This window comes from Jaculus jaculus, chromosome 1 (assembly GCF_020740685.1).
Source record: "Jaculus jaculus isolate mJacJac1 chromosome 1, mJacJac1.mat.Y.cur, whole genome shotgun sequence".
NCBI classification, from domain to species: domain Eukaryota; kingdom Metazoa; phylum Chordata; class Mammalia; order Rodentia; family Dipodidae; genus Jaculus; species Jaculus jaculus.
In genome coordinates this window covers 124209503-124270447 of record NC_059102.1, presented here as the reverse complement: position 1 = coordinate 124270447, position 60945 = coordinate 124209503, and the positions used below count along the sequence as shown (strand labels likewise).

General features: G+C 47.0%; 3 protein-coding genes across 5 annotated transcripts in view; 2 read left to right on the top strand and 1 right to left on the bottom strand.

Moving 5' to 3' along the window:
- Window positions 1-21982: 21982 nt before the first annotated feature.
- Tbc1d13 (TBC1 domain family member 13) lies at window positions 21983-49262 on the top strand. 3 transcript variants are annotated; one of them, XM_045130915.1, is made up of 12 exons: window positions 21983-22117; window positions 23013-23086; window positions 24782-24822; window positions 25409-25470; window positions 25599-25698; window positions 27295-27377; window positions 30130-30289; window positions 36491-36701; window positions 37334-37497; window positions 45012-45172; window positions 46132-46189; window positions 46900-49262. In XM_045130915.1, the coding sequence occupies exons 1-12, from the start codon at window positions 22095-22097 to the stop codon at window positions 46963-46965; spliced, it is 1203 nt and encodes a 400-aa protein (XP_044986850.1). In that variant the 5' UTR covers window positions 21983-22094; the 3' UTR covers window positions 46966-49262. The 3 variants fall into 3 exon arrangements, with proteins under 3 accessions (XP_044986850.1, XP_044986860.1, XP_044986866.1); XM_045130925.1 differs by lacking the exon at window positions 24782-24822 and having other exon boundaries at window positions 22051-22117; XM_045130931.1 differs by lacking the exons at window positions 24782-24822; window positions 25409-25470 and having other exon boundaries at window positions 22056-22117.
- Window positions 49263-57188: 7926 nt separating this feature from the next.
- On the top strand, window positions 57189-59776 carry LOC123461687 (endonuclease G, mitochondrial-like). Its single transcript, XM_045153407.1, has 3 exons — window positions 57189-57695; window positions 58352-58461; window positions 59434-59776. Exons 1-3 carry the CDS (start codon window positions 57189-57191, stop codon window positions 59714-59716), a joined length of 900 nt encoding a protein of 299 aa, XP_045009342.1. The 3' UTR covers window positions 59717-59776.
- LOC101612455 (putative methyltransferase C9orf114) overlaps window positions 59196-60945 on the bottom strand; it is a 7776-nt gene continuing 6026 nt past the window's right edge. The window contains exons 10-12 of the mRNA XM_045130009.1: window positions 60844-60945; window positions 60533-60680; window positions 59196-59928 (exon numbers count right to left, since the gene is read on the bottom strand). The exon at window positions 60844-60945 is cut by the window's right edge and continues 1 nt beyond it. Of these exons, the coding sequence (XP_044985944.1) occupies window positions 59869-59928; window positions 60533-60680; window positions 60844-60945 (310 nt within the window). The 3' untranslated portion in view covers window positions 59196-59868. The remainder of the gene's footprint in view (window positions 59929-60532; window positions 60681-60843) is intronic.

The following is a 60945-nucleotide window of genomic DNA, read 5'->3' as shown; positions in this document are numbered from 1 at the left end:
ATCGAACGTCTCTCGGGTTCCGGGAGGCAACCCACTTCGCGCGGCCCCCGCGGCCGGCGCCCGACGTGCAAACGTGCGCCCACGCCTCCTCCCAGGGAAGGCGCACCCCACCCCCAGTTAGGTAAGAAGTTGTGGGGGGGGGGCAGCCTTGGCCCCTGCATTCCCCTCAACCCTGGGTCTGCTCGCCTGGGATCTCAAACCAGCCCCTTCTCTCTTCCCTTCTGTACACCATCATTTCGTGTTTTCCTTTGAGGCAAGGCTCGCTCTAGCCCGGGCTGACCTGGTACTCACTGTGTAGTCTCAGGCTGGCCTCGAACTCACAGCTGATCGTCCACCCTCTGCCTCCAAAGTAATGGGATTAAAGGCGAGCGCCGCTGCACGGCTCCACAGTGATTTTTTTCCAAAACATAAATGTCATCAGGACATTCAGACCTTCTTTTTTTTATATAAACATTTTTTAGTTCATTTTTATTTATTTGTTTGAGAGCGACAGAGAGAGAAAGAGGCAGAGAGAGAGAGGAGAGTGGGCGCGCCAGGGCTTCTAGCCACTGCAAACGAATTCCAGACGCGTGCACCCCCTCGTGCATTTATCTGGCTAACGTGGGTCCTGGGGAATCGAGCCTCGAACCGAGGTCCTTAGGCTTCACAGGCAAGCGCTTAACCGCTAAACCATCTCTCTAGCCCCAGACCTTCTTTTAATCAACCCATAATATAGCCCTCTCGAGGGATGGCTTAGCAGTTAAGGCGTTTGCCTGCAAAGCCAAAGTAACCAGGTTCGATTCCCCTAGGCCCACTTTAGCCAGATGCCCAAGGAGGGCGCACGTGTCTGGAGTTCCAGTGGCTGGACGCCCTGACGCGCCCATCTCTCTCTCACCTTCTTTCTCTGTCAAATAAATAAAAATGAAATATTTAAAATATTAAAATAAAATATTAAAAATGTACACATAACCCTGTCCAGTGTTTAACTCTTCCTATTACTTCCCCCTTCTCCAGTCCAGATAACTAAAAGTATATAATTCATTTATTTATGAAGAGAGAATGGCCATGCCAGAGTTTCCTGCTGCTGCTGCTGCAAACTCACTCCAGACGCTTGTGCCACTTTGTACATTTGGCAATGGGGAATTGAACCCCAGCCATCAGGCTTTGCAAGCAAGCATTTTAAAGTGCTGAGTCATTTCTACAGCCTGACAAACTACAATTTAGAGGAGGGTTTTGTTTTTTTTTTAAGATGGGGTCTCCTATAGTTCAGGCTGGCCTTGAACTCATTATACAGCCAAAGATAACCTTGAATTTCTGATCCTCTTGCCTCCATCTTCTAAGTGCTTGGGTTACAAGCATGTTTATGAGGTGCTGGAGATGGAGCCCAGGCTGTGTGCATGCCAGGCAAGCACTTTACAAAGTGAGCCATATCCTCTGTCCTTACTCTGAGTCTTTGTGGTTTTCTTCAAGGCAAGGTCTCACTCCAGTCCAAACTGACCTGAAATACAATCTGTAGCCCCAGGCTGGCCTCCAAGGCACTTTTGAGGTAGGGTCTTGCTCTAACCTAAACTGATCTGGAATTCACTATGTAGTCTCAGGGTAGCCTTGAACTCATGACAATCTTCCTACTGCTGTCTTCTGAGATTAAAGGCATGTACCACCCACCATGCCTTGCTTTTTTTTTAGGGTTTTCAAGGTAAGGTCTCACTTTGTCCTAGACTGCAGTGGAACTCTGTAGCTCCAAGCTAGCCTCGAACTCACAGTGATCCTCCTACCTCTGCCTCCCAAATGCTGGAATAAAAGGTGTGCTCCACCACTCCCGCCTCCAACTCATTTCTGTCCTAATACTTCTATGTCCACAGTGCTGGGATTAAAGGCTGCACCAGAAGGCAGAGGTAGGAGGATCACTGTGAGTTCAAGGCTACTCTGAGACTACATAGTGAACTCCAGGTCAGCCTGGGCTAAACTGAGACCTTACCTGGACAAACAAAATATAACAAACAAACTAAAAAAGACTTCCTGGTAAGATGGCAGCAAAGTAGCCACACCAAAACAGCCTACGGAGGGAAATAAGCAGAAAAACAGCTAAATGCCATCTTTTATTTTTTATTTTTATTTTTTTTGGTTTTTCGAGGTAGGGTCTCACTCTAGCCCAGGCTGACCTGGAATTCACTATGGAGTCTCAGGGTGGCCTCAAACTCAAGGCAATCCTTCTACCTCTGCCTCCCCTGAGTGCTGGGATTAAAGGCGTGCGCCACCACACCCGCCTTTTTTTTTTTTTAAGCTTTCTGAGGTAGGGTCTCACTCTAGTTCAGGCTGACCTGGAATTCACTATGTAGTCTCAGGGTGCCCTCAAACTCATGGAGATCATCCTACCTCTGCCTCCCAAGTGCTAGAATTAAAAGTGTGTGCCACTACCACGTCCGGCTCCAAAATACACTCTTCTTGACTGGAGTACTGAGTAACATCTCGATCACACCTTCCAAGGCTTATTGTGGAAGAGGTGGTGGAAAGAATGTAAGAGCCAAAGGAAGGGTAGGACTCCTCACAACGTGCTCCTCCAGACACAAAATGGCCTGGATATCCATGGTCTCACAGTGCCTGACACTACCTTCACAAGACCATCATAAGAGGAGGAAAAGATCATGACATCAAAATAAAAGAGGGACTGCTTGAGATGGAGAGGGGATATGATGAAGAATGGAATTTCAAAGAGAAAAGTGGGGGGGAGGGTATTACCATGGGATATGTTTTATAATCATGGAAAATGTTAATAAAAATTGAGAAAAAAAATACACTCTTCTACTGACAAGTGAAGGTGTATAAGGAATTGTCAAACACAGCAAAGAAGCAGGAGAGACTCAGATCTTCTAGCAAGTAGAAAGCCGATCAGAATCCCACTGAGACACCTGTAGCCTCGATCCACGTGCCTGCCCAGCTGCTTCACAGCTGCAGAAGCAGAAACCAGTTGAAGGGATTTTCTACTCACATCCTCCTCGTCCCAAAGTCCTGAAGGAGAAGGCAGCAGGAACCAGCTGAGCAGCTGCTAAAGGAGATCACAAAAAGGACCAGTGGAGCAGCTCTGGTACAACTCCAGCATCCTGCACAGCTTCCTATCTCCCAACTGCCAGTGTCTCAAACCACCGTAGAACTCATCCACCCACCCCCACCACACGGCATAAAGCACAGCTGATCAGAACACCAGATTCAGTGACCCAAGGAGCCTAACCTAGGCCATGGTGCAACAGAAAGGAATCGAGGTGGGCACTCAGCATTGATGAGATTAGAAGCCATCCCAAAAGGTAACAGGGCCACTTACACATAGGCCTGAGCTGGCTGGGCATGGTGGCACACCCTGTTAATCCCAGCACTTGGGAGATAGAGGTAATAGGATTGCCTTGAGTTCAAGGCCACCCTGAGACTACATAGTGATTTCAAGGTCAGCCTAAACTACAGTGAGACTGTACTTCAAAAAAAAACAAAATGAAACAAAAACAAAAAGCAAAACAAACAAAAAAACATAGGCCTGCACTGGAAGTGCTAATCTCACGTTGTCAGGGCAAGTTATGTGTTAGATTTGATTGATATATTCTTGGTTTGTCTTGTCATTCTCAAATAAGCTGTATTTTGGTGTTGACCATTGTTGCCTTTGACTTTCCTGATTTATAGGACCTTTGTCTTTTTCTTCTGTCATTATTGGGGACAAGTTCTGACTGGATGCTAGGCCAGACCAGAAATCTCAGCCTCCCAGTTGACAGGATTAAGGGTGTGGGGCAACACACACCTTTTTTTTTTGGTGGGGGGTTGGTTTTTGGTTTTTCGAGGTAGGGTCTCACTCTGGCCCAGGCTGATCTGAATTTCACTATGTAGTCTCAGGGTGGCCTTGAACTCACAGTGATCCTCCTTCCTACCTCTGCCTCCTCAGTGCTGGGATTAAAGGCATGCGCCATCATGCCTAGTTTATCTGTTTGTTTTAATCCCCACTCTTACATAGTCTGTGCTGGTTTTGATTTAATGTGTATGTTGCTCAGTTGAATTTTAAAATTTTCCAGCAATTTGCTACATTCAGCCTACTAGAATACTTGAACAGCAGGCGAACTCAACACTAGGGTCACTCCTACCCTGAAGATATATAATGTCAGATTTACACAGCCAAGAACACTGTAGATAATTGGAAAACCCAAGCATCAAATTAACTCAAGATGCAAAAATCTCTGCATTATAATACAAGAAACAAGTTGCAAAAATTCTCAACAAAATATTAGCAAACAGAATACAAGAAGATCATTCACCCTGACCAAGTAGGCTTAATCCCAGAGATGCAGGGATGGTTCAACATATACAAATAGATAAATGTAATACACTATATAAATGAACTAAAGGACAAAAATTACATGATCATCTCAATAGATACAGAAGAGGCATTTAACAGAATTCAGCATCCCTTCATGGTAAAAGTCCTGTAGAAACCTGGAATAGAAGGACTATATCTCAACATAATAAAATCTAGTTACAACAAACCTACAGCCAACATAATATTAAGTGGGGAAAAACTTTAAGCTTTTCCACTAAATTCAGGAACAAGACAAGGGTATCCACTGTCCCCACTTTTATTTAATATATATAGTACTAGAAGTCTTAGCTATAGCAATAAGGCAAGAAACATACATAAAAGGGATGCAAATTGGAAAGAAAGAGATCAAATTATCATTATTTGCAGATGATATGATTCTACACATAAGTGACCCTAAAGTCTCTACCAACAAACTGTTAAGAGTTGATAAATACTTTTAACAATGTAGAGGATACAAACTAAACACACAAAAATCAGTAGCCTTCCTATGTGCTAACAACAAACATGCAGAGAATGAAATCAGAATCACTCCCATTCACAATTGCATTAAAAAAAAAAGTCCTGAGCCGGGCATGATGGTGCACACCTTTAATCCCAGCACTCAGGAGGCAGAAGTAGGAAGATTGCTGTAAATTTGAGGCCACCCTGAAACTACATAGTGAATTCCAGGTCAGCCTGGGCTAGATTGAGACCCTACCTCTAGAAACCTAAAAAAAAGAGCTGGGTGTGGTGGCGTACACCTTTAATCCCTGCACTCTGGAGGCTGAGGTAGGAGAGTCATCATTGTAAGTTTGAGACCACGCTGAGACTACATAGTGAATTCCAGGTCACCTTGGGCTAGAGTGAAACTGTACCTCAAAAAAACAAAACTAACTAACTAAATAAAATAAAGAAATTAAAGTATCTTGGAATAAACCTAACCAAGGAAGTGAAGAAAGAGGGAGAATGGTTATGCCAGGGCCTCCAGGCACTGCAAACCAACTCTAGAAGCATGTGCCACCATGTGCATCTGGCTTATGTGTCCTGGAGAATCAAACCTGGGTCCTTCGGTTTTGCAGGCAAACACCTTAATTGCTAAGCCATCCCTCCAGCTTTGCCAGCCTTATTTTTGTTGCTCAAAATTGTTTTGGCATGCCGGGCGTGGCGGCGCACGCCTTTAATCCCAGCACTCAGGAGGCAGAGGTAGGAGGATCGCCATGAGTTAAAGGCCACCCTGAGACTACAGAGTTAATTCCAGGTCAGCCTGGATCAGAGTGAGACCCTACCTCGAAAAAAACCAAAAAAAAAAAAAAAAAATTGTTTTGGCTATTGGAGGATTTTTATGCTTCCAAATGAATTTTAGTTTTTTTTTTTCTGTTTCTGTGAAGAATGCCATTAGAATGTTTATGGGGATTGTATTAAATGTGTAGATTCCTTTGGTAAGACTGACATTTTAACCAGGCATGGTGATGCAAAGATGCAACCTACAGAATGGGAGAAAATCTTTGCTAGCTATACATCTGATAGAGGATTAATATCAAGGATATACAAAGAACTCAAAAAAACTAATAAGAAATCTGCCGGGTGTGGTGGCACACACCTTTAATCCCAGCACTCAGGAGGCAGAGGTAGGAGGATCGCCATGAGTTCAAGGCCACCCTGAGACTACAGAGTGAATTCCAGGTCAGTCTGGACCACAGTGAGACCCTACCTCAAAAAACCAAAAAAAAAAAAGAAAAAAAAAAAAAACCCTATTAAGAAATCAAACAATCCGGCCAGGCATGGTGGCACATGCTTTTAATCCCAGCACTCGAGAGGTAGAGGTAGAAGGATTGCCATGAGTTCAAGGCCACCCTGAGACTACATAGTGAATTCCAGGTCAGCCTGGGCCAGAGTGGTCTACCTCAAAAAACCAAAAAACCAAAAAAAAAAAAAAAAAAGAAATCAAACAATCCAATTAAAAATGGGTTATGGAGGGCTGGAGAGATGGCTTAGCGGCTAAGTGCTTGCCTGTGAAGCCTAAGGACCCCGGTTCGAGGCTCGATTCCCCAGGACCCATGTTAGCCAGATGCACAAGGGGGCACATGCATCTGGAGTTCATTCACAGTGGCTGGAGGCCCTGGCGTGCCCATTCTCTCTCCCTCTCTCTATCTGCCTCTTTCTCTCTCTCTGTCTGTCACTCTCAAATAAATAAATAAAAATAACAAAAAAATTTAAAAAGTGGGCTATGGAACTAAAGAGAGAGTTTTCAAAAGAAGAAATACAGATGGACTATACGCATCTAAAAAAATATTCTACATGTCTAGCCATCAGGGAAATGAAAATTAAAACAACTTTGAGATTCCATCTCACTCCTGGAATTTGCTGTGTAGTCTCAGGGTGGCTTCCAACTCAAAGCAATCCTCCCACCTCTACCTCCTGAGTGCTGGGATTAAAAGTATGTGCCACCATACCTAGGTCACTGAAAAATCTTGATGGAGCTGAGCTGACCTGTTCTATGGGAGAGAGAGACGTCATTAAGTTTGGTCAGCCAGGCCAAAAGAAACAATGGGTGCAATAGTGGTAAGTCTGTCATGAGGGAAATCAACCACTCTCTAATTAGCCTGGAGGCCTCATCCATGGGAGCAAATACATGCCTATACTGAAAATCTAAGATGGGAGGACGTGAGCCCTAGAGGTGTAACGCCTGCTGGTGTCTGGCTAAATGCATATATTATGCTCACTAAACTGCCCTGTAAGCACTAAAAGAGAGACTAATTGAGAGGAGTAGAGGATATGTTGGAGAGTGGAGTTGTGAAGGGGTAGTGAGGGGGAGGGAATTATCATGGTTTATTGTCTATAATTATGGAAACTGTCAATACTATAGATTTAAAAAATTTAAATAAAAAACTACATTAAAAAATAGGGCTGGCAGCTGGGCGTGGTGGCTCACTCCTTTAATCCCAGCACTCAAGAGGCAGAGGTAGGTGGATTGCTGTGAGTTCGAGACCACCCTGAGAGTACATGGCGAATTCCAGGTCAGCCTAAGCTAGAGCAAGACCCTACTTCGAAAAAAAAAAGGGGGGGGAGGGAGGGAGGGCTTAGTGGCTTTTATTTTTTTCCGAGGTAGGGTCTCATTCTGGTCCAGGCTGACCTGGAATTAACTATGTAGTCTCAGGGTGGCCTCGAACTCTTGGCGATCCTCCTACCTCTGCCTCCCAAGTGCTGGGCTTAAAAGGGTATGCCACCACACCCGGCGGCTTATTGGCTTTAAGGTTAAGGCTCTTGCCTGCAAAGCATAAGGATCCATCTCTCCAAATCCCTCATAAACCAGACACACATGCCCACTAGGTTGCACAAGCATCTGTAGATTGATTGCAGTGGCTGAAGCCCTGGTGCACCAATTCTCACTTTCTGTCTCTATCTCTTTAAAAAATAAAAAAATAAAGACTGCACCACCACTCCTGGCTTTGTTCTTTTAATCTTCATCTCTCCTTAGATTCAATCTCTTGGTGACACTAAACACTTTTATTTTCTTTTTTGCTGGGCATGGTAGCATGAGCTTTTATAAGAGAATGAGACGGCAAAGAGAATTGGCACACCAGGGCTTTAGTTACTGCAATTGAACTCCAGATGCACACCTTATGTGTGTCTGCTTTACATGGGACCTGGAGCGTCGAACATGTGTCCTTAGGCTTCACAGGCAAACACCTTAACCACTAAGCAATCTCTCCAGCCCTAAACACATTTTTTTTCTTTGTTTTTTTGTTTTTTCAAGGTAGGGTTTCACTTTAGGGCTAGGCTGACCTGGAATTCACTATGTAGTTTCAGGGTGGCCTCAAACTTACAGTGACTCTCTTACCTCTGCCTCCCAAGTGCTGGGATTAAAGGTGTGAGCGACTATGCCTGGCCCCAAACACTTTTTTTTTCTTTTTTTTTAAATTTTTCAAGGTATGTTCTTGATCTAGCTCAGGCTGACCTGAAATTCAATATGTAGTCTGAAGGTGGCTTGAACACAGCTATCCTCTTACCCCTGCCTCCCAGATACTTACAGTTTATTTATTTGGCATTTATTTATTTATTTATTTATTGACAACTTCCATGATTATAAAAAATATCCCATGGTAATTCCCTCTCTCCCCTCACTTTCCCCTTTGAAACTCCATTCTCCATCATATCCCTGCCCCAATCAGTCTTTCTTTTATTTTGATGTCATGATCTTTTCCTCCTATTATGATGGTCTTGTGAAGGTAGCATCAGGCACTGTGAGCTCATGGATATCCAGTTCATTTTGTGTCTGGAGGAGCACATTTTAAGAAGTCCTACCCTTCTTTGGCTCTTACATTCTTTCCACCACCTCTTCTGCAATGGACCTGAGCCTTGGAAGGTGTGATAGAGATATTTCAGTGCTGAGCGCTCCTCTGTCACATCTTCTCAGTACCATGATGCCTTTTGAGTCATCCCAAGGTCACTGCCATCTGAAAAGAGAAGCTTCTCTACCAAAAGTGAGAGTAGTATTGAACATTAAGAGGAGTGCTTACTGGGCAGTTGGTGAGCATAGTATATACATTTAGCCAACAGCAGCAGACATTACACCCCTAGGGTTCAATAGTACCTCTGTTGTAGGTTTTCAGTATCAGGGATGTATTCCTTCCCATGGAGCAGGCCTCCAGTCAAATGAGAGAGCGGTTGGTTTCCCTGTAACAGACATGCCACTATTGCACCTGTTGGCTCATTTGGCTGACCAAATTTAAGGCTTGCAGTGTCCACTGTCGAGTATCTCCACTGTTGTTTTCTCTCTCTCTTTTATTGAACTGCATGCAGCATAGTTTTCCAGCTTTCTGTCAGCTGGTCTACATGGAGGTTTTCAGCTCAGCTCCAGCAGGATTTCTCAGTAACCTTGCAGCCCATGTATGTGGAGTCTTCAGCAGGAGGGTCTTACCATAAATCAGAAAGTAACAAATGACAAGCCCAAAATATAGCTTATTTAAGAATGGCAAATGCGGGGCGGGAGAGATAGCTTAGCGGTTAAGGCACTTGCCTGTAAAGCCAAAGGACCCAGGTTTGACTCCCCAGACCCAGGTAGACCAGATACACAAGGGGGCACACACATCTGGAGTTCATTTGCAGTGGCTGGAGGCCCTGGCGTGCCCATTCTCTCTCCCTCTCTCTCTCCATATTTCTGTATATATCTCTCTGAAATAAATAAATAAATAAATAAATTTTTTTAAAAGAATGGCAAATGTGGCTGGAGAGATGGCTTAGTGGTTAAGGTGCTTGCCTGCAAAGCCAAAGGACCTTGGTTCGATTCCCCAGGACCCATGTTAGCCAGATGCACAAGGGGGCACACACATCTGGAGTTTGTTTACAGGGCTAGAGGCCCCAACATGCCCATTCTTTCTCTTTCTCTCTACCTGCCTATTTCTCTATCTCTTTCTCTCTCAAATAAATTGTTTTCTTTTTTTTTTTTTTTGTTTTTTTTTTTTGTTTTTCGAGGTAAGGTCTCACTCTGGTCCAGGCTGACCTGGAATTAACTCTGTACTCTCAGGGTGGCCTTGAACTCATGGCGATCCTCCTACCTCTGCCTCCCGAGTGCTGGGATTAAAGGCGTGCGCCACCACGCCCGGCTTCAAATAAATTTTTAAAAAAATGATAAATGCGACCATCCATCAGATTTAACATGTAATTTACCCTGACATGGAAGGTGCAATTAGTACTTCTGCTGCAGGCCTATATAACAGGCATATTTGGTGTGTACCGACTTGGTGTAATCTCATTTAACTTTTGCGATGGCTTTGGTCTCAATTATGCTACACACCTGCTTGGGTCTGTCCCTCTTTGCTGTACTTTGGGCTCAGGTAGACTTGGCTGGGTCAGTGGGTTGCTGCTCTGATCACCTTCTGGATGCTGTGTAGGTGAGCTCCCTTCCCCAGGTCTCTGGTGCTTGTGCTGGTGGTAGGGGAGGGGAGGCTGTAGATGATGGCTGAAGTTCCCCTACTGCAAGATCCTCTTCTGCAAGAGCCACTCCGCTGGTCCCTACTGTCCTTCCCTTCACGTTTCTTGAGATTGCGAGGAGGCTGATGTGAGTGGAAAATTCCCTCGCCTGGCTTTTCCTGTGGCTCAGGCTGAACCTGGCAGCTGTGGCCACATAGACCTGGTGCTGCCACTGCTGGAGCCGCTTCTGCCTGCTTCTGTGGTTTCTAGATACTCTGGGTCTCTCCTACTTCTCTGTTGTGGAGCAATCCCAAGGAGTCCTGGACTGGCTCCACACTTCCATGGGTGGTGCCCCACGCATATTAATAGAGATTGATGCCCTCGTGGACATGATCAAAACTGGGTGAGACCAGGCTCTCCAAAACTTGGACAAAGAACCTGACACAATCATAATGCCCCTCTCTCTCTCTGATATACAATGGTTATTTATAAACCACTCCTGATTTGCAATTTACCTACTAGGCTTCCCCGGTCAAATTGACAACCACTATCCTCATGAAAAATGGATTCTTGCAATACCCCTTCTAAAATGGCTCCCACCCTGCCTCTTTTCATAAAAACAATCCCTGGAGGCCCCCAACCCCATTTTTACAGATGGAGGAAAGAGAAGAGCAGATGTAGTTCTTTACCATCCAGATCAACCTCCCATCATTAAAATTTTTTTTTAAATTGTCTGAGAGAGGGAAAGAGGTTGAGAGAGGGAGAGAATGGGTGTGCCAGGGCTTCCAGCCACTGCAAACGGACTCCAGATGCATACACCACCTTGTGGGTCCTGGAGAATCAAACCAAAGTCCTTTGGCTTTGTAGGGAAATGCCTTAGCCATTAAGCTATCTCTCCAGCCTACACCATCATTTTTTAAGGAACTCCCTGACAGATTCCCACAATATAAGGAACTGTATGTAATCTCTCTGGCACTCCAAGAGGAAGAAGACCCCTTTAATCTCTTTTCAGATAGCATCTATACTGTTAACTTACTCCCCTGGCTTGCTTGCTCACATATCTGACTAGATGAAAACTCTCTTTCACCCCTGATGATAAGTCTCCAACCTCTAGCTGGGGGGTGTGGTGGCACACGCCTTTAATAGCAGCAGAGGTAGGAGGATCGCTGGAGAGTTCAAGGCCAATTTGAGACTACATAGTGAATTCCAGGTCAGCTTGAGCTAGAGTGAGACCCTACCTTGAAAAACAAAAAACAAAAACAAAAAAAAAGGTCTCCAACCTCATTTGCAAAAGAAAGGCCCCCCTGTTTGTGTAACACCTACGATCTCACAGCCCTTTACCTGGTCCCCTCACAGAGGGAAATGGATTAGCAGACCAGATGGCTTCCTATGGAGACCCAACAGGCATTTTCCTGGCCACCCTTGAGGAAGCAAAAAAAAAAATTCATGCTAACACCCACATAAACCTTAAGGGATTACAATTACGCTTCCCTCTGATTCCCAAAAATCAACTCCAAAACGTATACTAAAAACATGCCAGTCTTGTGCCTCACTAATAACAACACCTGCCCTACAGATAATGGGCACTAACCCCCCTTAGACCTCAAGGCCAATGCACTTTGGCAGATTGACATCACTCATATTCCCCAATTCGGTCATTAGAAATATGTCTTTGTGGGCTGGAGAGACGGTTTAGTGGTTAAGTGCTTGCCTGTGCAGCCTAAGGACCTCAGTTCGAGGTTCGATTCCCTAGAACCCACATAAGCCAGATGCACAAGTTGGTGCATGCATCTGGATTTTGTTTGCAGTGGCTGGAGGTCCTGGTGCACCCATTCTCTATTTATCTACCTCTTTCCCTCTCTCTCTGTGTCACTCTCAAATAAGTAAATAAAAATAAACAAAACAAATTTAAAAAAAAGAAGTATGTCTTTGTGACAATGGATACTTACTCCCATTATATATGGGCCACGTTACAAAGAGTAGAGAACTCAAAAAACTTATACATCATATGCTCTCTATCTTTACCATCATGGGTGTTCACCATCAAATAAAGACTGATAATGGCCCAGCTTTTGTCGGTTCCTCACTCAAAACCTTTTGCATGCATTGGAAGATTACCCATCATACAGGAATCCCATATAACCACAAGGCCAACGTATTGTAGAAAGAACATACCAAACATTAAAAGCCCACCTTAAAAAACAACAGTCCAATACTTACCCGCCCAACCTTCAGTTAGCCATGGCTCAGACTGCTTTAAACATTTTCAGTATATACAAAAACTATATGTACCCTCCCATCACCCTCCACTGGCATACACCAGAGACTTCCTCTCCCATTCTGGTGCGATGGTGAGATCCCTTAGATGGAATATGGAAGGGACCAAACCCCCTCTTCACCACGGGAAGGGATTGATTTATTTGTGTCTTCCACAGGACCAGCCCAGGCCCATTTGGGTGCCAGCTGGAAATGTCTGATTTCACCCCACCAACCAATGGCCCGCCTGACATTGACAGATCAGAGACAAAAGAAATGGGGGAGGTGCCACCCCTGCCAGCACCACCTGAAAAAGGGAGTCCCTTGGGGGGATATCCATGACTTCATGGATGCTGCCAAAGCCATATGCCTACCACAGGCCTCTCCCTCAGCCATTTTGTTGGTGGTTTTAACAATCTTACATTCGAATGCACCACCTCTCTCACCCTTCCCCCTGCCCCCACCAGGATGAAGCCTGAGAGACCTATCAAGGGGTCAATAATATCATTAGCACAGGATATTGCCCTACCAAAGGTTGCCAAAATACTGTCACCTTCCGTGTCTATCCTAAATCTGTGGTTTGTGTAAGTAGCATGGCATGCTTCACGTATTGCCAAACTGAGTGCCTTGAAGACCAGGACTATTATGGGGGATGCTGATATGGTTACTGTGTCATCGACAGCTTTAGGCATCCAGACACTGTTAGTAAAGCCTCTTGGAAAACTAGAGAATGTACACTTTCCATACGAGACCCCTGGAATGAGCGCTGGAGGACAGGGGTGATGAGAAAACTATGCTGTATCTACTGCTCGTCATCTCCCTCTGGTGCTCTTCATATTGCTAGACAGTGCACCCCTGTTTCCTGCCCAGTGTAAACTTACCATCATACTCTCTCGCAGGAAAACCAAGTCACAGAAAATGTACAAGCCATATAACATGGACACTATACCCAATATGTGACTGACCTTCTCCCTTTTACTAACTGTCCTAATGCTTCTAACTGCTTCTTTTGTGCATCTCCTACCCTTCCCCTGCTAACTGCAGTTCCTACTAATGCCACCCTAGGATACCCCTACATCTATAACAAGCTATTCCCAACCCCACCTTACTGATATTCCCCTATTTTATGCCGGTCAGGGCATGCCTCTCTGCCTGTCCAGCTCTAAGCTGACCAGAGCTGAATGCCTCCTCAATATTTCCATAACCAGGACCACTTCTGTCAAGACACCTGCTCTCCTGTGGTGTGAAGGGCTAACCACCCCATTCATAAATGTTTCCTCTCCCATTTATTGCTCCTCAGTCTTGATTGTTCCACACGTGTATCTCCACAAGGAAGAAGAAGTAGCCTATCAACTCTGTCCTCGCCAACCAAGAGAGATTTTCATCCCTCTGCTGGTGGGTCTCCACATGACACTGTTCCTGGGTGCCTCTGGTGCTGCAGGAGCTGCTCTTGTCCAAACCAACCATCTCATAGTGGGGGACTTCCTTAGTAGCTCATGCCTTTAATCCCAGCACTTAGGAGGTATCGAGGTAGGAGTATTGCCGTAAGTTCTGGACCACCCTGAGACTACAAATTGAATTCCAGGTAATCCTGGCCTAGAATGAGATCCTACCTCAAAAAAAAAAAAAAAAAAAAAAAAAAAAAAAAAAAAAAAAAAAAAAGAAAAAGAAAAGAAAAGAAAAGAAAAAAAGAGTGCACTTTGTGTAGAGCAAGTCAACTTCTTCCAAGTGTTCAAATAATACACAATGAGCCAGACATGATGGTGCACACCTTTAATCTCAGCACTTGGAAAGCAGAGGTAGGATTGCTGTGAGTTCAAGGGCAACCTGAGACTACAGAGTGAATTCCAGGTCAGCCTGAGCTAGAGTGAGACCCTACCTTGAAACCCCTCCCCCCAAAAAATAATAGCACACAATGACAACATGAGATTTATTCCTGGAACTCAAAGATGGTTCAACATATGCAAATCAATCAGCTTAAAAAGGCTATTAATATAATGAAGAAGGGGCTTGGTGTTTGATATCTCACAAGACTTCCTCAAGGGCTCCTTTCAGCCACATCATGCCATGCAGACTGAGTAAGACCCAGAAGCTTCAAGGCCACATGAGCCACTGCCATGGTCATTTCAGCAAGCACAGGAAGCACCCTCAAGGCTAGGGTAATGCAAGTAGCATGCATCACCACGAGATCAATTTTGACAAATACCATCTAGCTTACTCTGGGAAAGTTAGTGAGAGACATTACCACTTAAAGAGGAGCCAGAGCTTCTGCCCCAATGTCAACCTTGACAAATTTTGAATGTTGACCCATGAACAGCCCTGCCAAAATGCTGCCAAAAATGAGATCGGAGTTGCTCCTATCATTGATGCGCTATCTGCCATTACAAAATGTTCTGGGGAGCTGGGCATGGTGGTGCATGCCTCTAATCCCAGCACTCCAGAGGCAGAGGTAGGAGGATTGCCTTGAATTCAAGGTCACCCTGAGACTACGTAGTGAATTCCAGGTCAGCCAGGGCTAGAGTAAGACCCTACCTTGAAAAAAAATAAAATCCTTAGCCGGGTGTGGCGGTGCACGCCTTTAATCCCAGCACTCAGGAGGCAGAGGTAGGAGGATCGCCATGAGTTCAAGACCACCCTGAGACTACACAGTGAATTCCAGGAGAGCCTGAGCTAGAGTGAGACCTTACCTCGAAAAACCAAAAAAGAAAAAAAAAAAAAGTCCTGGGGAAACAAGAGTTCCCTGAGCAACTTGTCATCTGAAGGCCAAACTTTTTAGCAGAAGAGCTGAGGTGACAGAAGATGGCTCAGCAGTTAAAGGCATTGTTTGCAAAGCTTGCTGGGCTGGGTTTAATTCCCAAATCACCCACATAAGCCAGAGGCAAACAGTAACATAAGCATCTGGTGTTCATTAGCAGAGGCAAAAGGGCCTGGTACATCTATATTTGTAGACACATCTAAACATATACATATATACACACAGATGTGCAAATAAATAATAAGCCAGGTGTAGTGGCTCATGCCTTTAATCCCAGCACTTGAGAGGCAAAGCTAGGAGGATTGCCATGAGTTTGAGGCCACCCTGAGATTACATAGTGAATTCCTGGTCAGCCTGAGCTAGAGTGAAACTCTACCTCGAAAAACAAAAAGTAATAATAATAATAATAATAATAATAATAATGCCAGTGGTGGCTCATGCTTTTAATCCTAGCACTTGGGAAGCAGAGGTAGGAGGATCCCCATGAGTATGAGGCTACCCTGAGAGTACATAGTGAATTCCCAGTCAGCCTGGGATAGAATGAAACCCTACCTTGAAAACCCAAAAGTCAGTAAATAAAGTGCTGGGATTACAGGCATGAGCCATCATGACTGGTGTAATCTTTTAATAATTAATGAGCCAAGCATGATGTCTCACATCTTTAATCCCAGCACTCTGGAGGCAGAGGCAAGAGAATTGCTGTGAGTTCGAGGCCAGCCTGAGACTAAGGAGTGCCAGATCATTGGGCTGCAAGGTCACTGAGAAATCCTGCTGGAGCTGAAAACCTCCATGTAGACCAGCTGACAGAAAGCTGGAAAAAAACACGCTGCATGCAATTCAATGGGAGAGAGAGAAATCACCAGTGAAGATACTCAACAGTGGACACTGCAAGCCTTATATTTGGCCAGCCAGGCCAAATGCCAATGGGTGCAATAGTGGCACATTTGTTATGGGGAAAATGAACCACTCTCTAATTTGACTGGAGGCCCACTCCATGGGAGGGAATATATCCCTGGTACTGAAAACCTACAACAGGGGTAGCCCTAGGGGTGTAACATCTGCTGGTATCTGGCTAAATGTATATTCTATGCTCAAACTGCCCAGTAAGCAGTTCTCTTAATGTTCATACCAATTTGTTAATGCTACTCTCACTTTTGGTTAGAGAACCTTCTCTTTTCAGGTGTCAGTGACCTTGGGATGACTCAGAAGGCACCACGATGCTGAGAAGAAGTGACAGAGGAGTGCTCAGCACTGAAATGTCTCTATCACACCTTCCAAGGCTCAGGGTCCATTGCGGAAGAGGTGGCAGAAAGAATATAAGAGCCAAAGGAAGGGTAGGACTCCTTACAACATGCTCCTCCACACACAAAATGGCCTGGATATCCATGACCTCACAGTGCCTGACACTACCTACACAAGACCATCATAATAGGAGGAAAACATCATGACATCAAAATAAAAGAGACTGATTTGGAGGGGGAGGGGATATGATAGAGAGTGGAGTTTCAAAGTGGAAAGTGGGGGGGGGGGAAGGAGGGAATTACCATGGGATATTGTTTACAATCATGGAACTTGTCAATAAAAATAAATAAATAAATAAAAATAATAATAATAAAGCAATGTCTAGACAAATGATACACTAGCCTGTAGGCTCTGAGTCTGAAACTTCTAAATTCAATGCAAACAATAAATATATAATCAAAAAAAAAAAAAAGAGTGCCAGATCAGCCTGGACTAGATAGAATGAGACCCTACATGGTAGTGAGGGAGGGGTTGTGGGGGAGCTCCCTTCCAGATGAGAGGGGGTCTCAGAGCTGGGAATCCCTCTGAGTGGGCTCCAGAGTCAGTATGGCAGGGATTATAGAGTCACCCACTTCTCTCTTCCTTCTACTTATACAAGTGATGGATCTCATTTTCTTATTGGTCCCTCTTGTCAAGGAGTGTCTTCCTGTGTCCTAGTCATCTGTCCATCCATCTGATCAGGTATGTCTGGTGTAGGGTTTGCTGTTCTGCCTGATGTGTCTTCTTTGCCCCCTTCCCATGGGTATGGGCGGGGCGGGAGGGGGGTAAGCAGGCTCCTTCCACTCCCCTGACTTGCAGGTACTCCATGTCACAGCCAGGAAGGGTGGACTTAGGCTCCATGTGGGCTACCTGAGCCTGCCCTGTTCAACACGCTAGGCCATTCACCTGGGGTGCGGATATTGGGATGCTGTAGGCCATAGTCACTGCAGTCACAGTGGCCAAGGCTGAGCTCTCGCATGGTGGCTGTGGCACCTGTGTCCCCTCTTACAGGATACTGGTGCCGGCCACGGTGCACTTCCCAGATTGAAGCCTGCCATGCACTGCACTGAACTCTGTGGGCAGGAAGCGACCATAATACCTACCCTTCTCTCTCATGTAGTTCAGGCTGGACTTGAACTCATGCTATAGCCAAAGTTGGCCTATAACACCTAATCTTTCTACCTCCACCTCTAGGATTACAAGCATGAACCACCACCCCTGGTTTCTTCTATCCACGTTTGCATGCATGTGGAGTGTATTGTGATGTGGCGTGTGTGATATGTGTGATATATATGGTATATATATTCCTGTGTGTAGATTCATGTGTTCTGTGTGTGTGTGTGTGTGTGTGTGTGTGTTTGTGTAGGCCAGCGGAGAACATAGAGTGTCCTCCTCTAATTGTGTATCTGTGTATCTTCCTGAGATGGAGTCTCTCCCTCAACCCACAGCTGCTGTTGGTCAGAAAGCCCCTGTGCTTCTCCACACCCCACAACCTGAAGTTACAGATAGTGTGGCCATGCCCAGCTTTTTCCACAGGTTATGGGAAGCTGAACTCTGTGGTTTTCCAGAGCCCTCATGTGGCAAGCTCTTCTAACCACTGAGCAATCTCCCTAGCCCTGCTGTTTATCTTTCAGCATTCTGGTCTTCTAAGCTCCTAACAGTAGGGTCTCACTCTAGCCCAGGCTGGCCTGGAATTCACTGTGTATGCTCAGGCTGGCCTTGAACTCACAGCAATCCTACCTCTGCCCCCCAAGTGCTGGGATTAAAGGCTTGTGTCACCATGCCCGGCCTGGCTGGATCTCTAAAAAATATTTTATTTTTATTTTTTTTGGGGGGGGAATGTAAAGAGAGAATGGATGTACCAGGCCTCCAGCCACTTCAAAGGAACTCGAGATGAGTGTGCCACCTTGTGCATCTGGCTTACATGGGTCCTGGGTCCTTAGGCTTTGCAGGCAAGTACCTGAACTGCTAAACCATCTCTCCAGCCTTTTTGTTTGTTTGTTGTTTTTTCGATGTGGGGTCTTACTCTAGCCTAGGCTGACCTGGAACTCACTGTGTAATCTCAGGGTGGTCTCGAACTCACAGCGATCCTCCTGCCTTTGCCTCCCAAGTCCTGGGATTTAAAGGTGTAAGCCACTATGCCTGGCTTTTTACTTCTTTGTTTTTTAATATATATATTATTTATTAATGAAGATGTGGTACATTTACACAATAGAGTTCTACTCAGCAGTAAAGAAAAATGAAGTTATGAAATTTGCAGGAAAATGGATGGATCTGGAAAGGATTATACTAAGAGAGTAACCCAGGCCCATAAAACCAAATGTAGCATGTTCTCTCTTATATGTGGATCCTAGCTATAGAGATTAAATTCCAGGTCAGCCCAGGTTGGAAGGAGTCCCTACCTTGAAAAATAAAAAAGAGAAAATGAGAGAGTGAGAGAGTGAGAAAGGAAGAAAAATTTGAGGGTTTTTATTGGGGGGGGGAAGTGAAGTAGAGCTGCAAACATGTGGAAAGTAGTCTAGGAGCTTGTGTAGTGTTTCTCCTTGTAGGGAAGTTAAGAGGGCAAATGGTGAGGCTCAAGGAAAAAAGAGAGAGAGGGCTGGAGAGATGGCTTAGCAGTTGAGTGCTTGCCTGTGAAGCCTAAGGACCCCGGTTCAAGGCTCGATTCCCCAGGACCCTCATTAGCCAGATGCACAAGGGGGTGCACATGTCTGGAGTTCGTTTGCAGTGGCTGGAGGCCCTGGCGCGCCCATTCTCTCTCTCTCCTGCCTCTTTTTCTCTCTGTCTGTTGCTCTCAGATAAATAAATAAACAAACAAAAATTTAAAAAAAAAAAAGAAGAAAAAAGAGAGAGAGGGAAAATATCAGAGCACATACCAAGAGATTCAGAGGAAAAATAAGTAATAAGAGAGTTACACTCATGGTTACCTGGAGTTTAAAGAAATTACAGAGTTAGTCAAATTGCAGATCTGGGGTGTGAGGGGAAAACACACATGGTAGATTCAGAGAATAGAACAGAATTATGCATACAATCAAAGTGAGAAGTTACCCCAGAATACAAAGCAGTGGCAAGCAGAAGAGTTCCCCCAGACCAAGAAACAGTGTTATGCTCTCCCCAGCCCCAGGCTGGGTGACAGGGCTGGACTCAAGTATGTCCTGGTGGCCCAAAGAAGAAGAGGCAGAACAGAGCGGCACAGCCAGAAACAAGCTAAGCTAAGCTGGGTGGAGCCTGAGATAGGTAGAAGTCAGAAGCCTTTCTAGGCAAAGGGAAAGTTGGTAGATTTGGAGGGTGGATCCCAGAGCCAGCCCACCTGGGCCATCTGCTTATGTAGCTCTCTAGACTTTGGACAGCAGGGGACCCTGTAGATCAGTCTCTATCAGACATTAGTTCCATTTCTGCCAAGAGTTTCATTCTGTGTCAGGGAGAGACGGCATGTAGGGTGGTATCACCTGGTTCTCTCTTTGGGCCTCAATACTCAATACTCAAAACTGCCTTTAAAAAAAGCTAGCTTTAGGGATGGAGAAATGGCTTAGCAGTTAAGCGTGTGTCTGTGAAGCCTAAAGACCCCGGTTTTAGGCTTGATTCCCCAGGACCCACATTAGTCAGATGCACAAGGGGGTGCATGCATCTGGAGTTCCTTTGCAGTGGTTGGAGGCCCTGGCATGCCCATTCTCTCTCTCTATCTGCCTCTTTCTCTCTCTGTCTGTCACTCTCAAATAAATAAATAAAAATAAACACATTTTTTAAAAAGCTAGCTTCAGGACTGGAGGGATGGCTTAGTGATTAAGGCGTTTGCCTGCAAAGCCAAAGGAACCAGGACCCACATTAGTCAGGTGCTCAGGGGGGCATGTCTGGAGTTCATTTGCAGTGGCTGGAGGCCCTGTCATGTCCATTTTCTCTGTCAAATAAATAAATAAAATAAAATAAAGGTGCATGCCTTTAATCCCAGCACTTGGGAGGCAGAGGTAGGAGGATCGCTGTGAGTTTGAGGGCATCTTTAGACTACAGAGTTAATTCTTTTTTTTTAAATTTTTATTAGCATTTTCCATGATTATAAAAAAATATCCCAAGGAAATTCCCTCCCTCCTCCCCCCCCCCCCACTTTCCCCTTTGAGACTACAGCGTTAATTCTAGGTCAGCCTGGATCAAGTGAGACCCTACCTCAAAAAAGCAAAAATAAATAAATAAAATAAAAGCTAGCTTTCAGACTGGAGAGATGGCTTAGTGGTTAAGGTGCTTGCCTGCAAAACCAAAGGACCCAGATTCGATTCCCCAGGACCCATGTAATTATGCCAGATGCACAGGGTAGTTCATTCATACAGTAGTTGGCGGCTCTGGCATGCCCATTCTTTCTCTCTTTCTCTCTCTCTCTCTCTCTCTCTCTCTCAAATAAGCTATGTTTTGTCGCTGTCCCCTCCCCATCCGTGTCTGGAATGGGAACAAGTCAGGTTCAGTAAACTGCACCTGAAATCAGCACACTTGGAAGCATAGCGCCATGACCCAGGAAGCTGCTACTCTTAAGTCGTGTAATCTACAAACATTGGCCCATATTTTTGCGGACAAGGTGGTGTCCTGGAGAACCCGGATCAGGAAATCCTGGGGGAGCTGGGGCCCCACGCCCTGTGCCCTCTGGGACTTTGGGAGTTTGATTTCTTCATCTGTCATGGCTGATGGAGTTGTAACCAAAGCATGGCGAGGCCAGAGTGTGCTCACAGGAAATAGCCAGGCCATAGACTTGGCTAACTCTTTTTAGGAACTGATCAAATTACTGATCACTTTCTAGATAACTTTGAGGAAAAATAATGGTAGGACGTGTTTCATTTGAATGGTATGTGATTACCTGGGGATGTGTAACTCGGGACTAGTCCGGGATCAATAACGAACAAGAACTAGCCATCATAGTTATAAGATAAATGTAAATGCCAATCAAAAATTTTAGTCTTGGGCTGGAGAGATGGCTTAGCGGTTAAGGCACTTAGGCTTCCTAAGGTTAGGCTCCCCAGAACCACATGCTGCTCATGGTGGCGCACTGCATGCGTCTGGAGTTCATTTGCAGTGGCTAGAAGCCCTAGCATGCCCCTTTTCTCTCCCTCTCCTCAAATAAATAAAAATTTTAAAAAAGTGTATATGTTTTAAAAACAAGCCGGGCGTGGTGGTGCATGCCTTTAATTCCAGCACTCGGGAGGCAGAGGTAGGAGGATCGCCATGAGTTCGAGGCCACCCTGAGACTCCATAGTGAATTCCAGGTCAGCCTGGGCTACAGTGAGACCCTATCTCGAAAAACAAAAAAACAAAAAACAAAAAACAAAAAACAACCCCCCCCCCATAACAATAAAGCCAGGGACGCACAGCAAGCGCCGTCACCCCCGGCCTGGCTGCGAGCCTGGCTGCGCAGGGGGACGGAGCGGGCGGCACGTGACCCGAGGGGCGGGGCCTGCGAGCCCGGCTGGGCGGAACGCGCCCGCCCGCGGTTTTGCTTCGGCCCGGAGGCTTTTACCGAGCGCCCCGCGTCCCTTGGGGGGGCGGCGGCGGCGTCTGGGGCTGCAGAGGCAGCCTGGGGGTCCGGAAGTCAACACCATGTCGAGTCTGCACAAGAGCCGGTAAGGGTCCGCGGGGGCTGCTCGTTCGCAGACCGGGGGCGACCAGGCCTCGTCTCCTCCCTGACAGCTGGTCAGCGCATATGAGGCCAGAATGGGGCGCCGTCCGGCGGGGGTCCCCGAGCGCCCACTTTCTAACCTCATTGCCCGAGGGCCGAAGGGGAGAAGCTGTAGAGTCGCTGCTTCTGTCCTTGGTGTCGCTTTGCTTTCTCATACTGGACCTTTTCCGCCGCTGACTCCGTCCAGACCTCCATATCCACCCCCAGTCCCTCCCCCCCCCCTTTGTCCCCAGACTCCAGTCCCCCTGTTTTTAATCCAAATGCGCCCTGCCTCGGTGCCCCGAGCTTTTGAGATATACAAGAGAACCAGGATTTTCCGGTCTGGCCTCGCCCGCAAGGCTGGTTCTTGCAACCTTAGCTAAATTTTGCTCGCTCTTCAGTCTTCCTCCAGGAGTAAGTTTTTTTTTTTTTTTAATCTTTTGTCCTTGCCTAAGGGCAGATCCAGAAGTCCCTTTTTGAGCTGCTGACAGATTTCACAGGTCCGTTGTCTGCGGATGAAATTAGTCCTGGTTTCTATGGTCGGTTGAACTCAGGTAGTGGTGATGGTGTGTGGGCTGGGTCTGGCCAGCAGGAAGTGACCAGTAAGTGCCAGCTCACTAAGTAGTGCTTCGTTATATGGTCTTACTCCAGCACCTTTATACTAGAGCAAGCTTCATTTCCCTTCGCTGTCGTTCTAGGTTTAGAGCAAGAAGTGATAGATACAGTTTGCTACTTCCCCAAGCTGGTGGTGGTTGGAGTCTGGTGGTGTAAGGGCTGTGTGGGTGGCAGGCTTGATCACTAACCCTTATCACCCGAGGAGTCGGGTGGTCTTCATTTGCTTCCCTTTTCCTTCCTTGCAGAATTGCAGATTTCCAGGACGTCCTGAAGGAGCCCTCCATCGCACTGGAAAAGCTTCGGGAACTCAGTTTTAGTGGTAAGCAGCAACTATACTTGAGGGTTTCATCAGAGCAGCATCATGGCTAGCATGTAGGGGAAGCCGCCTGGGTCACATCTGGCCTGTTGTAGGGCCAGCCTGACTCATGGGGCCTTCTCCAGATTGTGCAGCGCTGCCCTGATATGAGAGAGTTTCCCCGTGGAGTGGTGGCCAGGTTAGGACAGGGTTAGATGGGTAAGGGCCTGATGGATTCTTCACATTCTCTAGAGACCTGAAGATGCAGCTCTTCAGGTGAGGAGACCTTTTGAGCTTAGGTCAGGCCTTTTCTCGTTTCTCAGCTAGCTTCTTAGGTTGTGGAGGCTGATTAGCTGCAGGGTGGTTCCTGGTTTCTCTACCTGGCTTGCAATCCAAGCCAGAGAATGACCTTTGATTAATAGTAAAACTCCAGTCTTAGCACACAGAGCCTCAACTGTGTTTGACTTTGCCCTCCCAGACATGGTTAATCTTCCAGTGCAGAGATAACTTGCTTTTGGCTCTGTGTTTAACAACAACCCCAAGGCATTTGTATAGCTCCCTGTCATATTGCCTTGCCCCTGTAACTTTGCCAAGTGAGGAGTTTTCAGTTGCCCCCACCATGCAGATTCTGAGGTGGTCATTGGTTCCTGCGCACAGTGATAGGGAAGCCATCACTAAAGCTGCTCTGCTGAGGCGCCTGCCAGCATTGCAGAAGTTGGTCTTTGTGTTCTGGAGTGGTGTTGAGGTCCCGGAGATGAGGCAATCTGTGGTGGTGGTGAAGAACTTGGGACTGCAGAGTCAGACTTCTGTGCTAGTCCTTGATGGCTCTGTCTTCACAGATGAATGTCCTTATCTGAAATGAGGACATTGATGCTAATCTTCCCTCCTTTCTGGGACTAAAGTGGGGATTAAGTGAAATACTGCCTGTCAGGCACAAAGCGGTTAGCCTAGGAAATGCAGTCTGTGTGCTTGGTCCTGTGCTAGGCACTAGGATCCATAGACAGGTGTGCTTCTCCTTTCCCTGGGGGTCACCCAGTTGTAGGAGTTACATAAAATTCACACAAACTAGCCATGCATCATGGCACATGCCTTTAATCCCAGCACCCAGGAGGTAGGAGGCACTGTGAGTTGGAGGTCAGCTTGGGACTACAGAGTGAGTGCCAGGTCAGCTTGGTCTAGAGAGAGACCCTACCCTGAAAAAGAAAAAAATAAATTCACACAAATTATTATATAATTCCAATTGTGATAGATGCTGTCAAGAAGTTTACAGTACCATTGTTGTTTAGAAGTGCAGAGCCAGGCTGTCAAAGTCTCATGCTTCATGGACTGAGCTCACTGGGCACCCTGAGAAGCCAGGCTTTAATTGGGCCGAGTTGAGCCTCCTACCTCTCCCTCCAGAGAGCTGGGATTAATGGCATGTACCACCATGTCTGGCAAGTTGATGGTTGATTATGGCTCCACCGAAGAAGAAATACCAAGGATGAGGTGTTATTCTCCAAAGAACATTCCAGTTAGAGGGAGCTCAGGGCTGGGGGATAGGATTGAGGATAGAAATCACACAGAAGTAGCATCCACTTAGAAATTTCTTTGGTAGAAAATGGTTCTTAAAAAAATACTTCTTGCCTGCTCCACCCCCTGCCTGCCACCTGGCTCCAAGGTTTAGGGCTGGGAGGTTCTGGGACTCTGGCCTGGGGTGACCTTTGCCTGCTGTGTCCACAGGCATTCCCTGTGAGGGCGGACTGCGGTGCCTCTGCTGGAAGGTGGGTGTGCCTGGGGTGGGGCTTCTGCTCTGCTCCTAGTCCCTGGGTTCCTGCATGGGCTGTCCCCACCCTGGCCCTTCCTTCTGTTCTGCACCTCCCTGCCTGTCTGAGGAAGGTTTTGGTTTTTTGTTTTTTTGGAAGTTCTGGGTTTTTCTGTTCTCTTGGCATCCCCTCCAGGGTCTCTCTCTGAGGATGAGACACTTTGAAATCCCACTAAAGATTCTTACTTCCTGGCCCATGAATACCTCAGAAGTGATGTTTATTGGGACAAAACAAAGGCCTGAATCCATTAGCAGAGGTGGTGGTGCTGCCTGTTGTCCTGGTTTCCAGCCCTTTTGAGCACCAGGATTCCTTCTCATTTGGAAGAGCCTGTGCAAGGAAAGCAAAGGGCTGGTCTGCTGTAAGGAGGAGGGAGGCCTCGGGGAGGAATGTAGTCCACTGGAGCTCAGGCCTGTGCTCATGGGCCTCAGCCACCTTGCTTGCTGGTGACTCCATGAAGTCTTTCTTTTGAGGCCTATCTGCCTCCACCACTATTTTGGGTTGGGGCGCGGGCATCGCCAGTGTTGTGCCCCTCTCCTCTGTGCAGATCCTCTTGAACTACCTCCCATTGGAGAGAGCCTCATGGACTTCAATCTTGGCTAAGCAGAGGTGAGACCTGTGAACAGGGGACGAGGGGATGGCCTTCATCTCATGCAGGACCAGTCTTGCCTCCTGTGGTTGCTTCTCTGGGCTGGACCTTCAGGGGTAATTCCTCCTGCCTCTGTTCTCTCCTGCAGGGGGCTCTATTCTCAGTTCCTGAGGGAAATGATTATCCAGCCTGGCATTGCCAAGGCCAACATGGGTGTGTCCAGGGAAGATGTGACTTTTGAGGACCATGTGAGTAGGGGTTAGCATCAGGGGCTGAGGGTTCATGCTGGGGCGGGGAGCAGTACCTGCACAAAGGTCTTTCTTATTAGAAGATGGTTGGAGACTGACCTCCATTTCCTCTGGCTCTGCCAGTTCCTCCTCTCTGCTGTGCGGGGGCGGGGGTGGAGGAGATGTCCAGCTCCTGAAAACAGTAGTGTCTCCCCACTTACAAGTGCAGCCTGAGTGCAGGGATACTGGGTCTAGTTAGTACCACAGACATTATGACTGTTCTTGTGTTTGTTTTTTCGAGGTAGGGTCTCTCTTTAGCCCAGGCTGACCTGGAATTCACTATGGAGTCTCAGGGTGGCCTCAAACCCATGGTGATCCTTTTACCTCTGCCTTCCCAATGCTGGGATTAAAGGCATGCGCCACCATGCCCAGCCTAGTAATGACTGTTCTGAGAGTGCTATGGGAACAGCTGTTAGTCAGACACTGTGCAGGCCTGGTGTCTGCAATCCTCATCCCTGGGCCTTTTGTTGTTTGTTTGAGGTACAGTCTTGCCTGTCTTCAAACTTGAGATCCTCCTGCTTCAGCCTTCCAGTAATAGCTGGGATTATGAGCTTGTACCATTATACCTGTCTGAGTGTTTAACTTCCTTTTTACAGTATTAGAGATCAAACCAAGAGTTTACATTTGCTGGGCAAGTGTTCAATCCCAGAGCCATGCCTTCTTCCTCAACCCTGGTCATTGAGGGAGTTACTAGGATCACATAGTTAAAGAAAGACCATGACAGAAATAAGGATGAAGTGCCTGTCTCAGGGGCTGGAGAGCTGGCTCAGTGGTTAAAGGTGCTTGCTTTGCAAAGTCTGTTGGTTTGGGTTCAGTTCCCCAGTATCCATGTAAAGCCACATGCACAAAATAGTGCACACATTGGGCGTTTCTTTGCAGTAGCAAGAGACCCTGGTGCATTCATTCCAACCCCTCTGCTTGCAAATAAATAAATAATTTTTTTCTTTTAAGTGCCTGTCTCTCCTGGCATGGTGGTGCACACCTTTAATCCCAGCACTTAGGAGGCAAAGGTAGGATGATTGCCACAAGTTTGAGGCCACTCTGAGACTACATAGTGAATTCCAGGTCAGCCTGGGCTACAGTGTGGCCCTGCCTCAAAAAAAAAAAAAAAAAAAAAAAAAAAAAGTCCCCTTTTCTCCTCCCATACTGAACTTCTCTCTAACTACTTCACTGCCTTGGATCCATCCACTGAGGAGAGGAGTTGACCACTCAGAGTATTGGTGAATAATGAATGATACAACATGCATTCATTAATATGTTTTCTCAATGACACTTGCTCTGGGCAGAGTTCTGGAGCCAGTACAGTGGACAGAACAGCATCTGCCCTGTGTGTGTGCTCAGAGCAGGTGCAGGGCTTGCTGCTAGCTGTGCAGTTTGACGATGTCTGAGTGCTGTGTTGGATGGAAGCACTGGGAAGGCCTCTGTTGTTTCTTTTGGCCCATAGGCTATCTGTGGGCCATGCTGGGTCTGTGGTGGATTGTTGGAAGGGCAGTGGGCCGGGATCTCCCAGGGGTACTGGCTGGGCCTTGGATAGAGCAACTCCTTTTCTCTCCATAGCCCCTCAACCCCAGCCCTGACAGCCGGTGGAACACGTACTTCAAGGACAATGAGGTGCTCCTACAGATCGACAAAGATGTCCGGTAAGAGGCTGCAGGGGCTGGTGCCTGTCAGTGGCCTTGAGAGGCTTCTCACCCCTGCAGCAGAGTGGGAAGAATTCTGCTTGGGAGCCTGTTCACCTGGTTTCAGTTACAGTTTTGCCATTTAGCTGTTTCACCTTGGCCAAATGACTCAGGCTCTCTGAATGTGACTTTATCTGGAAGTAGGAGTGAGATGACTCAGGTTGAAGGCATGGAGTGGGGCCTGGGTCTCCACAGGTAATTGGGAACATCGTGCTGGTCCTAGTATGCCTCAGAGGCCCTTGAAGTCATCACGTTACTTTTGGAGAAGGACCCTTGGAGCTCATCTCACTGCACTCAGCAACCTCTCCTTGGCCAGACAGGATACTCTGTCATCATGATGACCCTGTGGCATTTCCAAGGGGCAGCTCCTGGGGCCCAAGTAGGTGTGCCATGGTAGCTGTATTGCTTCCCAAGGAATTTCTGTCCCTGTGTGAACAGGATTGGAGGTAAATAAGATTGGAAGGGTCCTTCCAACTGACATGAGGAGACAGTTATTCAACCTGGCAACAGTAATTGCATATATTATAAGTGTCTATTTCCAAGGAGGTCATTCACCGTGATTTGCAAAGGGAGAGAAGGACAGAGAGGCACAGAGATGTGTGGAAGAGCCTCTCAGGACTAAGGAATAAATGTGAGGAGTGCTCTGTGGCTTGAAAAAAGGCATGTGGCAGGCGAGTGTCTAGTGGGAAGAGCCTCCTTGCCCTCACCCTCTTTGGTGCTGCCACTCTGCCCAGGTCCCTCTTCAGATGGCTGCAGGGGTCGCCTGCGCCAAGTGCCTCACAGGGCTTCAGGAGAAAGGGCCTCTCAGCCTTTGTTCTCAGGCTGACCTTGGTGCAGTCTCTCCCCATGTGGGGTACTCCTCTGGCACCCAGGTTTTTTAGCAAGAGCCACATCCTACAGAGGAGGCATTGGGGATGCAGGTCTGTGTGTTTCCAGTGTGAGGTTTGCAGTATACTGGAAATGAGGGGTCTGAGGAATGAACTACAAGGCCTGATCGTGCTCCAGAGCTGCCTCTCCTCTTGCTTTTCCTCTCACTCTGTCTTGCACATCTCTGTGTCAGCTGAGTGTGTGCTTATCCATACCTTCCCTGTTGTGACTCACACAGCAGTAAACCCTTGGATGTATACTGCCCTACATGCATACATACATGTACATACCTATGTGCATATAAATATGCGTAATTTTTTAAACATTTTATTTATTTCAGGGAGGGAGAGAGAATGGGCACGCCAGAGCCTATAGCCACTGCATATGAACTCCAGATGCATGTGCCACTTGTGCATCTGGCTTTATGTGTGTACTGGAGAATTGAACCCTGGTTGTTAGGCTTTGCAGGCATGTTCTTTAACCGCTGAGCCATCTCTCCAGCCTGATATGTGTAATTTTTCTACTGGAGATTAAACTTAGAGATTCGCCCCTTATAAATACTAGACAAATAATGTATATTTTACAGTGCTAAGTATGGAAGCCCTGGCCTTGTGCAGTCTAGCACAAGTCTACCACTGTGCTACATCCTTAGCCCTTAGCAAAATGATGTTTGATTTACAAGAATTAGGTTGTAAGACCATAAAGATAAAAAAAAAAAAAATGTATGTGGGGCTGGAGAGATGGCTCAGTGGTTAAAGGCACTTGCTTGTAAAGCCTGATGGCCCCAGGATTTGAGTCTCCAGTGCCTATGTAAAGTCAGATGCACTAAGTGGTGCATGCATCTGGAGTTCATTTACAGTGGCAGGAAGCCCTCGCATACCCATACTCACTCTGACTGTTGGCCTCTTTCTCTATATGTCTGTCTGCCTCTCTCAAATAAATAAATATTTTTTGAAGTTTTTTTTCCAATATTTTATTTTATTTATTTTGAGAGTGAGAGAAAGCAAGAGAGAATGGATGTACCAGAGCCTGTAGCTACTGCAAATTCCAGATGCATGTGCCATTTTGTATATCTGGCTTACGTGGGTACTAGGGAATGAAAGTTGGGTCCTTAGGGTTTGCAGGCACGCACCTTAACTGCAAAGTCATCTTTCCAGCCCAAGTAAATATTTTAAAGACATGTTTTTTTTTAATAAATATTTTATTTCTTTATTTATTTGAGAGAGAGAGAAAGGAAGGAAGAGGCAGAGAGAAAGACAGAATGCCAGGGCCTCCAGTCACTGCAAATGAACTCCAGATGCATGCACCCCTCTTGTGCATCTGGCTTATATGGGTCATGGGAAATTGAACCGGGATCCTTTGGCTATGAGGGCAAACACCTTAACCGCTAAGCCATTTCCCCAGCCCTAAAGACACATTTTTTAAGGTAATACTGCTAATATTTTGGCTTTTGGGGGACACTTAGAAGTAGGGTCTCACTCTAGCCCAGGCTAACCTGGAACTCACTTTGTAGCTCTAGGCAGTTCTTCTGCCTCTGCCTCCTGAGTTCTGGGATTAAAGATGTGTGCTGCCACATGCGGCTGAAATTTTCTAAGTAAAATAAACAAGCTCAGCTGGGAACCAGGGGGGACTAAACCACAAAACCCAAGGCTGATGATGTATGTAGCTTGTTGGTATAGCATTTCTTTAGCACGTTGAGTTCCCCTAGGTTTAATCTCTGGCACTGCAAAAATAAATAAATAATAGCTATATAAATAGCAAATACCCTGCCTCTGGGGATGCCCAGGCCTTCACAGCTGGCACCTCCACCCTGAATGACAGCATTCTCTCCATTCCCTCTTGACAGGAGACTGTGTCCAGATATATCCTTCTTCCAGAGACCTACCGAGTACCCCTGCCTCCTCATTCTGGACCCCCAAAATGAGTTTGAGACCCTTCGTAAGCGGGTGGAACAGACAACGCTGAAATCCCAGACAGTCGCGCGGAACCGCAGTGGCGTTACAAATGTAAGGAGGCTCTGGGAGGCCTACTAACAGCATTTCTCTTCCTGTCTCCCATGGACCACTGGCTCCAGGGCCTTGGCCCATGACCGTCTACCCTGATAGTCACCCAAGAAACCTTGGATCACATCTTATGCTTTCTAAAGGTTGGTGCTGGAGGCTTGTGCTCCAGCCGTCCATGCTGGTTATGGAGTGGGGATTGTCCTCATGGTCAGGCCCCCCTGTGAGAGGTGAACTGGAGATGGCTCTGAGAGAGTCATCACAAGTGGGATGGAAACAGTGATAGGGGTGGCTAGAGGAATGTCCAGGTCTAGGTATCAGGAGGCTTCTCTGAAGAGAAGGATGGAGGAGAAAGAACATTTTAGTTATGGAGAACATGTAGCCAGATTCCCACACAGGAGAGGGTGTGCAGTGCTCAAGGAAGGAGGGGCTTGCATGGCTGGAAGCAGACAGAAGGTGAAGGGAAATGCTAGAGGATGTGAGGGGAGGGCTGAGGCGATGGGGAGGCCACACAGGCGTTTTCCCATAGGGCTAAGGGTGTCCTTGCAGCATTCTGATCTGGGCAGTGGCTTGATTGAGGTCTGGTTTATAAAAGGTGACCTTGGGCACTGAGGGGATAAACAAGTAGCTACTGTTATACAGGCTGGAGTTGGATATGGGAGCTGGGGCCAAGGAGGAGCAGGAACTAATGTGCAGAGTGCAGGACTTGTGCTGGGAAAGTCATGCTGGTGTTTGAGCGCCTCTCACTTGGGGGCAGCTGCTGTGGCCAGAGAGGTGATAACCTAATCCCTTCATTTAGACCCCCTGCTTTGGCTCATTCCTCATCAGTGGGGAAGGCCTTCTGTGAAACCTCTAGCCTGTAAGGGACTGGGCACTGCACAAGCTTGTTCTTCCACAGAACTGACTGGTCAAGGTGCTGGCAGGGCAGTCTGGGCAGAGCCAGTGGGTCCCAGTTTCATGAGCGTGCCCCAGGGCTACAGTGCCCATGCTTGGTGAAGCAAACATGTGACTTGCTCTTTGTGCAATAATCAGCCCCAGGTAATCCTTTCATTGTAGTATTACGTTCTACAAATTTTTCTTTTTTTTTTTTTTTTTTTTTTGGTTTTTCGAGGTAGGGTCTCACTCTGGCTCAAGCTGACCTGGAATTCACTATGTAGCCTCAGGGTGGCCTCGAACTCATGGCGATCCCCCTACCTCTGCCTCCCAAGTGCTGAGATTAAAGGCGTACGCCACCACGCCCGGCCCAAATTTTTCTTTTTTTTTTTTTTTTGTTTTTCGAGGTAGGGTCTCACTCTAGCCCAGGCTGACCTGGAATTCACTATGGAGTCTCAGGGTGGCCTTGAACTCACAGCGATCCTCGATCCTCCTACCTCTGCCTCCCGAGTGCTGGGATTAAAGGCATGCGCCACCACACCCGGCCCAAATTTTTCTTTTGGAAGGCAGCTATGCTCACCACTATACCACCAACGCCATGCCTGAACTTTTCTCATTTTTTTAAGATTTATTTTTATTTATTTATTAGTGACAGAGAGAGGGAGAGAAAGAGAGAGTGATAATGGATGCACCAGGGCCTCTAGCCACTGTAAATGAACTCCATTCGCATGCACCACCATGTGCATCTGACTTACCTGGAGAATCGAACCTGGGTTCTTAGCTTCACAGGCAAGTGCCTTGACCACTAAGCCATTTCTCCAGCCCTGAATTTTTCTTTTGGATCTTGGCCTGGCAGCAGCAGCTTCATCCCCAGGCCTCTGGACCTGTGCTTTAGCTGCTTGAGTCCGGCTGGCCCTTCCTCTGACGCTGGGCAAGTGCTGCTAGACTTACATTCCCAGGTCTGTTCTCTGTCATAAACTGGGCATGATAACTCCTGCCAGGCTTGGCTGTGGAGCTGCCAGGAAGAAATGAGGTCGCAGAGCGCACGTTCTTGGAAAGCCTGGAAGCACTGGATGTTCTTAAGAGGCAGCCTGCCTTGCAGGTTCAGCTGATAGGTTCTGGGGTTAGCCAGACCAGGTGCAAGTCTCAGGGCCATTGCTTACTAGGAGACATCTAAACACTGAGTGAGCCCATTTCCTCCTCTGGAAAGTGGTGTTGAAAGCTGGTTTGGTGGTACAGGATGTAATTCCAGCACTTAGAGATGGAGGCAGGAGAATCAGGAATTCAAGGTCACCCTCAGTTACATGGTGGGTTTAGACCAGCCTGGGCTTATCTTTAAAAAAATTATTTAGTTATATATTTTATTTTATTTTATTTCTTTGCAAGCAGAGAGAGAAGTAGAAGAGAGGCAGAGAGAATTGGGTGTACCAGGGCCTCTAGCTGTTGCAAACCAGTTCCAGATGCATGCATTTCTTTGTGCATCTGGCTTTATGTGGGTACTGGGGAATCAAACCCCAGGTTGTTATTTTTTTTCTCCCCCCCGCTCCCCCGAGGTAGAGTCTCACTCTAGTCCAGACTGACCTGGAATTCACTATGTAGTCTCAGGGTGGCCTTGAACTCACAGCAATCCTCCTACCTCTGTCTCCGTAGTGCTAGGATTAAAGGCGTGCACCACCACGCCTGGCAGGTTTTTAGGTTTTGCAGGCAAATGCCTTAACCACTGAGTCATCTCTGTAGCCTATGAAATCCCATCTTAAAACAACAAAAAAGTGTTGAAAGAGCATTCGAGGCTTCAGTTGAAGAATTCTCACATAGTACTATCTGGCGTGGAGCAAGCGCTAAGTAAACTGTCACCTCTCAGTTACTGAGGTGTGCTTAGGTGTGTGCCTATGTACATGTGTATAGAGATAGTAGGAGAAGGAACATAATGCCCTGGAGTCACTATGCTTCTAGGATAGCTTCATATGCTGTCTCCAGTTCTCTCCTGAAGGAAACCCTGCTCTGGAGCCGCTGAAAAGCAGACCCAGAGCAGAGCAGGGCAGGGACACCTCAATTACTATGAAGTTCTGTGGGGTGCTGTTTGACAGTTGCTGTTGGGGCCCCTTGTGCTTAGCATGAGTTTTAGGTAGCATCATGACCTCTTTATTTGGCCACGAGTGTTGGCTCATGTCTGTAATCCCAACACTTGAGAGGCTGAGGCAGATGGTTCACCATGAGTTCAGTGAGATGCTGCCTCAAAAGAAAACAACAACAACAGGGCCTGGGGAGGTGGCTCATCATTTCAAGGCTCTTTCTTTTCTTTCTTTTTGTTTTTTGAGGTGGGGTTTCACTCTAGCCCAGGCTGACCTGGAGTTCACTATGTAGTTCCAGGCTGGTCTCCAACGCACAGTGATCCTCCTACCTCTGCCTTCCGAGTGCTGGGATTAATTTATTTATTTGAGAAAGAAAGAGAGAGCGAGAGAGAGGCAGATAGAGAGATTGGGTGTGCCAGGGCCTCTAGCCATGGTAACAAACTCCAGATGCCATCTTGTGCATTTGGCTTTACATATGTGTTGGAGAATCAAACTGGGATCCTTAGGCTTTGCAGGCAAGTGCCTTAACTGCTGAGCCATCTCTCCAGCCCTATTTATTTATTTATTTGTTTATTTATTTGCAAGCAGAGAGAGAGAGAGAGAAAGAGACAGGGAGATGGGCACGCCAAGGCTTCCTAGCCATTGCAAGTGAACTCCCAATGCATGTCCCTCTTTTGTGCATCTGGCATTATGTGGGCACTGAGGAATTGAACTCAGGTCATTAGGTTTCAATGCACTTTCTTGCAAAGCCTGCTGGCCCTGGTTCAGTTACCCAGTCACCCATGAAAAGCTGGATGGGCATTTGTTTGCAGCGGCAAGAGATGCTGGTGCATCCGTACAGACACAAACTCATAAAAAAGAAAAAAGTTCAAGGCAGGCGAGGTGGCACATGCCTTTAATCCCAGCACTTGGGAGGCAGATGTAGGAGGATCACTGTAAGTTCAAGGCCACCCTGAGACTACATAGTGAATTCCAGGTTAGCCTGGGCTTGAGTGAAACCTTACCTCGAAAAACTGAAAAAAAAGGTCAGGAGTTGGAGAGAGGGCTTAGCAGTTAAGGCACCTGCCTGCAAAGCCTAACAACCTGATCTACTTGTGTTGTAATTCCCAGTACCCACATAAAACTGGATGCACAAAGTTGCACATGCATCTGGGGTTCCTTTACAGTGGCTAAAATCCCTGGCATGCCCATTCTCTCTCTGTCTGTTTCTCTTCTGCTTGCAAGTAAATAAATAAAAACATTTAAAACACAATAGTCCAAGCATTCAGACAGTTTGAAAGAGCACTGTACACACCTGCTTGCTTTCCAGCCAGTCATTAGCATTTGGCTATATGGCTTTGTCTCTATCAGAGAGAGAAAATTGCAGGTGGCTGACCTTTGGCCCTAACTCACCAAGCCTCTCCTGAGGATAAGGGATCCTCTTACCTACATAGTTAATCTAGGAGGATAAATTTTGGAGTGTCACCTGGTATCTTATCCATAATCATTTGAGATCAACTGTGCTGCATTCCACTGTGGTGAGTCACCTTGACTGTAAAGCACAATCAGGCAGGGTCTGTGCATGCACTAGGATGCATTGCTTCTATATAGTGTCTACTTCGCTGCCCTCTGGTCATTCACTTTAATTTTTTTATTTTACTTTATTTATTTATTTGAGAGAGAGGGAGAGAAAGGGTAAACCAGGGCTGTCAGCCACTGTAAACAAACTCCAGATACATGGAACACCTTGTGCATCTGGCTTATGTGGGTCCTGGAGAATTAAACCTGGGTCCTTTGGATTTATAGGCCAGTGTCTTAACCACTAAGCCATCTCTTCAGTCCTGGTCATTCACTTTTTGAAGAGTCTTGGTCATTCATCTGCTTTCAGCAATAAGTTTTTATTTTGTTTATCTGTTTTGGATTTAAAAATTTTTACTTATTTGCTTGTGTTTGTGTGTGTGTGTGTGTATGGGTGCACCAGGGTCTCACCATTACAGACACATGCCTGTTTGGGTTTACATGGGTGGTTAGAAAATTGAACCCAGGCCAGCAGGGTTTGCAAGGAAGCACCTTTAACTATTGTGCCATCTCCCTGACCCTGACCTTGAACTCTTTTCTTTTTCTTTATTCACAACTTCCATGATTATAAAAAATATCTCATGGTAATACCCTCCCTCCCCCACTTTCCCCTTTGAAACTACATTCTCCCCATCTCAATCAGTCTCTCTCTCTCTCTTGTTTTTTGGTTTTTCGAGGTAGGATCTCACTCTGGCCCAGGCTGATGTGGAATTCACTATGGAGTCTCAGGGTGGCCTCAAACTCAAGGCAATCTTCCTACCTTTTGCCTCCCAATTGCAGGCTCAATCATTCTCTCTTTTATTTTGATGTCATGATCTTTTCCTCCTATTATGATGGCCTGACCTTGAACTCTTGATCCTCCTGCCCATACCTCCTAAGTGGATTTTCAAACCTCTACTACCACATCCAGACTAGTTTTTCTTTTTCTTTTCCTCCCTCCCTCCCTCCCTCCCTCCCTCCCTCCCTCCCTCCCTCCCTCCCTCCCTCCCTCCCTCTTTCTTTCTTTCTTTCTTTCTTTCTTTCTTTCTTTCTTTCTTTCTTTCTTTCTTTCTTCTTTTTTCTTTTTTTTTTGGGGGGGGGTAGGGTCTCACTCTGGTCCAGGCTGACCTGGAATTTACTATGTAGTCTCAGGATGGCTTCAAACTCATGTCAGTCCTCCTACCTCTTCCTCCCAAGTGCTGGGATTAAAGGCGTGCACCACCATGCCTGGCATTTGTTGTTGTTGTTGTTGTTGTTCAAGGTAGGAGCTCTAGCTTAGTCTGACTTGGCATTTATTCTGTAGTCCCAGGCTCGTCTTGAACTCACAGTGATCTTCATACCTGTGCCTTTTTAGTTTGAGTGCTGGCACTAAAGGTGTGCACAACCACTCTGAGTCTTAAGTTTTTTTCTTTTATTTATTTATTTAATTTTACTTTTTTGAGGTAGGGTTTCATTGTAGGCTGACCTGGAATTCACTTTGTGGTGTCTTGAACTCATGGTGGCCTTGAACTCATGATGATGTTCCTACCTCTGCCTTTCAAGTGCTGGGATTAAAGGCATGCACCACCACCACGCCCAGCCAGTTGTTTTATAGAATGTTGTTGCTCTTGTCCCTTTTCCTGGATTTGCCTTCTTTCTCACTGGTGTTTGATGTGCTTCTCAGTGAAGATGAACTGGGCTTCATGGAAACACCTGTCCTATCAACAGGCCCTCTTTTTCTCCCCAGATGAGCTCTCCACACAAGAACTCCGCACCACCAGCCATGAATGAGTATGAGGTGCTGCCCAATGGCTGTGAGGCCCACTGGGAGGTGGTGGAACGGATCCTGTTCATCTATGCCAAGCTCAACCCCGGCATCGCTTACGTGCAGGGCATGAATGAGATTGTGGGCCCTCTCTATTACACCTTCGCCACTGACCCCAACAGCGAGTGGAAAGGTAAATGGGCACTTTTCTGCCCTCCTCTCCCATTGCTAGCTCCCTGACATAGAGATTAAAGCCAGCCAGACTGATAGGCTTTATCAGCCTTATCCTCTTTCAGACTTCCATTCTTTTGTCAGGAGAGGGACTGGCCTGGACAATGATTTATTGATATTTATAACTTAATTTCTGGCAGAAGAGATGAGATATATACATAGAAAGTTGAATGATAAGATTTTGCTGAGTGTGGTGACACACACCTTGAATCCCAGCATGTAGGAGCCAGAAGTTGGATGATTGCTGTGAGTTCAAGGCCACCCTGAGACTACATAGTGAATTCCAGGTCAGCCTGGGCTAGAGCGAGATCCTACCTTGAAAAACCAAAAAGAAGAAAGTTGAATGATAAGATTTAATGAGCGTCATGAGCAAAGTAAGAAACTTCTGAGTAGATAGTGTTGTTAGATGTGGGAAGAAAGTGGTGATGTCCTCGGTCTAAGGTGGACAGTGACCTAGGACAGTGGATAGACTATACTTGAGAGGGATAGCTTGGTGGCACTTAGAGGTGGGCACATGTCCTGTAGGCGAGAGATGAGACGGGACTCAAATGCCTCACTTCTCTTGGTTTCACCCCCACCCTGTCACCTCTCCAGAGCATGCTGAGGCCGACACCTTTTTCTGCTTCACCAACCTTATGGCCGAGATCCGGGACAACTTCATCAAGAGCCTGGATGACTCACAATGTGGGATTACCTACAAGATGGAAAAGGTGTATTCCACCCTGAAGGATAAAGACATGGAACTCTACCTGAAGCTGGTGAGGACCCCTGGGCCACAGTGGCCAGGACAGATGGGCAGGAATGCAGAGTTACGTGTGCCTCGAGTCTGGGGGTTGAACATGGCTGTCCCTGCTGAGGAATACTGACTCATGTACTGAGGCAGGTCTGGGAGATCATGCAGGTGACAGAGGAGGCCAAGCAGGTGGGGAAGGGAGAGTTAGTTGAGCATGGTGCCTGTTTGTGCAGGCACAGGACACTGGATGAGGCAAGGCATGTTATAGCTGCAGTCCTGGGAAGTATTAACTTCATTATCATTCTCATTATGATATTTTCGTGTCTCTATTTAATCCAGGGCCTTGCCTGTGCTGGGCAAGCAGTCTACTGCTGAGCTGTATTCCTGGCCCCTTTTTAGTTTTATTTTGAGGCAGGGTCTCACTAAGTGACTTTGGCTTTAACTCACCATGTAACCCAGGCGTGCCTTGAACTTCTGCTTTTCCTACCTCATCCCCTAGAATTGCAGAGGTTACAGGTACATGTTACCCCATGCCTAGCTGTTAATTACAAACAAAAAAGAAGGGCTAGAAGTATGGCTCCACTGTTAAAGGCACTTGCTTGCAAAGCCTGACAGCCCAAGTTCAATTCCCTAGTACTTGTGCAAACCCAGATGCAGGGGCAAGAGGCCTGCCTTACACCTTTTTTTTTTTTTTTTAATTTTGATTAACATTTTCCATGATTATAAAATATATCCCATGGTAATTCCCTCCCTCCCCACCCCCACACTTTCCCGTTTGAAATTCCATTCTCAATCATATTACCTCCCCATTACAAACATTGTAATTACATATATACAATATCAACCTATTAAGTATCCTCCTCCCTTCCTTTCTCCACCCTTTATGTCTCCTTTTCAACTTACTGGCCTCTGCTACTAAGTATTTTCATTCTCACGCAGAAGCCCAGTCATCTGTAGCTAGGATCCCCATATGAGAGAGAACATGTGGAGCTTGGCTTTCTGGGCCTGGGTTACCTGACTTAGTATAATGCTTTCCAGGTCCATCCATTTTTCTGCAAATTTCATAACTTCATTTTTCTTTACCACTGAGTAGAACTCCATTGTATAAATGTACCACATCTTCATTATCCACTCATCTGTTGAGGGACATCTAGGCTGGTTCCATTTCCCAGCTATTATAAATTGAGCAGCAATAAACATGGTTGAGCATGTACTTCTAAGGAAATGAGATGAGTCCTTTGGATATATGCCTAGGAGTGCTATAGCTGGGTCATATGGTAGATCAATCTCTAGCTGCTTTAGGAACCTCCACACTGTTTTCCACAATGGCTGGACCAGATTGCATTCCCACCAGCAGTGCAGAAGGGTTCCTTTTTTTCCACATCCCCGCCAACATTTATGATCATTTGTTTTCATGATGGTGGCCAATCTGACAGGAGTGAGATGGAATCTCAATGTAGTTTTAATCTGCATTTCCCTGATGACTAGTGACGTAGAACATTTTTTTAGGTGCTTATATGCCATTCGTATTTCTTCCTTTGAGAACTCTCTATTTAGCTCCTTAGCCCATTTTTTGATTGGCTTGTTTGATTCCTTATTAGTTAACTTTTTGAGTTCTTTGTATATCCTAGATATTAATCCTCTATCAGATATATAGCTGGCCTGCCTTACACCTTTAATCCCAACACTCGGGAGGCTAAGACCAGAGAATTGCTATGAGTTTGAGTCCAGAATGGGCAACATAATGAGTTCCAGGTTAGCCTAGGCTAGAGTGAGACTCTATCTTTTTTTTTTTTTTTTAAATTTTTATTAGCATTTTCCATGATTATAAAAAAATCCTGTGTTAATTCCCTCCCCCCCCCACTTTCTCCTTTGAAATTCCCTTCTCCATCATATTACCTCCCCATAACAATCGAGACTCTATCTTGAAGCATGGGTGTGTGTATAATATGTGCTGTGTACTATGTGTACACATGTATTTACCCATTCAATGTCCCGTGAGTTGGCCTGCAGCAGGGTGTGCTTGCCTGGGTGGCCAGGGGAACATTAGGCCTCATGTTCCATCACTTACACCTATATTTTGGTTTTGAAGTTAAAAATTTTATTTGCCTTGTAAAACTCCATGTTGCTAAAGCACTCTTGGAGCATTGTGCGAAGACAGGAAGTCCCTGGACACTTACGCCTTTTTTTTTTTTTTTTTTTGCTTTTGTTTTTTTCATAGGGTCTTGCTGTAGCCTAGGCTGACCTGGAATTCACTATGTAGTCTCAGGGCGGCCTTGAACTCATGGTGATCCTCCTACCTCTGCCTCCCAAGTGCTGGGATAAAAAGCATGTGCCACCACACCTGGCTAACACCACTTAGGCCTATTCTTATTTGGCCAGAAATCTCATAAGAATCCTGGAGCTTGCATAGACATATGCATATATGTATGTATGTATGGTTTCTTTTGTTTGTTTGTTTGTTTTAAATTTTGGAGAGACAAAGAGGCACAGAGAGAATGGGCACACCAGGGCCTTCAGCCACTGCAAACAAACTCCAGACATGTGTGCCACCTTGTGCAACATTGTGGACTTACATCACTGTGTTTCTCACTTACATGGAACCTGGAAATTCAAACATGAGTTCTTAGGCTTTGCAGGTAAGTGCCTTAACTGCTAAGCCATCTCTCCAGCCCAAAACATAACTTTTTATTTTATTTATTTTTTATTTATTTGAGAGAGACAGACAGAAAGAGAGAGAGTGAGAGAGAGAGAATGGGCACCCAGGGCCTCCAGTGACTACTAATGAATTCCAGATACATGCGCCACCTTGTGCATCTGGCTTATGTGGGTCCTGGGGAATCAAGCCTCAAACCAGGATCCTTAGGCTTCACAGGCAAGTGCTTAACCACTAAGCCATCTCTCCAGCCCCCAAAATAATTTTTTTTTTTTTTTTTTTTGAGGTAGGGTCTCACTCTGGTCTAGGCTGACCTGGAATTAACTATGTAGTCTCAGGGTGGCCTTGAACTCTCGGTGATCCTTCTACCTCTGCCTCCCAAGTGCTGGGATTAAAGGTGTGCACCACCACGCCCAGCTCAAACATAATGTTTTAAACAAGCATAGAATGCTCTTTTTTTTTTTTTTGAGGTAGGGTCTTATTGTAGCTCAGGCTGACCTGGAATTCACTATGTAGTCTCATGCTGCCTTCGAACTCACAGTGATCCTCCTTCCTTGCCTCTCAAGTACTGGGTGGCATGTGCCACCATGCCCAGCTAGAATGCTCTTTTCTTTTCTTTCTTTCTTTCTTTTGTTTTTCAGATTTTTTTTTTATAAGCAGAGAGAAACACAGAGAATATGAATGAATAGATATGCCAGGGCCTGTAGCTGCTGCAAATAAACTCCTGGTACATGCATCTTTTTGTGCATCTGGCTTTGCATGGGTACTGGGGAACTGAACCCAGATTGTTAGGCTTTACAGGCAAGTGCGTTAACCACTGAGCAATCTCTTTAGCTCAGAATGCTTTTTAAAAATTTTTTTTCTGAGCATTTAATGAAAGTATTTTTTAACAATTTAATCACCCTTTAATTGTAAGATACTAGTTTCCTTTCTTTTTGGTACAAATAATAACATAGCTCTTTCCCTATTACATACAGATTAAATATACCCAGATTCTGAATGTTGCTGTTTGTAGGGAATACATTTCCTGTAATTTTACAAAGGAAATTTACAACAAATGTATTTTAAAAACATATACATTCTTTTTTTAAACTTTTTAAAACAAGTTATTTATTTACAAGCAGAGAGAGATAGAAGACAGGCAGACAGAGAGAGAATGGGCACACCAGGGCCTCCAGCCACTGCAAACAAACTCCAGATGCATACACCCCTTGTGCATGGCTTATGTGGGTGCTGGAGAAATTTATTAGGTAGTCTCAGGGTGGTCTCGAACTCACAGCGATTCTCCTACCTCTGCCTCCCAAGTGTTGGGATTAAAGGCGTGTGCCACCATGCCTGGCTTCTTCAGCCCATTAAGAATTTTTTTTTCTTTTAACTGACAACTTCCATAATTGTAGACAATAATCCATGGTAATTCACCCCTCCTCCCACTTTCCCCTTTGCAACTCCACTCTCCATCATATCCCCTCCCCCTCCCAATCAGTCTCTCTTTTATTTTGCTGTCATGATCTTTTCTTCCTATTATGATGGTCCTGTGTAGTATCAGGCACTATGGTTGGTTTTCCTCATAACAGACATGCCACTATTGCACCTGTTGGCTCATTTGGCCTGGCTGGCCAAATTAAAAGCTTGCAGTGTCCACTGTCGAGTATCTCCACTTGTGATTTCTCTCTTTTCCATTGAACTTCATGTAGCATGGCTTTTTCCAGCTTTCTGTCAACTGTTCTACATGGAGGAGGTTTTCAGCTCAGCTCCAGCAGGATTTCTCAGTGACCTTGCAGCGCAAGCATGTGGAGTCTTCAGCAATAGGGTCTTAACCATCTATTCCTGGTGGGAAACCAAGAGCCTTGGCAATGGCCTATAATGATTTGGGGTAATCAGTGACCTCCCTGGCCAACAACTCACTGGAAGGTATCCCATCCCTGGCACTGAAAATTTTCTAGTAACAATCTATGTCTTTTGGTTGTCCATTGTCTGAAAAAGTAGGCTTCCATATGACTTATTCATGTCCTCTTAGACTTTGTTTTAACTTTTATTTATTTATCTGCAAGCAGAGAGAAGAGACAGAGAGTGGGCAGGCATGCCAGGGCCTCTAGCCATTGCAAATGACCTCCAGATGTATGTGCCCTTTGTGCACCTGGCTTACATGGGTCTTGGGGAATCAAACCTGAGTCCTTTGGCTTGCAGACAAATGCTTTAACCTCTAAGCCATCTCCCCAGCCCTCCTCTTAGATTTTTTTTAAAGTTTATTTTTTGTTTATTTATTTGAGAGCTACAGACAGACACAGGGAAGAGAGAGAGAGAAAGAGAGAAAGAGAGAGAGAGAGGGAAGGAGGGAGAGAATGGGTACATCAGGGTCTCTAGCCACTGCAAACAAACTCCAAGTGCATGCAACACCTTGTGCATCTGGCTTACATGGTTACTGGGGAATCGAACCTCAAACCAGGGTCCTTAGGCTTCACAGGCAAGCGCTTAACTGCTAAAGCCATCTCTCCAGCCCACTCCTCTTAGATTTTGATTAGCTCTACCTTGACCTTTCCCTTTCTCCTGACCTTTTCACCCCCATTAATCTGTTCTTCTACTTACTTATATACAATACCATCTTATGAAGTCCCCCTTTCCTACCCTTCAGTTCTCTTTATATGCCCTTTCTAGCTTACTGGCCTTTGCTATACTGAGTTTTATTCCAACTCACATAGAAGTCCAAACATCTTTAGCTAGGATCCACACATGAGAGAGAACATGTGATGTTTGGCTTTCTGGGCCTGGGTTATCTCACTAATTATAATCCTTTCCAGATCCATCCATTTTCCTGCAAATTTCATAATTTCATTTTTCTTTACCACTTAGTAAAACTCCATTGTATTAATGTGCCATATCTTCATTATCCACTCATCAGTTGAGAGACATTTAGGCTGGTTCCAGTTCCTAGCTTTTTTTTTTTTTTTTTTTTTTTTGAGGTAGAGTCTCGCTCTAGTTCAGGTTGACCTGGAATTCACTATGTAGTTTCAGGGTGGCCTCGTACTAATGGTGATCCTCCTACCTCTGCCTCCCGAGTGCTAAGATTAAAGGTATTTCCTAGCTATTGTGAGTACAGTGGCAATAAACATGGTTGAGCAAGTATCTCTAAGGTAACAAGACGAGTACTTAGGATATATGCTTAGGAGTAGTATAGCTGGGTCATGTGATAGATTTAATTTTAGCTGTTTCAGGAACCTCCACACAGAATTCTATAATGATTGGACCAGTTGCATTCCCACCAACAGTGTAGAAGGGTTCCTCTTTTTCTGCATCCTCGCCAGCATTTATTGTCATTTGTTTTCATGATAGCCATTCTGACAGGAGTGAGATGGAATCTCAATATAGTTTTAGTTTTCATTTCCTTGATGGCTATATAGTATGTTTTTTAAAAACATCTATTTATTTAATTATTATTTTTTTGTGTTTTATTTATTTGAGAGAGAGAGGCAGATAGCTAGCTAGAGAGAGAAAGAATGGCCATGCCAGGGTCTCTAGCTACTGTAAATGAACTCCAGATGCATGCACCACTTTGTTCACCTGGCTTTATATGGGTACTGGGGAATTGAATTGGGAGTGCCCAGGTCATCAGGCTTTGCGGGCAAGCGCCTTAACCACTAAGCCATTTTCCCAGTCCTGTCACATGCTTTTTTCAGTTAATATTCTGTGTGGCTGACCAAGGTTTTACCACTTGGGAGTAAGTGTCCTATTGGGTTGTAGTATGGCTTAAATAAGTATGCTAATGCATTTAACATGTTGAGCACATGTGTAATACCTGCTGTCACTTTGCATTTCTGCACATCCATGTGTACAAAATGAGTAAGTGTACAGTGTTGTATAAGAACGGAGCAATTGGGCTGAGAGATGGCTTAGCAGTTAAGGTACTTGCTTGCAAATCCTGGGGATCCAGGTTTGATTCAGTATCCTCATAAGCTAGATACACAAGGTGGCACATGCTAGAGACCCTGGCGTGCCCATTTTGTCTGTTACACACACACAAATAAATTAATTAATAAGAATAGGAGTTAGGCATGGTGGTGCATGCCTTTAATCCCAGCTCTTGAGAGGCAGAGTTAGGAAGATTGCCATGAGTTTGAGGCCTCCCTGAGACAACATAGTGAATTCCAGGTCAGCCTGAGCTAAAGTGAGACCCTACCTCAAAAAAAAAAAAAAAAAAAAAAAAAAAAAAAAAAGAATACAACCATCATTTACAAATCTACTTAGTAAATTTTTGCATAGTAAAAATTTTCCAAAGTGTTTTGAAAAAGGTCTGGCAACAGTATTTGGCAGCAAGCAGCAGCTGCCTTTTTTGTTGTTGTTTTGTTTTGTTTCAAGGTAGGATCTCATTCTAGCCCAAGCTGACCTAGAATTCACTATGTAGTCTCAGGGTGGCCCCGATCTCACAGTGCTCCTCCTAACTTTGCCTCTCAAGTGCTGGGATTAAAGGCATGTGCCATCACACCCAGCCCGCAGCTGCCCTTTTATTTATTTATTTTTAAGTTATTTTATTTATTTATTTATTTGAGAGAGAATGGGCATGCCAGGGCCTCCAGCCACTACAAACAAACTCCAGATGCAAATGCCTCCTTGTACATCTGGCTTACATGGGTTCTGGGGCAATCAAACCAGGGTCCTTTGGCTTTGCAGGCAAGTGCCTTAACCGCTAAGCCATCTCTCTAGCCCATAGCTGCCCTTTTAATGGTGCAAGGCCCTGTAGGGCTTGGTGCCACCCCATGGTGTTCTTGCAGTCATCCCTGCCTATTTTTTCCTCAATGCTAGGCTCCTGCCTGCTGTTCATGTGGGGTTGCTCCTGGGCTGCATGGCTACCCTGCAGCTGACTCTCCACACACGTACTGTCTCCCCAGCAAGAACAGAACATCAAGCCTCAGTTCTTCGCCTTCCGTTGGCTGACACTACTGCTGTCCCAGGAGTTCTTGTTGCCTGATGTCATCCGGATCTGGGACTCCCTCTTTGCTGATGACAGCCGTTTTGATTTCCTCCTCCTGGTCTGCTGTGCCATGCTCATGTGAGTGTGTCCCTGGCCTGCTGAGTCTTTGAAGGGAACTAGAGTTGGGGCAGAGAAACCCTCTGGCTTTAAAGGGAAGGCAGGATGTCCCTTTTGTGGCTGGAGCCAGCCTCTGAAATTCTCATGTCCAAGCTATGTTTGCCTGGACTAGAGAGTCATGAAGAAGATGTGGAGGGCACCCAGGGTGATTAGGAAATGGAAGGCAAGCCAGGCATAGTGGCACATCTTTTAATCCCAACATTTGGGAGGATCACTGTGACTTCTAGGCCAGCCTTGACTAGAGTGTGACCCAACCCCACCCCCCCCAAAAAATGAAGGACCCCCAAGGTGAGGGCACCCAGGGTGGTTAAGAAATGGAGGATGACAGCCGGGCGTGGTGGTGCACGCCTTTAATCCCACACTTGGGAGGCAGAGGTAGGAGGATTGCCATGAGTTCAAGGCCACCCTGAGACTCAATAGTGAATTCCAGGTCAGCCTAGGCTACAGTGAGATCCTACCTTGAAAAACAACAACAAAAAAAAAAGAAAGAAAAGAAAAGAAAGAAATGGAGGATGGAGCTGGGCGTGGTGGTGCACGCCTTTAATCCTAGCACTTAGGAGGCAGAAGCAGGAGGATTGCCATGAGTTCAAGGCTACCCTAAGACTAAATAGTGAGTTCCAGGTCAGCCTGGACTGATGTGAGACCTTACCTTGAATAAAAAAGAAATTAAAAAAAAGGGAGGGCTTTTCGGGTGTGGTAGTGTACACTTTTAATCCCCACACTCTGGAGGCTGGGGTAGAAGGATCGTTGTGAGTTTGAGGCCACCCTAAGACTACATAGTGAATTCTAGGTCAGCCTGAGCTAGAGTGAGGCCCTACCTCGAAAAAACAACAAAAAAACAAACAAATTAGAGAAGGTCCTGGGTGAGGGCAAAGTGGAGAGTGCCAGGGCTCCCAGTGCATGGCTGCTTGTTTCCTCAGACTGATCCGGGAGCAGTTGCTGGAAGGGGATTTCACCATCAACATGCGGCTCCTGCAGGTAATGCGCATCAGAGGGGAAGGCCAGGCTCCCACCAGACATACTCTGCAAGTCCTACTCCATCTTGTGCTAGCCACTGCCAGGCTGGGTTCAGGAATGGGAGCGTGTAGTGGGGGGTCGGGGTCCAGACCCTGGGGCAGGTCTGGTTTGGATCTGGGTTGAATCGTAGTCCTCATTGAGTGACTTCTGTCCTTGGCCTACATACAACTCAGTGGGCTCCAAGAACAGGACAGTGGTCATTGGTAATTGTGCTTAGGCCAGGGAGACCGAGACAGATGGCTTAGTCTGAGCTAATGTCTGTTCTGTGCTTGTCATGTGACCCAAGGCCATTGACAACCTCTCTAGGCCTTAGTGTCTTCACCCACACTGGGCCTACTGTTCATTTTCAATAATTTTATCAACTAGATCTGTGAGATGGAGTAATCATAGTGACTCCCTCCTAGGGCTACGGAGGGACCTGCACAGTGCTGGGCCAGTATGAGTGGGGTTCAGGGCTCCATGGCAGGAGATGAGGCAGTGGGTTCTAATCCTAAGGAAAGCTGGGGGACCCTATGGGCCTGAGTTAGTGGCATGCAGCAGTTCAGGCACCTGGGTGTCTGGTAAGTGGTTCCTACCCCTGACATACAAATCGTGGAGGTTTGTTGTGTGTGTGGCAGAGGTGGCAAAGGGGTTGCTACTTCAGGGGCATATTGTGGTTTTCCTGTGCCCAGGATTACCCCATCACAGATGTCTGCCAGATCCTACAGAAAGCCAAGGAACTCCAAGACTCCAAGTAGCCTCCTGTCCCGGAGGCCAGATTTGGGAGAGCAGCCACCTTCACCTTGTATCCTGGCTCCCAGGACACAAAAAAGCCCACGAGATTGCCAGCCTGAAGGGAAGCTGCAGGCTCGGCCAACTCCAGGACTTCGCATGTTGGCTCCCATAATCCGGGATGCTCCTCATGGGAACACACTGCTGGGTGCCTTTCCAGCCACCCAGTCCTGGTACACCTGGGATCCCTTGGTCAGGCTTCTGAACAGGGTTGGAGTTCCCAAACTGGTTTCCTGGAACTGGGACCGTTGGCACAGGAAGCTGTCAAGGGTCTCACCCTGCCTCTGCCCTATAGCTCCTCGTCCTTTCCTGCTTCTGGTCTCCTGGCACCAGTTGGGGGAGGTGCTTGGCAAATGGGCCAGAAAACACATCTGGAATTCGGTGCTGGAGCTGTGTGGGGAGGTAACACCAAAAGAACTGAGTGACTGCCAAGCCCAGGCCCCACTCTGTGTCTTCAACTGAGTGTGTTCTCTTGTGGCTGATGGAGCGTATGTCCCCCTGGTGTCTCTGCTTTTGTGTGTGTGTGTGCACGTGCGTGTGTGTGTATTTGTATACACCCTAGGGGTGGGAGAGGTTGTCTTAGAATCTCTCTAGTCTCTGCTTCTCCTTCTCTGTCTCTACCTCTGCCTGTCTCCCTCTGCCTCTTTCCTTGAGGTGGTGTGTGTGTGTGTGTGTGTGTGTGTGTGTGTGTGTGTGACTCTTGCTGTCTTTTCCTCTCTCCTTTATACTCTGCCCTTCTCTCTTGGGGTGCCTTATCCTGAGCCTCTTTCCCCCTCCCTTCTAGATCCCTGAGGCTGGCAGACAGAATGAAGTGTCACAGCAAGGCCCCTGGAGGCCATCCTTCACTTTGGCATCTGATTCCTATTCCCAACATGTGGCTCAGGAGCCCCAGATCCTACTTGGAATCAAATGCTGCTGAGAATGATGGCCTGCAAAGCTTTGAGCTTCTTGCCTGCTTTCTGTCCAGGAATGGAGAAGGGAGGAGAAGTGTGGATCTTTAGAGGTGATCGAGGACATCCAGGCTGTTACGTAGCTGGAATTCAATTCTAAGTGTTTCTTCCCAGCCCAAGAAGTGTGAGTCCTATCAAGGAGTCGGACCAAAGGAAGTCCAGGAGTCTCTGGACCTACAGACCTGGGTTCTGCCAGTGTCAGAAGGGCCAAGTGAGGGCCTGGTATGTCCTTGATGTCAGGGAGGCTGTGGAGGTGTTGGCCTTCCTGGTTACCTGCTTTAACTATTCCCGGGATTTGGGGTGGTGAGTCCCTAACATGGACTCTGACTGCTCTGCTCCCAGTTCTGTGAAGAGTGGCTTCATTCTAACTAAATCCCTTACCTCCTTTCACGTGGAGGACAGGTGGTTTTTGTCCTGACGGCAGGACAAGGTTCCTCACCCTCTCCCCAGACTGGCCAGCGCCTATATTGCCTGAGGCCCTCCTGAAGTGGGCAGGGCTTCCTTCACCAGGCCTCCTTGGATGCTGTTGGGACTTTGTGCACTTGCCTTTTTGCCACCTTCTCCCCTAACACAGTATTTTGGGGTTTTACTATTTATTAAGGCTTCTGGCTATTTATTACAGATTGGGGAGGGGAGAAAGGGAGTTGGAATGGTAGACAGGAGTAGAGACTTGAATGGTCCTCATATTTCAAGGCTAACATCGACATCTTCTCCCTTGCCTTTGAGGCCTTCTTTCCTGGCAGGTCCTGGTGTGAGGGCTGCCAGCAGTACTAGAACTGAGTACAAGGGAGGCCAGGGCTGGTGTCCCTGTGATGGGGCAGATCCAGTCCACTCTTATCCCAGAACTCGTCCTCTGGCAGGTCAGCCCCAACTTTAATTCCTGTGTAGCCTGTAGCTTGGGCCACTGCCTAGGACCCAGCAGACACTGCCCAGGACACCTGATGCATTCCCTCCTGCCTGACCCTGCTTTTCCTCCTGGGACCTTGCGACTTGAATCATGTATCTGATTTGCCTCAGTGGGAGACCTGAGTTCAGTGCCCTCTCCTTGGACGAGTCTTGGTTAGGCTGGCTTCCTGTGGGGGGGTGCCTAAGGAAAGGTCTTGCTCTTGAAGGGTTCTCAAGAGAGGTGCACAGAGTCCGAGTGCCTGCGGCAGCCTCAGGACTGAGACACTGGCCACCTGAGCCGTGTGAGCTCAGCAGGTCTCAGTCCTTAGGGTCAGAATGGCAGTACCCTTTTGTTTTTTTCATCTATTTTGTTCTCTGAATCAGTGCTCTTGATGAGTTGTCTTTAATAAATTGTGTGTTCTTTGCAATGAGCATTGGTGCTGTTGTGGGCAGACAGCTTTGAGACCTTGGTGCAAAGGAAAATGTTTCAGCAGGGCACCTGAAGAGTGGCCTAAGAACAAGGCCAGGAAACCCTTGCTCCTGCGAAATTCTGTTTTCAGCCACAGCAGTCTGTCTGTGGGGTGGGATCATGGATAGGTTAGGACATGCCATATGATTACAGAGGAAGTTTATTTTAGATTACCTGTAGTCTCACTTTGTAGCCCAGGATGGGCCTAGAACTCTTGATCTTCCTCAGCTTCCCAAACTCAGGATATAGGTGTGCCTCACCTACCTTTGTGTGTGGGGGGGGAGTTGTGGTAAGTGTATGCATGTGTGTACAGATAGGCACACCCAGTCAGAATATAATGTCAGGTGCCCTCTGTCATTACAGATGTGCTTGGTTTGTGTGTGGATCTGACTTGGGTCCTGTACTTGTGCTGCACACTCTTACTCACTGAGCCGTATTCCCCAGCGCCCTCCCCCTTGTTTTAAACTGTTTTATTTATTTGGGAGGGGAGAGAGCGAAAGGCAGATGGGAAGAGAGAATTGTCATGCAGGGCATCTGGCTACTGCAAATAAACGCCACACTCATGCACCACCTTGTGCATCTCCTTATATATACCAGGGGATCAAGCTGGGTCCATAGGCTTCACAGGCAAGCGCCTTAACTGCTAAGCCAACTCTCCAGTCTCCCCCCACCTCCCTGTTTTTTTTTTTGTTTTTTTTTTGAGGCAAGCCCAACAGACTGGCTTTTTTTTTTTTTTTAATGCGAGAGAGAATTGGTACACCAGGCCCTCCAGCCACTGTAATTAAACTCCAGGAGCGTGCACCACCTAACGTACTTGCGTCACTTTGTATCTGGCTTACATGGGATCTTCAGAGTCAAACATGGGTCCTTAGGCTTCTCAGGCAAGTGTTTTAACAGCTAAGCCATCTCTTCAGCCCTGTAGCCTCCCCTTTTTATTCTTTTTTTTTCTTTTCCTTTTTCCTTTTAAAATATTTACTTACAGAGACAGAAGATAAAAAGGGCACACCAGAGACTCTAGCCACTGCAAACAAACTACAGAAGCAGTGTCACTGTGCATCTAGCTTTAAGTGGGTACTGAGGAATCAAACCTAAATTGTTATGCTTTGCAGGCAAATGCCTTGGCCACTGAGCCACCTCTCCAGCCCTCCTTAATTTTTTTGTTTTTCAAGGTAGGGTCTCTAGCTGAGGCTGACCTGGAATTAACTATGTAGTCTCAGTATGGCCTCGAACTCACAGTGATCCTCCTACCTCTGCCTCCCGAGTGCTGGGATTAAAGACGTGCACCACCACGCCCGGCTGTAATATTTTTAAGTTTTTAAAACCCTTAGGTCATCTTACTAAATGCAGAAAACAAATTAGAATTAAAAGAACAGAACCTCCACACACACTATATATGAAAGCCGGGCATGGTGGCACATGCCTTTATTCCTAGCATTTGGTAGGCAGAGGTAGGAGTATCACCATGAGTTCAAGGCCACCCTGAGACTACATAGTGAGTTCCAGGAGAGCCTGGACTAGAGTAAGACCCTGCTTTGAAAAACAACAACAAAAAAGCTATATATGAAAATCCCTACATTGACATCCTACTCTAACTTGAAGTTTTGTTTTGTAGGGTCTCACTGTGGCTCAGGCTGACTGGAATTCACTGTGTAGTCTCAGGGTGGCCTCAAACCCAGGGATCCTCCTACCTCTGCCTCTCAAGTGCTGGGATTAAAGGTGTGTGCCACCATGCCTGACAAGAAGTTTTTTTTTTTTTTTTTTTTTTTTTTAATTATTTTGTGTATTGCACATGTGGAGGTCAAGGACAGTTTTCAGGTAGATCCTTGCCTTTTATTTTCAGTCATCATCTCTTACTGTTCACTGCTCTATTCATAAGCATCAGGGAAATTCTGTCTTGGCCTCCCTTCTCAGTGATAGGTGTGTGTACTGGGATTACGGAACCTCATCCCAGCTCTCAGCTTGAACATGGGGTCTGAGGGTCTGAACTCAGGTGCTCAGAATCATGTGGCAAGTGCTTTGTCCACTGAGCCATCGCCTCAGTGCTTGAAATGAAAATTAAAACAAGAAGCTAGGCATGGTGGCACATGCCTTTAATCTTGGCACCCAGGAGACAGAGGTAAGAAAATTGCTGTGAGTTCAAGGCCACCCTGAGACTACATAGTGAATTCCAGGTTAGCCTGGGCTAGAGAGGGACCCTACCTCAAAACAAAACGGATTCCCATTTACCACTTACAATCTTTCCACTTTGATTCAACAATACTAGAAGTCTTCATCAAAGTAATTAGGTAGGTGCAAGAAGGAGATGGTATTCAAAAAGAAATATGTAAAATTGTTGAGACAAAAAAATATATATTCAACTATTGAAACTAATAAAGTTATTGCAGATTCAAAGCCACCATACAGGTACAGCATATACTTAGCATATGTGAGACCCTGCTTTAAACCCCCAGCATCATCCCCCCAAAATAAAGTTTAGCACAAAACCAGTAGCAGGCCAGGCATGGTGGTAAACGTTTTTAATCTCAGCATTCAGAAGCCCGAGGTAGGATTGCCATGAGTTCAAAGTTAGCCTGGGCTACAGTGAGAACCTGTTTCAAAAAGAAAAGAACAGGGGGCTGGAGATATGGCTTAGTGGTTAAGTGCTTGCCTGTGAAGCCTAAGGACCCTGGTTCAAGGCTCAATTCCTCAGAACCCACATAAGCCAGACGCAGAAGGTGGCGCATGTATCTGGAGTTCATTTGCAGTGGCTGGAGGCCCTGGTGTGCCCATTCTCTATCTATCTGCCTGTTTCTCTCTCTGTCACCCTCAAATAAGTAAATAAAAATTAAGAGAAAAGAAAAGAAAAGGCTGGACATGGTGGCTCACACCTTTAATCCCAGCACTCAGGAGGCAGAGGTAGGAGGATCACTGTGAGTTCGAGGGTGTCCTGAGACTACGTAGTGAATTCCAGGTCAGCCTGGGCTAGAGTGAGACCCTACCTCAAAACAACCAACCAAACAAACAAACAAACAAAAAACCAGTATCATTTCTGTACACTAAACTCAAAAGGAATCAAAATTTCATTTGGGGGACTTTATTTTTTTGTAATGCTGGACACAAGTTCAACCATGCTACCTATCACTGAACTATACCTCCAACCCCAAGAATAAGCTAACCAAGGAAATAAAACACTTGCATGCTGAGCAGTAGAAAACCTCACGAGGGCAGGTGTGGCACAGGCCTTTAGTCCCAGCATGCGGGAGGCAGAGGTAGAAGGATTGCTGTGAGTTTGAGACCAGCCTGGAACTACAGAGTGAGTTAGGGATAGAGTGATACCCTACCTCAAGAAACAACAAAAAGAAAAGAAAAGAACCTCTGGGGCTGGAGAGATTGCTTAGTGGTTAAAGGCATTTGCTTGCAAGGCCTGATAGCCTGAGTTTGATTCCCCAGTACTCACATAAAGCTACATGCACAAAGTGGTACCTATATCTTGAGTTCATCTGCAGTGGTAGGAGGCCCTGGCAGGCCCATTCTCTCTCCTTGCAAATAAATAACATGGAATCTGCCTGACTTCAAACTATGGTACAGAAATAAATGGCACCAGCCAACATGCTAGAAAGACCAGAGGTGTAGGGATGTAGCTCAGTTTGTCAGGTGCTTGCCTGTCATGCACCAAGCTCTGGGTTCATCCTCAGCACCCACATGAAAAGCCAGGCATGACTATACATGTCTTAACTCCAGTGCTGAGGAAGACAGAGATGGCAGGATCACTGGATCATTGGTGCTCCCTGGTCATAACAGTCTCACCAAAAGGTAGGGAGCTCCTTTTCTCAGGGAAATAGGACAGAAGAGCAATAGTGGACAGACACCTATGATTTCCTCTGGTTTCTCTGCACACAAGCACACTTGGAAGGAAGAGGTTGGAGGATCACAGTGAGTTTGAGGCCAGCCTGTGTATTCCTGGGCTAGAACGATACCTGCCTCAAAAAAAAAAAAAAGTTTCCAAGCTGGGGGATGGGATGATACATACAAAATTTCTGCAAGACAAGATTTATAAAAAATATATCTTTGTATTTATCTTATTTATGAGAGAGAATTGATGTGCCAGGACCTCCAGTCACTGCAGTCAACCTCCAGACGCGGGCATCATTTTGCATTCATGTACATGCATGACCTTGCACACATGCATCAGTTTGTGTAGCTGGCTTAGTGTGTTCTGGGAAGCTGAACCCGTGTCCTTAGGCTTCACAGGCAGGCAAGCACCTTAACCACTAAGCCCTAAAAACTTTTTTTTTTTAATAGTTGAAATAGCAAACTTTATTCAAGGAGGTGATTGTACAAAGAATTATTTTGATCAAAATTTACTATGATTGTAGGTGAAAGGAAATAGGCTTACAATTTTAAATCACCATATGAGGGAAAAAACAAAAAAAAAGAGCATTCTATCACGATCTCAAGGCGCACTATCAGGCTTCCCAGGCATCCTACTGTTTGTCTACTGGCTTCAGAGAATTACATTTATAGTAGCAATAGGATATTGTATTGCTATTTAATATGACAGCAAACACAGGGATAAAAATTCACAGAGCCACAGTGACTTCAGACCATCTCATTACCCCTGGAAATAGGGGTCAACTTGTGTCAGTAAGAGACAATATCCAAAAAGCATTGTTATGATCTAATACGATTTAAACTTCAATAGGAAAGATCATTTATAGTGTTTGAAACTTAGGAATGCTTGGTGCCAACTGTCAGTGTACTCTGAGCATTCACTGGAACAAATTCAAACCCATGCTTACTTGCATCACCTCAGTTTAATGATCCAATAAGTGACAAAAAAGACAAACAACGAAAACAGTAACATGTAGCACAGTTATTTGGTTTGGCTCCCTCTGGATAAAGTTGTCAGTTTTCCCATGGTTTTACCTAACAATCCAGTTGTAGAATCAAATTGTGAATCCATTTCAGCTAATAGTTTATTTTGATTTTTTTATTGACAATTTTCATACATGTACATAATTTATTTTGATCATAATCCCCTCCTAATAAGTTTTTGTTTCTCCTCCCCAGTTCTCCTTCCAAGCCTTTTCTTTCCAAGTCCTGTAGGCTTCCAAATGTTGGCAATTTTATTGCTTAGCTTTCCATTACTATAACTTCCTATTACTAGTTTATTTTGATTTTTAACTTCCTGGCCTATTCCAATGGAAAGATTTTATTGCAGTTACTTTGCTCTTCACACTTTCAGTAAGTCTCTTGTTTTCTTCTTCACAGGCATTATCCCCACTATTGGCATAGCCATAGTTCCCATAGCTACCAGAAGGTGCTCCTTCACCCAGGCCTGCACACCTCATACTGCCAGAGGAGGGAGGGGAAAGGTGGGTGAGGGAGGCGTGTGTAGGAAAGACCAGGGGTCACTGGGACCTTGCCTTCAGTCCCAGGGCTCTCAGAATACCAACTTCTTCATCCCAAGTGCCACAACATCACTAAAAATGTTTTTATTTGTGTGTGTGTGTGTGTGTGTGTGTGTGTTTGTGTGTAAGTCCAAGGACAAGTGTCCAGTCTGTCCTCCCCTCTCCACCTCGTTGGAGGCAGGGGTTTCTCAGGACATTCCTCTGCTGCTGTGCTTGCTGAGATCTTTAGGGAAATTCTTTCTGTATCTCATTGTCAGTGTGCTGAGCTTACACAAGCCTACCACTGCTTCCAGCATCAAATTCCAGTACTAAGTGTTGACAGGTGAGCACTTTATCCAATGAGTCATCTAACCAGCCCCAGGAATAGGAGTTTTGGATCTCTTTATTTATTTATTCGTTTATTCATATTCACAGGTGCACTAGGCTCAGCTGGAGATCAGTATGTTGCCTACACTTAATGTGAAAAGAAGCCAGGCCTGCTGGTGCATGCCTTTAATCCTTTAATCTACTAAGGAAGCAGAGGTAGGATTGGTGTGATTTTGAAGCTAGCCTGGGACTACAAAGTGAGTTCCAGGTCAGCCTGGGTTAGAGTAAGATCCTACCTTAAAAAAAAAAATTATATATATATATATAAAATGTGGCTGGAGGGATGGCTTAGCAGTGAAGGCACTTGCCTGCAAAAGTCAAGGGACCCAGGTTCAATTCCCCAGGACCTACATGAGCCAGATGCACGAGGGGGCGCATGCATCTGGAGTTCATTTGCAGTGGCTGGAGGCCCTAGTGTGCCCATTCTCTCTCTCTTTCTCCCCCTCTTTCTCTGTCAAAAAAAACATAAGTAAAAATTGCAAAGAGGGCTGGAGAGATGGCTTAGCGGTTAAGCGCTTGCCTGTGAAGCCTAAGGACCCCGTTCGAGGCTCGGTTCCCCAGGTCCCACGTTAGCCAGATGCACAAGGGGGCGCACGCGTCTGGAGTTCGTTTGCAGAGGCTGGAAGCCCTGGCGCGCCCATTCTCTCTCTCTCCCTCTATCTGTCTTTCTCTCTGTGTCTGTCGCTCTCAAATAAATTTAAAAAAAAAATTGCAAAGAATACATTTCAGATGTCCTCATTATATTAACTATCTGACATGATAGATATGTTTAGTCACTTGATTTAATCTCTTCACATTGTATACACACATATATGTATGTAGAAACATTACATTATTACCCCTAAATAGTAATCCATAACTAATACCCATAAATATGTTATCAACCTACAATAAAAATATTTGAAGATTCAGAAACACGTACCAAAAGATGCCACACAGACATCACTTTGTGCATCTGCCTTTTTGTGGGTACTGGGTAATCAAACCAGGGCCAGCATTTGCAGGCATTGCAAGCAAGTGCCTTAACTATTGAGCCATCTTCCCAGCCCTCCCATATCTTTGTTTTTTTCGAGGTAGGGTTTCACTCTAGCCAGGGCTGACCCAGAACTCTGAGTGCTGGGATTAAAGGCATGCTCACCAATTCCTGCTCCTCCTGTATTTTAAAATATTTTCATGATGCAGGTGTGGTGGTGCACGTGTAATCCCAGCACTCCTGAGGTAGAGGTAGAAGGATCGCCATGAGTTCGAGGCCACTCTGAGACTACAGCATGAATACAAGTTCAGCCTAGACTACAGTGATGCCCTATCTTGAAAAAACAAAACTAAAAGTTCCAGGCTACCCTGAGACTACATAGTGAATTCCAAGTCAGCGTGGGCTACAGAGAGATCCTATCTCGAAAAACCAAAAATAGAAAGAAAAAGAAAAAAAAAAACAAAACAAAACATGAGTTCACTTCTATTCTATCCAGTGTGCTACAAACGTCCTCAACCAGTCCGTACTGAATTTTGCATAGTCCAGCTTCCATAATGACAAAAATTGCTGTGAACAGCGGTGTACAAATCCCTGGACTCCCAGTCTACTGTCCCGGCTCAGCCCTCCAGGAGGGCCGAAAGTTGAACTCAACATACACTTTTCAAGCTGCTCTCGGTAACCGTCGTCCGTCAGTTCTGGCCGGCATTTAGCATCTGCTGCCGGCAGCTCCGTCCTCAGGCCAGCTAGCAGAATGCTTGGGAGGGCAGAAAGGGGTCTCCGGGACCGGCTCCTGTTCTCGTCCCGCCTCCTAGGAGCTTCCAGGGGCTCTTCTGAGCAGCGCTGAGACAGCGTGAGTCACGCCAGACCGACCAGTAGGGGGCGCTCAGCGACCGGCAGGTCCTTGCACAGGCGCAGAAGGGGAGGTTGGGGCGAGGGCGGGGCCAGACGTGACAGCGACCAATCGCGAGCTGGGAGGGCGGAGCCACGCCCATCACGCCTGGTCTTTAAAGGGCAAAGGGAGGGCGCCGGGATACTGCGTGGGGCACCCTCGCCGCCCTCGGCCCATGTCCCGAGCGTGGGGAAGGGCGTTCCACGCGTCGCGAGCCCCACCAGGCTCGGCCCCACGCCGCGGCTTCCTCTAGGGCCTCGGGTGGACATGCGCGCGCTGCGGCTCGGCGTGACCCTGGCGCTGGGCGCGGCGCTGGGTGCCTCGGCTGAGAGCTGGCGGCGGCGGGCGGACGCGCGGTCGGCCCTGGGGCTGCTCGGCCGGCTGCCGGTTCTGCCCGTGGCGGCGGCGGCCGCCCAGCTGCCCGCTCTGCCTGGGGTACCAACGGGCCCCGGCACCGGCGAGCTTGCCAAGTACGGGCTGCCTGGGGTGGCGCAGCTCAAGAGCCGCGAGTCGTACGTGCTGTGCTACGACCCGCGCACCCGCGGCGCGCTCTGGGTGGTCGAGCAGCTGCGGCCCGAGCGCATCCGAGGCGACGGCGACCGCCGCTCGTGCGACTTCCGCGAAGACGACTCGGTGCACGCCTACCACCGCGCCACCAACGCCGACTACCGCGGCAGCGGCTTCGACCGGGGCCACCTGGCCGCCGCCGCCAACCACCGTTGGAGCCAGAAGGCCATGGAGGACACCTTCTACCTGACCAACGTCGCGCCCCAGGTAGCGCCCGAGCGCACCCCCTGCCGGGCCTCCGCGGCCATGCGCTCACCCGCAGAACGCTCACCCGCAGAACGGTGGGCGGCGGCCAAGGGCGCACTTAGATGGGTGCTGGCTTTCAAACCCCACGCTGGCTGCAGGAAGGAGTCCGATGGCGCCTGAGCCTAAACCATAAAGCCCTGCACTTAACTCATCTGTAAAAGTGGCAATGCGTGACATTCACCGACCCAGTGCACCACCTGGCCCTTTGTTAGTGGTGAGCCTCAGGGCTCACACTACCTTCTGCTGAAACACAGTTGGGCTGTAGGTGCCAGTAACTGCATCCAGTGCATGGAGACTTGACGCCTTCCCCCATTTTTTTAGGAGTAGCCAACTTTTCCACACTGCACTGTGGCATCAGCCAGTGTGATGGGCCACATCCATAGCTGTGCTGGGTAGCTTGTGGTCACATACTACACACCCATTAGACCTTGTCTTGAGGCCCAGAGGCTCAAGTGATGTCAGTTTCTTTCCTGCAGCTCTTTAAACTGGGGAAGACTTAAAGAGACCTGAGAATGTAAGAGGAGTGGATGGGGGTGTGTCCTATGCTTGCTTGCTCACCTCAAGACCATGGACACCCTGACCGAAGGTTCTAGCTATGGCCCTGTTTCTCTCACCAGGTGCCACACCTCAACCAAAATGCTTGGAACAACCTGGAGAAGTACAGCCGCAGCTTGACCCGCACCTACCAAAATGTCTATGTCTGCACAGGGCCACTCTTCTTGCCCAGGTGAGCCTGGGGCCAGCAGGGCCTTCCACCCGCAGCCAGGATCACCTCAGGCTTTATTCTCAGGTGTTTTGACAAGTCTCCCTTCCATGGGCTCCCCACTCCAATTAGTGAGACTTTGGGTGCCCTCTGTGATCACAGCCACTAGTCCTTGGATCTGCCCTGCTCTGACAGCCCTAGACACACCACAGTTGTGCCGTGATGCAAAGCCTCTTGGGGTCCCTGCTACCCCAGGCCCTTGCCTTTGCCTCTGCTCTGCTGGGAGCATCCCTCCTCAGCCCTGACCCACCAGATAGGAAGGGTAGAGCTCCTTTGAGCTGTATCAGTTATTTTTTCCATCTGCTGAACATTGTGCAGAGTGAAACTGAGTCCACAGACTTGGGATGTAACCAGGGCTTTACTGCCTGGTCCCTCGGTGCCATGGGCAGATGACCTCAGTGCCTTCCCCTGAAGTGGGAATAAGACCTGTGACCTCTAAGTCATTGAGTGCACAGTTGACTAGTGGCTGACTGCCACGGTTCTGGGCCTGGCCCACGGTAATGGCTCACCACAGGCTAACTTTCATTAGTAAGTGTCCACTGAAGGGAGGCTGCTGAGGGGAAACCAGAAGCTGCAGGTCCAGCAGCATCTGTAAGTACCAGGCCTGTGCTGGGCTGGGTTGGCTGTCATGACCCTTGCCTGCTTGGTGCACCGCCCATGGGGAGATAGCAATAAGACCTGGCAAACAAGGGAGGGCCTACTGTTTCAGCAGCATTTATTGCCACCCATCCTGCCTGGCCCAGCGTTGGACATGGGGAAGATGAAGGCAACAGTTAAGCTCTGCCTTACAGTTCGCAGCCCCAAAGAGTATGGCACACAAGTCGCTTAGTGAGGGGGTGATCCAGTAGATGGCAGTAGCTGGAGGTTAGATCAGAGAAGAAGCAATCTTGGGTCCAATCCAGCCTCTTGGCCATGTTTGCCTGGGTCTACTTGCAGGACGGAGGCTGATGGGAAGTCCTATGTGAAATACCAGGTGATTGGCAAGAACCACGTGGCAGTGCCCACGCACTTCTTCAAGGTGCTGATCCTGGAGGCAGCAGGAGGACAGATTGAGCTGCGCTCTTATGTGATGCCTAACGCTCCTGTGGATGAGACCCTTCCGCTGGAGCGCTTCCTAGTGCCCATAGAGAGCATCGAGCGGGCCTCAGGACTGCTCTTCGTGCCCAATATCTTGGCACGAACTGGAAACCTCAAGGCCATCACTGCTGGCAGCAAGTGAGGGTGGCAGCCAGAGACAGGGGAGTTGGGGCTGGATACATTAAAGTTGGCTGTCTTAGGAGAAGCAGTCTTGGCCATCTCTATCCCAGATGACACACAGCAAGCCCTGCTTTCACTGTTGCCTCTTCACCATGTCTTGGACTTTCAGGAAGGCTAGGTACCAGCCTGGGTGAGGCCAGGCTGCAGGGCAGCCAGGGAAATGAGGATGGCTTCCTGAAGGAGAAGTGGACAGTGGGTTAAGGTCGGTTTCATACCAAGCCCTGTTTCCTGGCACCTCTGTAATACAGGGATGCCAGAACTAATGTCCACCTCGAGGATGGGGTGAGTGAGGTAGTGGGCAGTGCCCAGCTGCTTGGGCAGGAGTTGGTGGGTCTTGGACAGGGCCGCAGGGAGGCAGACTGGGATTGTCCAACTACAGTTGCCACCCCTGAGGCTGATGGAGCAATGGAACTCCTAACACAGCACCCACAGGGACAGCATTCCACACTGGTATTAGAGGTTCTGTTGATGCTCAGGCCTTCGTGGGACACTTTCTCAAGGGAGACGCATGAGACATCCCACAGGAAACTGGTGCTGCCCACCTATAAGGGGGTGGCAGACTGGGGCCACTGAGTAATATTGAGCATACAGCTGAGGAAACCAAGGGAGTGAGAAGCCTGGGAACCCAGGATTTATCCCTGTGATCTTTGCCTTCTGACCATGCTGCTAGTCTGCTCGGCAAGGAGCAGAGAAGGCCACCAGGGGTGGGCTGCAGTTAGAACTGTCAATCTTGCACAGGCCCAGACTCTCGGGCTGGAGGTGGATGCAGGTGGCTCACCTCAGTGCGGATGGTGCGGCTGCCCTGCCTGGGGCATGTGTTGACGTACAGGTCGAAGAGGACACTGGGTTCAGTCACCTCCAGATTGGGGTCAGCATCCACACCGGCTTCTAGCCCTTGGAGGCCCCCAAACACAACAAGAGCATGCCTGGTACCCAGAGGGAGGATGGTCACTGGCTTCATCAGAGTTCCACTGGACAACCCCCAGAGCGTCAGCCTCTCGGGCACAGTGGGGCTCAGTCTGTACAGACTGGTCCTTCCCACACAGGTTCCACATTTCCTCCCCAGCCCCTGCCTTAGGCAGCACCCACTTGAAGCTGGGTAGCTGGGCGGAGGCCACACTGGAGCCGCGCTCTGATGTACCGATGGTCAGGTCATACCCGTCCTGGAAGGGGGACTCGGCAAACACAGCA

Coding starts and splice junctions, on each gene's coding strand:
- LOC123461687 (XM_045153407.1), top strand. CDS start 57,189: ATGCGCGCGCTGCGGCTCGGCGTGACCCTGGCGCTGGGCGCGGCGCTG. Junction 57,696..58,351: donor TGACCAACGTCGCGCCCCAG/GTAGCGCCCGAG, acceptor TTCTCTCACCAG/GTGCCACACCTCAACCAAAA. Junction 58,462..59,433: donor GGGCCACTCTTCTTGCCCAG/GTGAGCCTGGGG, acceptor GTCTACTTGCAG/GACGGAGGCTGATGGGAAGT.
- Tbc1d13 (XM_045130915.1), top strand. CDS start 22,095: ATGTCGAGTCTGCACAAGAGCCG. Junction 25,471..25,598: donor TCAATCTTGGCTAAGCAGAG/GTGAGACCTGTG, acceptor TCTCTCCTGCAG/GGGGCTCTATTCTCAGTTCC. Junction 45,173..46,131: donor GTCTGCTGTGCCATGCTCAT/GTGAGTGTGTCC, acceptor TTGTTTCCTCAG/ACTGATCCGGGAGCAGTTGC.